The 72,089-nt window shown below is 35.1% G+C and overlaps 2 protein-coding genes and 2 long non-coding RNA genes across 4 annotated transcripts; 2 read left to right on the forward strand and 2 right to left on the reverse strand.

Annotated features, from left to right (window-relative positions):
* The first annotated feature begins 16,748 nt into the window (after nt 1-16,748).
* Nucleotides 16,749-17,363, forward strand: LOC145113629 (uncharacterized). The gene has a single exon (XM_079049702.1). The coding sequence runs from the start codon at nt 16,749-16,751 to the stop codon at nt 17,361-17,363; it is 615 nt and encodes a 204-aa protein (XP_078905828.1).
* Nucleotides 17,364-26,085: 8,722 nt separating this feature from the next.
* Nucleotides 26,086-26,738, reverse strand: LOC145114777 (uncharacterized). The gene is made up of 3 exons (XR_013711222.1): nt 26,681-26,738; nt 26,304-26,431; nt 26,086-26,236 (listed from the first exon to the last, which is right to left on the reverse strand). It is a non-coding gene; the product is annotated as an uncharacterized LOC145114777 (long non-coding RNA).
* A 2,867-nt stretch (nt 26,739-29,605) lies between these two features.
* On the reverse strand, nt 29,606-31,144 carry LOC145117222 (2-oxoglutarate (2OG) and Fe(II)-dependent oxygenase superfamily protein). The gene is made up of 4 exons (XM_079053532.1): nt 31,081-31,144; nt 30,466-30,976; nt 30,025-30,346; nt 29,606-29,950 (listed from the first exon to the last, which is right to left on the reverse strand). The coding sequence occupies exons 2-4, from the start codon at nt 30,951-30,953 to the stop codon at nt 29,717-29,719; spliced, it is 1,044 nt and encodes a 347-aa protein (XP_078909658.1). The 5' UTR covers nt 30,954-30,976; nt 31,081-31,144; the 3' UTR covers nt 29,606-29,716.
* Nucleotides 31,145-52,999: 21,855 nt separating this feature from the next.
* On the forward strand, nt 53,000-54,852 carry LOC145110971 (uncharacterized). The gene is made up of 5 exons (XR_013710133.1): nt 53,000-53,088; nt 53,343-53,617; nt 54,211-54,305; nt 54,381-54,486; nt 54,610-54,852. It is a non-coding gene; the product is annotated as an uncharacterized LOC145110971 (long non-coding RNA).
* The last annotated feature ends 17,237 nt before the right edge of the window (nt 54,853-72,089 follow it).

Consider the following 72,089-nt stretch of genomic DNA (forward strand, 5'->3'; position numbering starts at 1 on the left):
TCGAGTCACATGTGATTATATGTATCGAATCATATATGATTTATATGTTATTAAATACATATAATCACATGTGATTAAATACACGTGAAAAACTAGTGAATCGAGAATGCAAAAATGAATATTGTCCACGTAAATCATATGTGATTAGATACATATAACTACATGTGATTATATGTATTTAATAAAATATTATTTACGTGGGCCGTATTTATTTTCGTGTTTTTGATTTAATAATTGGCATCGTGTATTAAATCACATGTGATTATATGTACTTAATCACATATGATTTATATGGACAATATTTTTTTTCACGTCTTGATTTAATAGTTGTTCTTGTGTATTTAATCACATGTGATTATATATATCTAATCACATATGATTCGTATGGAAAATATTTATTCTTGCGTCGATTCAATAATTGTTCTAATAAATTTAATCGCATGTGATTATATGTATTTAATCACATATGATTTATGTGGACAATATTCATTATTTCTTTCTCAATTCAATAATTGTACTCATGTACTTAATCACATGTGATTATATGTATCAAATCGTATATGATTTATATTGATAATATTCATGAGTCAATATTTTTTCTTATGTATTTAATCATATGTGATTGTATGTATTAATCACATATGATTAATGTATAAAAAGAAAATTTATTTAATCAAAAACGTGAAAATGAATCTTGTGTACAGAAATCATATGTGACTAAATGTACAAGAACAACGATTGAACAAGAATGTGAAAATGAATATTGTCCATATAAATCATATCTAATTAGATACATATAATCTCATGTAATTAAGCACACAAGAACAACAAAGGAATCGAGAACGCGAAAATAAATATTTTCCACATAAATTCTATGTGATTAGATACATATAATCACAAGTGATTATATGCATTTAATCACATATGATATATGTGGACAATATTTATCTTTGTGTTCTCGATTCAATAATTGTTCTTGTGTATATAATCATATGTGCTTATATGTATCTAATCACATATGATTTATATAGACATCATTATTTTTTGTCCGTGTAAATCATATGTGATTAGATACGTATAATCACATATGATTATATGTATTTAATCACATATGATTACAATAGAAAAAGAACAATTATTGACTCGAGAATGTGACAATGAATCTCATCCACATAAATCATATATGATTGGATACATATAATCATAGTTTTCGACTGAATAATTGCTTTTCTGTGATTAATCACATGTGATTATATGTATATAATCATATATGATTTGAGGTGGACAAGATGCATTTTTTCATTCTCGATTCAATAGTTGTGCTCATGTACTTAATCACATATAATACCTATAATCACATTTGATAAAATACATGAGAACAACTATTGAATCGACAAAGCAAAAATGAATTATGTCCACATAAATCATATGTGATTAGATTCATATAATCACATGTGATTATATGTATTTATTCATATGTGATTAGATCCATATAATCACAAAGCAAAAATGAATTACCTCCACCACCCACACCCACCCACCACCCGTCACTATCACCTCCACTTGCAACCACCCACCCACCTACCACCACCCATCACCACACACCACCACCACTAATCACCACCACCCTGCCTCCACCACCCGCCGCCACCACCCCCACCCCCACCTACAAAGATTTGTTATTGTGTTTTTGATTCATTAGGTTTTCTCTTGTATATAATCACATGTGATTATATGTATCGAGTCACATGTGATTATATATATCAAATCATATATGATTTATATGTTATTAAATACATATAATCACATGTTATTAAATACACGTGAAAAACTAGTGAATCGAAAATGCAAAAATGATTATTGTCCACGTAAAACATATGTGATTAGATACATATAACTACATGTGCTTATATGTATTTAATAAAATATTATTTACGTGGGCCGTGTTTATTTTCGTGTTTTCGATTTAATAATTGGCATCGTGTATTAAATCACATGTGATTATATGTATTTAATCACATATGATTTACATGGACAATATTTGTTTTCACGTGTTGATTCAATAGTTGTTCTTGTGTATTTAATCACATGTGATTATATATATTTAATCACATATGATTCGTATGGAAAATATTTATTCTTCCGTCGATTCAATAATTATTCTAATAGATTTAATCACATGTGATTATATGTATTTAATCACATATGATTTATGTGGACAAGATTTATGTGATTATATGTACCCACCACCATTACCAACATACAACACTACCACCAACCACCACTCATCAATACCACCACCACTCATCACCATCACCTACCTCCACCACCCATTACCACTGATCGTCACCACAACCACCACCCATCACCCACCAAAACCACCACCACTACCACTCGCCACCACAACCCACCACCATCACCTATCACCACCACCCATTACCTATAGCCACTAACATTGTATGTGATTGAATACATATAATGGCATAAATCATGTGTGATTATATGAACTTTTTTATATGTGATTAAATACATATAATCACATGTGATTATATGTATGTAATCATATATGATTATTTGTATCTAATCACATATAATTTAATCACATGTGATTATATGTATTCAATCATATGTGATTTATTTGAAAAATATTTGTTTTTAACGAATCTTGTTTATATAAATCATATGTGATTAAATATATATAATCACATGTGATTATATGTATAATCACATGTGATTATATCTATATAATCGCATATGATTTATGTGGATAATATTTATTACTCATTTTCGATTCAATAGTTGGTCTCGTGTATCTAATCATATGTGATTATATGTATTTAATCTCATATCATTTTCTGTTTCCGTGTTCTTGATTCAATAATTGTTCCCGTATATATAATCATATGTGATTATATATGTATGTAATCACATATAATCTATAGACAAAAATTGTTTATGATTAAATACATTCACATATGAATAAATACAAGAGAAAAATTATTAAATCAAAAAAGAAAAAATGATTATTGTCCAAATAAATCATATGTGATTAGATACATATAATCACATGTGATTACATGTATTTAATCACATATGATTAAATTTGACAAAGAACAATTATTGAATCGAGAACGTGACAATGAATCTTCTCCACAAAAATCGTATGTGATTGGATACATATAATCACATGTGATTATATGTACAATCACATGTGATTATATGTATTTAATCACATATGATTATATGTGATTAAATACATATAATCTAATCACTTGTGATTAAATAATGAGAACAACTATTGAATCGAGAAAGCAAAAACGAACAATGTCCTCATAAATCATATGTGATTAGATACATATAATCACATGTGATTAAATGTATTTAATCACATATGATTTATATGTACAATATTCACATATGGTTAACGTTGTAAAAGAACAACTATTGAATCAAGAATACAAAAATAAATCATGTCTACATAAATCATACGTGATTAGATACATATAATCACATGTGTATTTAGTCACATGTGGTTATATGTATTTAATCACATGTGATTTATGTGGACAAGATTCGTTTTCGCGTTCTTGATTCAATAGTTGTTCTCGTGTATTTAATCATAAGTGATTAAATGTATTTAATCAAATACGAATAAAATGGACAAAAAATAATTATTGAATTGAGAACGTGAAAATGAATCTTTTCCACATAAATCATATGTGATTAGATACATATGATTAAATACACTAGAATAACAAAAAAATGTATATTATTCACATAAATAACATGTGATTAGACATATATAATCACATCTGATTATATGTTTAAATCACATATGATTTATGTGAACAACATGCATTTTCGCGTTGGTGATTCGTTAGTTGTTCTCTTATAATTAATCACATGTGATTATATGTATGATGTATCTAATCACATATGATTTATATTGACAAGATTCATTTTCACATTTTCTCTTCAATAAAGTTTTTTTATGTTTATAATCACATGTGATTTATGTGGGCAATATTTATTTTTGCGTCGATTCAATAATTTTCTCATGTATTTAATCATACATGATTAATGTGGACAAGATTCGTTTTTGTTCATATAAATCATATGTGATTAAATACATATAAGCACATGTGATTATACAAAAAAAAACTATTCAATCGAGAAAGCGAGAATGAATTTTGTCCACATAAACTTTTTGTGATTAGATACGTATAATTACATGTGATTATATGTATTTAATCACATATGATTTATGTGGACAATATTTATTACTCTTTTTCCATTCAATAGTTGGTCTCGTGTATTTAATCACATGTGATTATATGTATTTAATCACTAATGATTTATATGGACAATATTCATTTCCACGTTTTCGAATCAATATTTAGTCTCGTGTATTTAATCACATGTGATTATATGTATTTAGTCACATATGATTTATATAGAAAAAAATATATTTTCGCGTTCTTGATTCAATAATTGTTCTCATGTATATAATCACATATGATTAAATTTATCTAATCACATAGGATTTATATGGACAAAATTCACTTTCGAGTTTTAGATTTAATAATTTTTTCACGTATTTAATCACATGTGATTAGATGTATTTAATTGCATATGATTAGTTTGGATAATGATTTGTTTTTGTGTTCTTGGTTTAATATTTGTTATCATGTATATAATCACATGTGATTATATGTATCTAATCACATATGATTTATATAGACAATATTCATTTTTTCCAAATAAAATCATATGTGATTAGAATCATATAATCACATCTGATTAAATGTATTTAATCACGTATGATTAAAGTGGAAAAAAACAATTATTGAATCGAGAACGCGAAAATGAATCTTAGCCACATAAATCATATGTCATTAGATACACATAACCACATGTTATTTTATGTATCTAATCACATATGATTTATGTGGACAATAATCATTTTCATGATCTCTATTCAATAGTTGTTATCGTGTAATTAATCACATGTGATTACACATATTTAATGTAACTCACCTCCTTAATAGGAGAGTTAATGTAACTCACCTCCTTGAACTTGAAAATCAGCTAGCATGAACAATATGGATCATTTTCTTTCCTAGAACCTACACAACAATTATAACATTATTTATCTTGTGCTTTGGTTTACTACTTTTATCAAACTTATGTATATATTTTCTTATTTTCTTTTTGATTGTAGTACGCTTTTGGGGATCTGTTTTCTTACCTTTCAACGCATTCTTAAATTTCGATAAAATAATATTTGTAAATTTCACCCTTTTATCTTTTCAGAAATATAAAGATCTTATTCTAATGATCTTATATTAAATTTACAAGTTAGTAACTTTAGGTTGTCACTTTCTGGACCACTCAACACTCTTGGAATAAACTGTACCAATCTACTAAGATTTACATCAGTGCCTTTATATGTGGGAAACTATACATCCATATCTAATTATAGGATTTGGAATTTTAGCATTTGGAGTTCTAATGAATTTATTATGATTTTTTGAAGACAATGCATGAAATCTGAGACAGCATGGACCAGCCTGAGAAGATTGCCAATTTTACCCCTCAAGGAGTTGGAATTTCAAAATGTGATTCAAAGTTTGAAGAAACTAGACACACTAATATTTCCAGAAAACTAAGTCTCATGATTTTTAGATGTTCTTATTGACTTGCACGAATTTTAGAAGTTGGAGGACAGATTTGCGAAAATTGATCATAATAGCTTTTAAATCACTTTTCGTGTTCTATTAAGGACTTAATGGTTAAGCCTTAAGTTTATCACTTTTTATATGATTGTTGGTTACTTATTAGGCTATTAAGATATGAAATTCAATTTAACCTAAGGGCCTTAATGCTTGGCTTAATGAGGGTTCAAAGTTAAGGATTTTCACATAAAATGCTACTTTTTTCTTTGAGGCATTTCATCGAACACTTGGTGTTCATAAAAAATCTATACAAATATCAACTTTACTAGCTATTGTGATTGTGTGTGTGTAATTATTAAGATAAGAGTGACCACCTACAACATTGATAAACTCTACAAATATCAACTTTACTAGCCGAAAAGTTCACAAATCTATTCTGATGTATTATGTGTAGATAATATATTTTGTGGTATGACACTATCAATTACTGAAGCTGTGAAAGCGAACTTGTAATCAATCCAAATAGTTGATAATTACCCTCACATAGGCCTGTCTAATTATTAGAACTTAAATGAATTAAACCCTAGAATCCACTAGTTGACCATCATCATGTGGAGATGAAAACGACAAATCGATTTAGGGCATAGAGAGAAAGAAGAAGAAATAATGTTAATATGAAGCTTTTAAGTCTCCTACCTTAGCCCCCTGAGGTCAATGGTGACCACCACGGTATACGATTAAAACAGGACCTCAAGCGACTCTGCAACTTCGACCTCTTTCATGAACCACCCGACAATATTTTCCAATATGACTCCATCGTTGGCGGCGAAGAAGGTGAGGACGTGAGTGACAAACAGATCTACGCTTGTGTGGATTTCATCTCCGGCGTCAGTTATTTGTATTTGAATGACATAATATGGTGGGGGAAGTTAGGTGGGTAATTTGTATTTGAATAACAAACACGCTTGTTTTTTGAACTCATAGGCTAAAAAATGTTCTCAAATGTTCTCACGGGAAAAATGTTCTCATTGGAACATAACTATATATATATATATATATATATATATATATACATATATATATATATATATATATAGGTAAAGGTTCAAATGAGAACCACTAAAGGTTAAGAACCCTAAGAACCACTCATATTACATATGTTAGATCTGATACCATTTCTTCATTATTCTCCCGAAACAAAATAAATATCCTCTCACGTCCTTCAAGCATCTCTGATGAACACCACCACATCCACCATCGTCGACGGTCGCCTTACCACTGGTACCGCCGACGACGACACCTCCACGTCCCAGCCTCCGACCACCGACGATAACACTTAAATCCGTCATCAGAGTTTCTGATCTGGAACCACTGATGTCTCGTCTTTGTCGTTGTTGTGGTGAACCGCCACAGTCGTCGTCGTGTCCTCCTTCCACGACATATCTGTTCCGATGAGCCACCACTTTTTCTTCAGATCTGTTCTGGAGAGCCACCAAAACCACCAGATTTTCTCTAAGATACGGTAGATCTCGAATGCATCAGATCTGGACCACGTCCTCCTCTTCTCATCAACGAAATCAGATCTAAGATATCCGCCAGATCTCTTCCCCTTCTTCTCCTCTGACGACTTCTTTCCTCGTCGTCTCCTCTGTGAGGTATCAGAAACCGACATCCATGAGAGTTTTCCAATAATGTTGTTGTTTAAACTATCACCAATCACAATATAATGTAAATCATATCTGAGTATGCGATGTTTTTCCGTTGATGTTTTCCGACGAGGTTTTCCGACTACTGTTTAGGCGTCCCGGCGAGTTCAACACGAGTAGGTGTGCTTTTTGGTCACGAGTTTCGGCAGAGATATTTTCCGACAAGCATTTCATATGGTTTTCAAGCATTATCGTTAAAAACAAAAGGTTAGATTTACAAGAATTGAGAAATCAGAGTTATTTTTCTCCGGTAATGTTATGGAGAAGTCAAAAAGTTAAAGGTGTATGTATGTGCTATATGTGTGTGCAGGTGATTTGACCGAGAGTGGTAAAGGTTTTGCAGTTCTCCATATTTAATTGCTTCCATTTACTCTGAAGACACAAGCACAATAAAGAGGTATATTTTTTATTGTTTACATATACCTAGTCTGACATATCTAAGGAAATAGGAATAATTAATAAACAAACAAAATTTAATCTATATGACAAGTTGCGTAATTATATAAATATATGTAAATGAACTTTTAAAGTAAGACTAATTATGTAGAATTTAATAATTGAAATATTATCTAGTCTTAAATTCGCACAATATTCGATTAAATATCTTAATGATTTTTAAGTTGTTAAGTTGCATTAAATTGTGAATGATAGTCTTGAACTAGTATTGTGAAATATAAATGGGAGTTCTGAACTACTTTATTAAACTATGAATGAAAGTCTTAAAATATAAGTTTTAAGTTGAGAATAAGACTATGAAAACATACTTTTTGTATATTAAATTATGAATTTATTGTATTAAGCTGCGGATTTTGTATATTAAACTGTGAATTGACTGTATTAAACTCTGAAATTGATTGTATTAAACTGTGCAAGTTTTTATGAATTTTGTGTTTTTTTTTCTAAAATATGAGATGAAAGAAGCATTTATGCGTAGATATGATTTTCTATAATTTTGAATAAAGTATATAAAGTTTAAATTATGAATATTGTGTAAATTAAATTTTAAAAGAAGCACTAGCCTCTAGATACGAAGGTATATGTGAATATATATTTTTCGTGTATTAAACTGTGAATTTGTTATATTAAGCTGTGAATTTGGGATACTAAACAGTGAATTAACTGTATTATACTTGTAAATGAGCTATGAATATATTGTATTAAATTGCAAATTTTTATATATTAAGTTGTGAATTTTATTCACGACTTAATATATTAAATTCACAATTTAATACATAGACATGCTTCCATATATGAGCGTAAAAATGTAAGTTTTAATTTGAGAATATGGATGTGAATATATAGTTTTTGTGTATTAATCTGTGAATTTTATGTATTAAACTTAGGATTGATTGTATTAAGAGTTTTAAGTTGATAATATGACTGTGAATTTTATACTTTTTTGTTTATTAAGCTGTGAATTTATTGTAATAAGTTGTGAATTTTATGTATTAAGCTATGATTTTTGTGTTTTGAACTGTGAATTAACTACATTAAGTTGTGAATTTTTTGTTTAAACTGTGAATTGACTATATTAAGCTCTTAATTTTGTATATTAAACTATGATTTTTGTGTATAAGACTTTAAATTGACTGCGTTAAGCTATAAATTTTTTATTTAAATGTGAATTAATTGTATTAATTTTAATGAAATTTGTGTTAAAATATGAATGATTTATGTATGAATGTTTGTATTAATTTTCTTGTGAATATATTTATTTTTGTGTTGTTTAAACATGTAAGAGTATTAGTTTGTATAATTGTTTTGCATTAAACTCATAATAAGTGAATTAATTTGTTTATTAAATTGTGAATATAGTATTTAATTTGGCAGTTAATGATTTTTATATACTGATCTAATTTGGAACGAAAGATGATTGCAACGGTGACACATGTGGCTGGTGGTGGTATGTGGTAGTTGGTGGTGGTGGTAATAGAATTTGGATTTGACTTTTTTAAATATGTGAATTAGTTTATAACGTAATGTATTATGTTATGTTGTGAATTTTATGTATTAAACTAAAATCGGACTGTATTAAGTTGTATATTTTATATAAATCTTATGTTCAAATATGAATGAAGGTATACATACAAATATTAAATTGCGTATTAGTGAATTAGTATATTTATTAAACTGTGAATAATGAATTTTAAAGTGTGAATACCATTATACACAATATACATTTTATAAAGATATCTACAATTTAGAAAAAATAGTGAATTTATCAATGCATAATTCTATTTTTTTTACTTAAATTTTGTATATTTTAGCTAGAAAAATAAAAGTATTTCCAAAGAATTGGAAGCTTTAATGTTTGTTCTATTAAGCTGTGAATACGACCAAAAAAATGCCACTGAATTTAATGTTAGTCCAACGGCGGTCCGACGGTGATTCGACAATGGTCCGACGGTGGACCGACAACAAGTGGCAAGTAGTTTATAAATTAAGTAATGAAAAAGTTTTCTTAATACAATATAAATGTTGGATTAGTCCAAAATGCTCTTAATGAAAACATTTAAAAAATGGTTTTTATGGTTCTTAACCTTTTTGGGTTCTCATTTGAACCACTCCCTATATATATATATATATATATATATATATATATATATATATATATATATATATATATATATATATATATATATATATATATATATATATATATATGGTGAAGTTTAAAAGAAAACCATTATTAACAAAGAATCAAAGAACCAATCGTGAGCATCGAAAATCATAATGATCAACGGCCAAAGGAATGAATGTACACTTGTACATTGGACACACATACACTGCATTATACCAAAATCTCACCTCTTACCAAAAAAACTCATCTCTTTTTTTTTCATTTAAAATTTTTTAGGCCATGTTTTTTATCAAAAAAGAAACTGAATATACTGTTGTTCATGATTTTTCGTCATCTTTCCACAGAGATCCATTTGATATACATAAAAAAACCTTTTTTTTTTTTGAAAAAAAACTCACTTCCTTTTATTGTTTTTTATTTTTTTCAATATTTAAGTTTATTTTTATCCAAAAAAACTAACTATACCAAAAATCTCAAATTTTTTGTCCTATATTAATTAACATAATCGATTAAAAAAAACCTCAATCGATTCAAATTCACATTGTGAATTTGAACTTTATATTTCAATTTTAATATTCACAATGTGAATCTATAACACTTCGATCATTCACAAATTAATTTAATGATATTTACATATGAATCGAAATATATTTTCATGTAATTTTATAATATTTTAACGTTTTGATTACGAAGAAACTAGTTTTGTAAAATCAATAAATGAATTTATTAACATTGTGAATCTAAACTGTATATAATTTAGTTTTCAGAATTCAGAATCTGACTTACTATTCTTCACACTGTGAATATGAGCAGATTTATAATGTGAATCTGAGTAGATTCGCAATGTGGATCTGAACAAATTCACAATGCGAATTTGAACTGAAAATTTGTTTTTTTTACATCAATATGAATCTATGTTTAAAGAATATCTAAAAAATATGAATTTTGATATATTTATTAATTTTTTCGATAAAAATAAACCTTAACTTTTCAAAAAACAAGAAATGAAGTGAATTTTTTTGAAAAAAAAAATCATTTTTTGTATATCACTATCGATCTCTATGGAAAGAGGACGAAAAATCATGAACAATGGTATATTCGTTTTTTTTTGGATAAAAAACATGGCCTAAATAAAATCAAACGAAAAAAGGAAGTGAGTTTTTTATAATCTGGTGCATGTGTGTCCATTGTAAAAGTCTACGACCCTTCATTTTACCGTTGATCACTAAATTCCGACGCTTTAGATTGGTTCCTTGGTTCCTTGATTAATAATGGTTCTTTATTGAACTTTTCCATATATATATATATATATATATATATATATATATATATATATATATATATATACTAGTTTATAACCTGTGGGAACCACGGTTACAAAATTAATTAATCTTTTATAGTAAAAACTTAAAATTATTAATCAATTATTTTAAATAAATTATTAATTATGAGATTTTTTTTAGTTATATAAATATTAATCATTGATTTAAATAAATATGTGAAATTATATCACTTTATAATTTGTATTAATTTTATTTTAATTTTTATTCTAATGTTATTAATTTAATGTAATTAGAGTGGAGAATTTAAAATTTGAAATAGAGAATCAATAGGTTGACAAATGACATGCATTAATTAAGAGACATAATAGGGTGAGACATGACAAAATGAGAATAAAATATACATTAATTAGGAGGCCTAATAGGGTGACACATGTCAAAAGGAGAATAAAACTATTGTTTTATTAGAATATATATATATATATATATATATATATATATATATATATATATAGAGAGAGAGAGAGAGAGAGAGATAGTGGGCAAACATAGAGAGAAAAAGAATTGAGGTAAGAGAGTGTGTGATGCCATTTATTATTTATCTTGTGGCTGTCTTGTGATCATCCATGGATGAAAGGAGGAAGTATATTTGGGTGCACGATGAGTTTTCAGATCCAAATCTAGGATTGGTATCAATGAAGTTTGTGAATGATTAATGATGTTTTTCATGTGGCATTATGGGAAGGCATAAGTTAATACACCAACACTATTTAGACGATGACATATTATGTATGTGGTGTATCAGGATTTAACTATGTGTTCTAGTGTCCGACATTGGATTTTCTATGAATATTGATATTGCCATATATAGTCATATATTTCACACGATATCTTATTAATTTTAACTACATTTTGTATTTAATTGAAGATATTTGGTACTCACAATATTTAAATTTTGTTTTTTAGCAGCGAAGACATGATCGGGAGAAAAAGAGCTAAAGTTCTATGCTAGAACCTGGAAAATTGAAGACAAATCATCAAGGAGCAAAAAGTTGACATTTTCTAAAGACCACGCCGCGTAAAAATGCTTGCCAAGTCGCGATGAAGAATCCTTATCGATATACTTACCGTATAGACGACAAGCCAGATTACTTGGAGGCTACGCGAAGGAGTCGACACCACGCCACAATAATCACCTCATCACGACATTGTGGTGCATATATTGGAAACAATATAAATATGAACCTTATTCATTATCTAGAGGGGTTGCGATTTTTATTCAACTATTGACAACCAGAGAGCCCTCAGAACCCCTTTGAAGGCCAGAGATCGATTGCGGAGCGAGATTTGAAGAGATCAAGAGTCAAAAACACGTTTAACCATTCATATTGCTTGGTTTAATCATGTTTAACAGTGTTGCTTCGTTTTTACTTGTGTTTCTACTTTAATTATGGGCTAAAAACCCTTTACTTTCGTTTAGATTAGATGAACCTCAATACTCTATGTTGATTTCAATAATTCAAATTTATTATTTGGTTATTATTAAGTGTTTGATTGATCACATTACCTATCATGTTAAAGTTATGATTTTTATTGCCTATTGTCGAGTTATGTGTAGTTAGGAAGACTAATATAATTACAATAACTTGAATCTTAACTATTTTATGACCATAAACTATTAGGACTAGAGATCGATCCAATCCTATGGTTAGTTAATAATAATTGTTAACTTTGACTGTGCTAGAGAGTATTAGACATCCAAGCTATACTTTGATTGATTGTCATAACCATTGATAAGAAATCACTAGATCATATCATTCATAATCCGAATATATTAAATTATTTAGGTGTTCACTAATTATGTGATCATTGTGTTAGTTGTTCATTAATTATTAGTACTAGAAAATCTGACCAAGATAACTAGTCATATTAAAACTCAGTAACCAATTTATAAAACCATTGCTCTATTAACGAAATCAACCATAGGGGAGAGGTGAATCGAATCTAAATGGAAGTACTCTTTAAATCTTGTTTGAAATCGTTTTATGATCTGTTTGCTTAGTTTAAAGTAATCGTTTGCTAGTTTAGCTGCTATTAAAGTTAACGTTAGAAGTTTCTGAACTTTAAAATCACCCCCCCCCCCACATACAAAATTCAATATTATTGTTTAGTTTAAATAGTGATAGATATTTTAATCTAGAATAATACTCGTTCCCCTAGTGTTTGACAACCAGTTCTTACCATCTCTATACTGCCAAATGAATATGTACACTTGTCTAGTTGTATAGTAATCTCTAGTGGTGATTAAGTGCATTTTATAAATTTAAAACTAGTAGTAATAAAATAAACATCAAATATCCAAATACTTTTTCAATAAGATACTCCGACATGATTATATTAAGAGTAAAACGAATGTGGACAAATGAGTTAATATTTCATTAGTAGCCCTTTATAAGAATTTAGTATGTCTATGTAATTTGAATTTATGCATAAAAAGGATAGATATGTGACTTATTTCTTATACATGTATGTGTGTGTGTTTATATGAAGCAATGTTGTAGCAATTTCTGCTCCAACATGATACAGAAAACCTTCGCTGATGGAGATCGGTGGAGTAAGGAAAGCTTTGGCTATATTTTAACATTTCCAGTGAGAATCTAGTAATTTTAGTTAATGTTTCGTTCTGTCATTTGTCACATGGTTGGTAGTATTATAACCATTATTTGTCATGTGGTTGGTAGTATTATAACTAATAGCTTACTTGTGAATAACATTGGGAAGTATGATGGTGCATATATAGAGAACCCCATATATTAATGATCTTTAATGGAAGTAAGAAAGATTAAAAATCGATTAAGGCAAGAACTTCCATTGCCTTATTATCCGTGACTATAAAATAGTACTCAAGATAGTTATCGGTTAAACAAAAATGATAACAAATCAACTCGTTGAAATGTTTGGTAACCCTAGATAACCGACTAGTGTTATTGAAATGAATGATTGAAACACTTTTAAAGTTTTTCCTTAATGAAAACCTACTTATTTTGAAGAAATATAGGACCTGAATCCACAATTTGATTGATCAAAGTCTATGGAAAATAAAATTTAAGAGAGAAGATCTACCTTACTTGTTTTGGATCATTGATTCCGAGGACAAAATAATCCTAAAGGAGAGGTGATTGTAACACAAACAAATTGGCACTAGTATTTTGACCTTTAGATGTAAGGTGACACCCATGATTTGGGTCTAATCAGTTATACACTATCTAGTTTTATGTAATTACAACCATTTAAGTATGGCGAGTTTATTTAATTCTTAGGTTTAAGTAATCAAAAGAATCTAAAATATTAATATTGTAAAAGCATTAGCATTGACGAGCATTTGAGTTCAGTCAAGCTAAAGAATATTATCAAACTAAAGAAAAATTGTCAATGTAAACTAAAATACTAAGAGGGGGTTTGGCTAAGCTTAGTTAAGCTCATTTTTAACTTATTACCAGTTCCACACAGATATAAGTTAAAAGGAGTGTTTGAATAGAAATAACTTATCAAGGTACCATACCGGAAATAAGTCAAAATCTATAAGTAACTCCCCCTAGCTTATTATCTTATAAGTATTAGTGTATATTATCTATTTATTTTGTATGTTGTATAGGTAGTCCGCTTAACCTAGCCCATTTATATTTTAGCAGCCCATTTGTATCTTGTATGTATATATTGTGTAGAATGAAGGGAACAAGTTTATGGGAAAAACATTCTAACCCTAATATGGTATCAGAGCTGTAAAGGGCTCCTACCAAAGCCTTCCCAATACCATCGACACCCACTGTGTCGATTCTGAAAATTTTGTCTTCTTCCCTTCATTCCTCTGTTGCATCTTCTCTTCTACTTATTCTCTTATTCTCAGTGGCGGAGATAACGGAGGGGCTGTCGGATGCCTAGCCCCCTCCAATGCAAATATTATTATGATAGGATAGATACACTAAGCCCATCATGTATTTAAAAGTCCATATAATAATATAAAATATAATGTCCGTTATCCCCCTTTAATGTTTATGACATGAGTTTTTTCTGGATACGAGCATTTTGGTCGCAGTTAATTAGAAACACATTAGCCCCCTTTAATGTTTATGACATGGGTTTTTTCTAGATACGAGCATTTTGGTCGCAGTTAATTAGAAACACATTAGCCCCCTTTAATGTTTATGACATGGGTTTTTTCTAGATACGAGCATTTTGGTCGCAGTTAATTAGAAACACATCGAGTAAAAGCCCAACTAATACCCTACTTTTAATTTAATTGGCATAATAAGAATTCAATATTAACCTAGCCAGTAGCCACAAAGACATTAATTACATATCCTTTTTTTTCTTTAAAATAAATGATGGCTTTGAAGATCAGTTTCTTATTTTTGCTTTTGCCTCCTTCTACACCAATTAATCAGCTAATTTTTCTTTTTTATTACATTTAGTTTTAATAGTAATTTGTAATTGATAATATTATCAATTTGTTAATCGTAAGTAGTTACTGTGATATGGTTTGATAATTTGGTTTATTATAGTTATAAATTTATACGAAAATTATGAGCAAGAAAAGAACCATTGATTCTTTTTTCAGACGAATAAATTTATAGGAGAAATTATGAGTAAGAAAAGAACCATGGATTCTTTTTGCAAACGAATAGCAGATGCGCGTGATCAAAAATTGCATTCGGTTAGTGATAATACTAAAGAATATTTTGAAAATACACACCCACAACCTAATAGGAATAGTAACATTAAAGACCTCAATAATATTGAACCTGAAAAAAATTTATATGTCAGATTTAGGAGAGATATAATTAGATTCATTGATTCGTCATCCAGAGAACGACCTTTACTGTTAAGCTATCCAAGTAACCAATGTGATGATATTAGACAATTATATATTAAATTTGGATCATACCAACTTCAAAACTCAAAGTATCAATTCAGTCCTAGTGGTCGTAGTGGATCTATGCGTAGTTTTCAACAACTTTGGTTCTAGAATTTTCGGTGGTTGGAATATTTTGAGAAAAAAGATGTTGCATTTTGTTTTCCTTGTTTTCTATTCTTTGTGATTTTTTCTTTTAAAAATTTAGACATATTACTTTAGTCGGGTATAACATTATATTTCACTATATTATTATGATGTGAGATTGTCAACCCCCCTTATTTTCAAATCCTAGCTCCGCCCCTGCTTATTCTTCTTCTTCTCATTACGTGTGCCCCTGTTCTCTCGTCGTTCTTCACCATGATGGGAGAGTCCTCAAACCCTACTGGCGGCAACTCAAAACCATATGCCATTACCAATATCAAATCCTTCGTTCCTCTTATTCTTGACTTGAATCAACTCAATTATGATTCATGGCGAGGGTTGTTTCAGACTCACTGTACCAGCTTTGGAGTTCTCGGGCATCTTAAAGGCACATAAAAACCACAGAATGACAAAGACACGGAATGGTTTAATATCGATTCTCTTCTAACGATGTGGATATACGGAACCTTGACACAATCTCTCCTCAACATGGTTACAAAACCCGGATCCACTACCAACTCTTTATGGTTAGATATTGAAGCACTGTTTCGCGACAACAAGGAAGCACGCATCATGGAACTAGAGAACGAACTCAGGAAAATGACCATGGGAGATCGATCAGTCAATGAGTTCTACGAAAAGATGAAAGTCACAGCCGACTTGCTTGGTAACATTGGGAATTCTGTTCCTGAACGCACTCTTCTTATGTATTTTCTTAATGAGTTAAACCCAAAATACGACCACCTTGCTGCTGTCATACGCCACAAAGATCCTCTCCCGACTTTAGTTCAGGCTCGATCTATCCTCACTCTTGAGGAAAGCCACCTTTCTCGACCCCGTCAAGCCACAACTCATCATTTAGATCATGCCTCAGCTCCTACTGTTCTCTATTCAGGTCATCCCCCTTCACCTCAGAATCGTAGCAACAACAACAGAAACAACACTCGTAATGGCAACCACAACCGCAATGGCAACCACCGTAGCGACTCCTCTACTCGCCAACCCTATGAGAATCGCCAAAAGTCGAATTCTTCTTGGTCTCAACATCGCCTCATTTTCCAATGAATTGGCCTTATTTTCCTCCACCTTGGGCACTCTATGGCTGGCCTTCAGCCCCTGGTTTGTTCCTCGCCCCTACGCCAGATAGCAGCAGCGTCACCGGTCTTCTCCATCTGCCGGACAACAAGGACTCCTTGGCAGCAGTCCCGCCAATGCCGACCGCCCAGTTCAGCCTCCTGCTGTGTTTCACGCTACTGACCAGACAACTGAACTCACCCCCCCCCCCTCGTGGCAGTGGTTTCCTCTGACGCATTCTGATCAACCCACGGATATAGCGGCTGCAATGCACACCATGTCGATCAATGACACTCACGACCCATCTTGGTATATGGACACCGAGGCTACTTCTCATTTGGCCTCGGACTCAGGTAAACTCCATTCGTTACATAATAATATCAAAATAAACTATGTTCTTGTTGGCAATGGCTCTTCTATTCCCGTCACTCAATCTGGACAGTCTCATATACACACATCTCACCGCCCACTTCACCTTCATAATGTTTTGGTTACACCCAACATAATCAAAAACCTTATTTTTGTTCGAAAATTCACAACAGATAATAATGTCACTATTGAATTTGATAAATTCGGTTTTTCTGTGAAGGATTTTCAAACCCGTCAGGTACTTCTTAGATGTGACAGCTCGGGCGATCTCTATCCTGCTTTCGAGAAGCCTAAATCTCCTACCGCTCTCCTTGCTTGCAGTCCAACCCTATGGCATCAGCGCCTTGGTCACCCCGGCCCTCGTGTTCTTCAGTTTTTACTTTAAATAAATTTATAGCATGTAATAAAGACTCTATTTCTATTACATGTAATTCGTGTCGTCTTGGCAAACATGTTAGGTTGCCCTTTACTTCATATGTTTCCACTGTTTCTCATGCATTTGACATTATCCACTATGATATATGGACTTCTCCTATATCGAGTGTTTCTGGAATAAATTATTATGTGTTGTTTTTAGATCACTATTCTCATTTTTTATGGGTTTATCCTTTACGAAACAAATCTGAGGTCATTACTAAATTCTTACACTTTCGTGCATATGTCAAAACCCAATTTAATACTGAAATCAAATCTTTTCAATGTGATCACGGGGCGAATTTGACAATCGTGAGTTCCACTCCTTATTCGACCAACATGGTCTTACCTTCCGCTTCTCTTGTCCAAAAACATCTCAACTAAATGGAATGTCAGAACGTATGATTCGCACAATAAATAACATCATTCGTACCCTGTTGTTTCAAGCCCACATTCCATCTGAATATTGGGTTGAGGCCTTACACATGGCCTCACATCTTCTTAACATCACTCCAACCTCATCCATCAATAATGACACTCCTTTTTCAAAACTCTTTCACAAACAACCATCATACTCTCATCTTCGTGTTTTCGGATGTCTCTATTATCCGTACATTACTCCTCCTCACAAACTTGCTCCTCGCTCTACTCCGTGTGTGTTTCTCGGTTATCCCACATAACACCGTGGTTATAGATGTCTCGATCTTGCTACACGTAAGATCATTATCTCCCGACATGTCACATTTGATGAGACATCCTTCCCTTATAAGCTATAAGTTGAAAAGTGCTTATGCAAAGTCATAAGCTTAGCCAAACACCCCCTAAAGAGACATATATATATATATATATATATATATATATAATAAAAATGGTATATATTGTACATTTTAGATGATCATTTTCAATTTAGAAATTTATTTAACTTGGATTAATTTATACAAAACAGATGACATGACAATTATAGTCTTTGCATAAGGAAAAGTTACTATAACACATTCGTCTTACTTATAATTTAGGGTCAATTTGCATTATAAATATTTTCAAAAGCGATTACATGGCAACCTTAAGTTGTTAAGGGGCTAACCATTAAGGTAATAATAAAAAAGAGAAAATGACATAAATTGACAACAAACTATCTAAAACATTTTAAAAATACCACTGATTTAAATAAATATTATCAGAATATAACAAACTTGTATTTTTATTTTTTAAAAGAACATTGTAATCATGAAAAGAGTTTATTCTTGGCTCAAGTGGTAATTTAAAAACAACTTTATTACATTCTCATCATATTTATTTAGTTTAATGATATTTTCAAAACGTTTTAAATACTTTGTTACCTCTCTCTCTCTCTCTCTCTCTCTCTATATATATATATATATATATATATATATATATATATATATATATACTACTTTATAATCCGTGAGAACCATGGTTATAAAATTAATTTAATATTCATAGTAAAAGCTTAAAACTATTAATCAATTATTTTAATTAAATTATTAACTAATTAAATTATTAATCAATTAAATTATTAATTAAGTGATATTTTTTTAGTTATATAAAATTATAATAGTTGATTTAAATAAATACATGAAATTATAACACCTTGTAATATATATTAATTTTATTTTATTTTTTATTCTAATGTTATTAATTTAATGTAATTAGAATGTGAAATTTACAATTTGAAATTTGAAATGAAGAATCAATTATTAATTTAATGTAATTAGAGTGGGAAATTTAAAATGGATTATTAATAAGTTGACATGTGGCACGACAAGTGACATATAGTATTAATTATGATTTCAAATATTGTGACACTTGTCAATAGAATAATAAACTTATTTATTTATTATAATATATATATATATATATATATATATATATATATATATATACACAGACACACACACTAGGTGTGAGACCCATGTATTACATGGTTTATTTAAAAGAAAACTAAATACAAAATTCTAAACATTTGAGAAGTTTGAATTTTTAAGAAAAGTGAGAAAATATTGAATTATAAAAATTAAAGTGTTTTTTTTTCTCATTTAAATGTAAACAAATAATTTACATAAATAAAAAAAATAAAATTAATGAATCTTTAATTTAGTAATTTTGAAGTTAGAAGGAACGTTCATTAATGAAATTTATATGCATTTATTATTGCATTTAAATACTATTTTGAATTTAATAAAATGAAAAAAACCATAAAATGACATTTGGAATAAAAATTAATTTAAAAAAACCTCAAAATTACATGTGGCAAAATAAATGAGAATATGACATGTGACAAAAAGATCTTTATTTATTAGGGAGAGAGTTCATTTAAAATAATGGGTATGTACTCTTGGGAATTTTTTTCCCATGTGTTTTTCAAGGTTATCGACATGACATTTCTTTCGATTAGGAAAAACATACAGTTTGTATAAAGAGTTATTTTCGGTAGAAAAAATACCATAGAAGTTTTGGTGTGTAAGTATATTGAAGATATTTATATATTTTTAAATGAGTAATATCATAAAAGACCCTGTATATTGGGGTTTTCCCGAATCAATCCTCTTTTTGTCCCTAAAAAATACCTTGCATTTTCATTTTTTTTATTTGGCTCTTTTAGAAGATTTACTAATAATCTTCGGAAAACCCTCAACTTATTTTTCCGAAATAATCTTTACATTTGACAATTTTTTTGGAATATAGTTTCAATTTTTATGTTCTCATTCGGTCTTAAAAATGTAACAATAATAATGTCATTATATTCATCTGAGACTCAATTTTTGTTTCCATTTGAACAAACTTTTTTGTTTCGACTAATAATTCTCATGTTTTACTTGTTATTTGTAGTGTTATTTAATGGTATGTATTTGTCAACAAAAATTAGACACCACATATTCTCTTTGTTTTGAAAAACTCAAATGTTTTGTTCATATTTTTATTTTAATTAAACACCACAAATAGCAACAATATAAAATATAAGAATTATTACCAGAAAACTTCCTCAATATAGCCAAATCAATAAAAATGAAAAAAAAAAAAAACACAAAGATTTTTTTTATGGAAAAGGAGAGTCAAAGTTTAATTTGGAAACAATCAAATATATAAATTCTTTAATGATATTAACCATTTCATAAACAAGAAAACATTTATATATTTGGTGGTCCATAGACTATCTCTATTATACAACTATATGGTATGTGACAACAATATGTTAGGACCTACTCAAAATACCTTATAAATATTAGAAACAAAAAACATTTCAATCGTTGAAACTCGAAAGGGTGCGTAATGGCGAGGTCCACCATTAGCATGGCGACGGAGAATTTGAACATCTGAGACGGGCTCACGTCCTAGTCAACCTCAATAATGTATCGAGTGTAAACACTCGGGAAGTATACACTCAAACCCGTAAATTTTGGATTTTAAATTAACTCCCCAATCATTCTATGCAGATGAGAAATATTGGTATGGATTGATACTTGCACAAACAAGTTTTAAATCAATAATTTGAATACATAAATGTTATAATAAATTTCAATAAATTCACAAATATACTGATCCGGTTTAGCTTTACACCTGATTATGAATTAACAATAGTTCATCACATAAAACGTTTTCTTTTTGGCCGTTCTAAAAAAGAAAATAAAACGTTTTTTAAATTAAAATGCTGAACAATTTCTGGTGTCTACATGTCCCATGGTCTACCATGACTGTTGACCACAGTGCACTTGGTATATGGGGACATATTAGACCCATCTGGACCTTGCAACTCCAAAAACATCACGATACCACCTACTATTCATCCTCATGGACCACAAAAATACTTCACTTTCTTCCTTTACTAACCTAACATTCTCTTTTATTATATATATATATATATATATATATATATATATATATATATATATATATATATATATACTAATTGTGAAACCCGTATATTATACAGGTTTATTAAAAAATGTTAAATATAAAAGTCTACAAATTTAGGAGTTTGAATTTATAAAGAAAACAAAAAAATTATTGAAATATTGAAATTAAAGTGTCCATTTCAGTTTTAAAGTTAAACAAATAAACTAAAGAAATAATTGGATTTTTTTTATTTTTTTATTTTTATTTTTTTTAAACGGCAAACTATCCTACTCCTAATCTAATCCTAAACACCACCTATGTCTCCTAGTGAGACTTGAACCTATGACCTCTCATTTGAGAGAGTCACTCATTACCGCTAGGCCAAAGACCCTTTGGTAAATAATTGGATTTTAATTTAAAATTTTGAAATTAGAAAGAAAGTTGCATTAATGAAATTGATATCCATTTATTGTTACATTTATTACTATAAAATTTAATAAAATGGAAAAAACCATAAAATGACATGTGGAAAAATAAATAAATTTAAATAACCACAAAATGACATGTGACAAAATAAATGAGAGTGTGACATGTGACAAATTATTTATTTATTTATTAGAGTATATATATATATATATATATATATATATATATATATATATATATATATATATATATAGGTTAATTCTACAAAAGTCCTTAAGTTTTTTAACTTAACCTATTAATTTTCATAAAAAGAAATCATTACTTATGTTTTAGTAGGAGACCAGGTTACCGCTGACATGGCGAGCATAGGTGGGACTCAACCGCTTACGTGGTATGCTGGCTGTTGAGTACATCGTCACGCTAGCCTCAATTAAAAAAATTAGAAGGTAAAAGAAAAGACACAAGAATGTTGCGGCAGGATTCAAAGTGTGAAACTCACACTTGTTAGGCTGGAGGGAGTGGTGTCACACTCTCTCATTTTGCCAAATTCCCTTACCACACAAGGAATGATATACCATGAAAAGAGGAAAGAGAAAGAAAAGAGAGATAGAGGGAGGGAGGAAGAGTGAGATAGAGAGATGAGCGTTCCCATTTTTGGCCGCACATCTCAAACCGCACTTCCCAAACTGCATAGGGGGACGGTGTTCACTATGACACATAAGCATCACCTCATTCTTACCACACTCCACTCCCCATAGCGTTAGGAATGTGTCTTTAGCCACTGAGCCTGAACATTGATTTTGAATATTTTCCCTTAAGATATTTAAAACATATATACACATAACAAAATTACAAAATACCTATTTTTACACAAAATGTTATTTTTATTAAAAAACAAAATTTAATGTACTTATAAAAGAATAAGTTTTTAAACACATTTTGTATCTTCTTTTTATGTATTTATGCCTTCATATAATATGCTATTATGTATTATAAATACATAAAACATATGTATGCAAATATACATCAAATATATTTATAAAACACGTTTTCATATAATATGTTATATTATATTAAGTTTGATTTTTTTTTTATTTTACATAAAAATATGTTTTTTTTGTTTTACATAAAATGCATTTTTGTATGTATTTAAAAAGTTATCTTTTTGTAAAATACAATTTATAAATTAATTAAAATAAATTCTATAAAACTCATTTGATGTAAAAATACATATTTTGTATATGTTCTTTATACATCTATAATATGTATTTATACATAAGATAACTAGTCGTGTACCCGCGCAAAGGTGCGGCGACGAATAGTTTTTTGGCGGTCATTTTGGTGAATAGTTTTCTTGCGGCTATAGAGGGGCGGTTAATAGTTTTGTTTCAGCGAATAGTTTCTTTTTTACAACTAATTTCCATTTCGGAAACATGACATATTAAAGGAACATACATTGTATGATATTTTGGAAAATAGTTTCCTTAAGGGTTGTGTTATGAATTTTTAGTTTTTGGTTTAGGGTGTGACTAACATTAGTATTATAGTTGTTAGTGGTGTGATCCTATGTTAGGAGTTTAATATGGAGATGTTATGGTCTACATTAAGTGATAAAAGTTTTTAGAAAGTGATAGTTATGACTTTTTATACATATATTCTCATGACTATTTTTTATCGGTTAGTTTGTAAACATCATATTTCAGTTATCCACATGAAATGGCTAAAACTAATTGATTTGATCAAATCGAACCACATTCTTAGAAACCGATCCAACTTTCATCCAAACCGGACTTTCAGATATAACATGTATACAAATTAGACAATTGTGCACCTTTAGGTAAATACTTATTTTTATATATTTTAAAAGTTGGCTAAATGCAGAAAAAATTACTTAGTTTCACTTGTATGTAACAACATTTTTTTTCATATAACGTAATATGAACTTGGAAATGGTATGTTGTTAATGAGGTTGTTTATTGATTTTCTTTGTGGATGACCGATCATGATTGATGTATAAACCTTGTCACGGAGAGTCGACAATTTCGAAGCAATTTTTTAAAAAAAATATATAAGATTTTGAAGAAAAAATATTCATGTAAAAGATTAGATGAAACAATACCTAAAATTTTTTGGAATTAAAAACTTTACAAAAAGGACATCATAAATCTTTTTTGGAAAGCAAAAAACAATTTTGTTTATGAATTTAAACCAATGTTCTAAATAACGCAAGGCGTGATTTGGCGGCAATGTCAAGCCTCAAGCTTTTCCGAGCCTTGGCGAGCCACGTTGTTTGTAAGGCGTGACTTAAGGCGGCAATTTTGTATATAATTAATATTTTTGTATGTATTTTCAAATATTATTCTATTTTATATACATATATGAGTTAAGGCGGCGTTTTGGTAAAGCTTTACGGCAGACACAAGTCTTGGAGCCATGGTGCGCCATGGCGAGCTTTTTAGAACCTTGATTTAAACTCACGATTTTAAATTTTTCAATAAATCACACTTGTTAATGTCACACTTAAATCATATTCTATCAACAATTAATTTTACCGTGTTTTAAAATTGGCCAATTTGAATAAAAAAAACAAAAACAAAAGCGTGTATCTAACTTTAATCAATACGATCTAAATTTGCAACAACAAGGATACACATGCGGCGTGCAACACGCTAATTTCCTTTCGGCGAATAGTTTTTAGAGATTATGTGGCATATATGGTGGTTGTAGGTAGTGTGTTCAACACAAAAAAAAAAAAAAAAAAAAAAAAAAAAAAAAAAAAAACCGCACACAAAGGATCATACATACATCACGTTTAAGGAAACCGCCAACCCAAACATCCTAGTTCTGGGAAACCGCCAACCCAAAAACCAAACCGTACCTGAATAACCAAAACCTGAAAATCTGATTGACGTTTTGTTCAAACGATTTTGCGGTTTAAACCGAAAAATGCTCACCCACAAGTAACTTTTACAAAACATGAAGCGTTTTTTGGCGAGACTTAAAAGGACATTGGTAATTCTCGAAAAAAGCTACCAATTTTGTACTATTTTTCTTTCAAAAGCTTGAGTCTTCAAAATGATAATAACATTCGAGTTTCACTATGAATGATAATAACAGTTAGGATTTTTATCTTTAACTATGAATAAGGTTCATCAAAATCTTTTAAGGTTTAAGTCTCGAAATTGATTTTAGTTGAATTTTTTTATTAGTTTGTAGGAAGTTAAGTAATATATACATTGTATCCCACATGAAACTTTAAGACTTGGAAGTTTTCAAATTGGATGCTTTTAAAAAGTTTCTAAACTGATTATCGACTTGTTAAAATGATTAAAAACGCAAAAAGAATCAAGTGTTAGGGTCAACAAAATAGGATTTTAATGCGGGTTTGAACAACAAATAATTGTTTCGTCTAATTAAAATTTGAAGTGAATGGATTCAAAACATCTTTTAGATTTCACCACTCAATTATCCACATCACAATGTCCCAAGACTAATCCAAAGTAAAATTTTATAATTTGGTGGATTTTTAAAGTAGAATGCCTTAATAAAAAAATAAAAAAAGTAGAATGTCGTAATAGAAGAAAAATGAAAGAAATATGTTAGAATAAACAAACGATGGTACTTTCCATAGCTTAAAATTGTCCTGCCCTTGACATCTCCATCCATAAATAAATTAAATTTGAAACTTGCTGCCATGATTTTATTTTTCATGGCCATAAAAATCCCAACTCCCAAGCTCTTTTTAATTCTCATTTTGGACAATTCTACCCTTGACATCTAAGAGTTTCCAAATCTCACTCCTGTGCAATCAGAAAACACATTAGTCAGTTATCACCAAGATAAATCTAAAAACTAAATTTGTATTACCCATGAAGATAACATAAATCAATTTTTTCGTTTCATAATAACCATTTCTACTTAATTTTCGAATTTAAGCCCTTGTGACCAGATTTTATACAAAACTTCTTCCCACTCTGGGTGTAGATTATATGAACCTACAAAATGACATAAAAACAATAAATGACATAAGACCATCTTTAATATTCTTCATAGTAAACATGTGTGTATGAGAGAAAGTGAGATATGTCCATGTCAGGCTGATAAAATATATGCAATGCCTATTTCCAGGGGCTTGTTATAATAGTTTCTATTAGAGAACCTGATGAAAAGTCATTTTAGGGACAAAAAGGAGAAACAATCTTAAAATCATCATGGAATGTGGAATAAAAGAACATTTGATATACCTTTTGTCAAGGTTGCCCCCAAGTGGTACTTCTGTCCTGCTAACTATTATATGAGCACTCCTATCCTTGAAGTTAACCTTGTAAATGAAGCAACGATTCCTTTAAACAAAATAAATTTCCCGTAGGATGCTATAAGATAAAATCTGTGAAAGATTATAGAATATTATAACTAATACAACCAAAATCCAAGCTCTCTACGGTGGAGCCGTCTTTCAACTCACTTTCTTTATTGGACCTAAAATCATGAAAGACAAATGTTATAATCAATGAAGAAATAAATTAATAAGGAATATCAATATGTATTACATAAATAACCGAAAAGCAATATACTGAGTGATTGGTTCATCTATAAAATAAAAAGATGGTCTAAAAGGCATACATATTTAAAACTTTATATCATGAATTAAGCTTAAAAGTATCATTATGTCCAACCCAATTTGATTTTTTTTTTGGAAATTTTAGGAATAAATAATTCATATGAAAGCTTGACTTGTATCTTGGCAAAACAATTCATATCTAATCTCACTATCAGTCAAAGATTAGACAACAATCATACTAAAGGTGTGTTTTAACGTGGTAAACTTACCTCAATTGGTTCCTTCCTTTGAATAATAAGAAGTAAAATATACAAGTTTAATCATAAAAGTCACCTCATATGTATTTCCATCATCCAACCCCAATTTTCCTATCTCCAGCCATCTTCACCATAAATCAACCATCAAACAAAAACAAAAACTTAGGATTTTTCTTATTGAGACAGAGATCTGAGAGAACGACAAAATCAGAGAAATAAAACTTCATAAACATTAACCGATCAAAGAAGTTACAAATAAACCTTTGATGATATATTCTCTATAGACAACACACAATAAATGAACTGCAAATCTACGTATTTAACCAAAAAAAAACACAAAAAGATCGAGAGAAAGGTGGTGTACAAGAAAATGGTTTTGGGAGGGAGAGCAGATGATACCTTATTTTAAAACATAATCAACTTACATTCTGAGATTTTGAGTAAAAAACACAATATTTGAATTGGGGGAAAGTAGTAGAAGATAGGAGAGATATTTGAGGTTGTTGCCTAGAAAATTATAGAATAGATGCAAGATTGGAGATTTATGTGTGAAAGAGGTTAACAGTGTGGTTGAGGACTTTTGATTCTAGCCATCCCTATGTTTTACGACTATTATTCCTCTGGTATGGGGAGTAGGGTTTTCAACAAGATATATGAAGTTGTGTGTTCGACGGTTGTCAACCAAAACATTAAAGTTCGTGGTTGCCGGAAACAATGGAGGCAAACAAAGTATTTACCTTTTTTCTAAATCGATGGCAGTGGCTAGCACCAAAGAAAGCTTAACAGTTACAACGATTTAGCTTGAAGGAGGTTGTAGAGAAGAGGAGGGGAGATATACGGGAAGGGAACCGATACAGGGGCATGAAAGTTGGGGATTACAAATTTGAATCTCACAGTTATCTTATAAATCAGATATATAAAGGAGCTGAGATTGACTTAATCAAAGTAAAAAGATCGGGTAAAGAGGTATATGCATAGAATAATTGTAACTTTAGTTTAAAGAGTAGATTTATAAGAATATATTATTATTTTATTGATGGTTAGTTGTACTTTAAGCTTAAAAACTTGAACGTCTTAAAAAAATAATATTATTATATTAAATCTATTTTTAGAAATAGTAGGATTTCTTTTATAAGATAGTAAAGATAAGATATGTTTTTAAGTTTTGTTTATATAAAAAATGAAAGGGGTTTAATAGCAACCAAGACTTTTGGCTCAGTGGAAAAGTGCGTGTATAACAGAACTTCAAACCTTAGCTCCCACATTTTTGTTTTTAATCTTGCAAAGACGTGATACTATATAATTTAAAACGGCTAGACAAAGCTAGCAAAAACCAAATACAAAAATCACCACATAATTGGGGTTTTTAACCAATAAATCCAGCTATGTTTAGCCTTACTATTCCAATACACGATCCATTGAAACGATCAACTTTAAATCAAACCAAACAACACATTCTTGATAATTCTTTTATCACCAAAAAATATATTATTGCGATACCTCCAAATCACCAATAATAACACCATGATAATAGCATCTAAAACGAGCTTTTTGGAAGCCGGAATAGTGCATGAATCCACCTAGACAAATATGTCTTCTAACATGCGAATACAAAGGAATTGTCAAATCCCCCCAAACACCAACCTTTGACCACAAAGTAATCGCAACCTCACACCCAACGAAAGTAAGAAAATTTACTTTCGGAGCTTGCATACAAATTGGACATAAAACCGAGTTTGATCTCTAACTATCATGACTATTGGATGATTTTTTTATTTTTTTATTTTTTTTAAGGACCATGATTACTTGGTACAATTTTTGTTATTTTTGTACTTCTCACCAAATCTATATACATACATCTTGTAGAAAAGAAGAAATGTTGGGTACAAAAGAAGAAAATGAAGTATTCAAAGGTTTATGACTAGTAAAAAAAATGTGAACTAAAGTAGGAACGATAATTTTAGTGAAACATGTCAACAGTTTATGTCAAAATGTATGTTTATTGTTAAAACATATAAAATCATAAATTTCAGTATATTTGTCATTTGTTTGATTAAAAAACTAAACTCTAAAAGTAAAAAAAATATTTGCCACACTGTTACTCGATTGACACATCATTGGTTTGTCACACAATAGCACATAGTTGTTCCTTCTCTGTTGTTTGTTCATAGACATCCGTCTTTATATGTATAAATATGTATTTATTTTGCAATTTATTAAATGATTTTAATTTATTTTTTAACAAAATTGAGAGAGTTTAGAAAGATGGGTACCATGTAAGTAAGTTGGGAGGGTTCTTCTTTGGGATCAATGTTGCCTTGCATCATTTTTTTTTTTTTTTTTTTGCATCATTGAAAGATAAATTTTGAATCAGATTATGAAAGACTTGCATCATCCAAGAACATTCAACCAGATATTGCCAAACATAGCAACAATTACCATCAAGATTAACAGATGTTATGTCAAATGAGGAGAGCATCAATGTTCCTTTTACCATTTGGACCTTTTGTATACCATGATTGAACATAATCACCATATACAACTTCATGATACTTGGGAGGTGGCTGCAATCCTGGTGCTGGTGACACTGACACTGTTTTTGCAGGATCATGGAATGTAGCAACTGAAAGCCTTGCTTTTTCACCATTTGTTATGGCCCTATGCACAGCGCTCTTATAAACTCCATTTGTTATGATCTGCAAATAACAACCATGATCAAACACTCAAAACTTATGATAAACAAAGATGAGAATATTATAGTTCCTAATACCTCTGTTTGATCACCTAAGATCACAAAGATGGCATGAGATACAGGATCTACAGTGACCCAATCATCATTCTTGGATACTTGAAGACCTGCAACGTTTTCTTGAATGAGAAGGGTGATGAATCCCATGTCGGAGTGAGATTGCAAGCCAAGTGTAAGCTCAGGCTGTGGGCATGATGGGTAGTAACTCACGGTGATGTTTTGGTATACTTCTCCCATGGATTCTTCAATGAAGGAAGATGATAAGCCTAAGCTTGTGGAGATTAAGCCCAAAAGTTTCAGAGCAAGGACTTTCATATTATCACTGTATTCCCCAATAACTTCCCTATAGCAAGTATATTTTGACATTCGTGTTAAACACATATGCAATTGAACCCAATTCAAGCCCTAATTCCCAAGGGGGAGGAAAATACTCAAATAGAGATTAGATAATAGATGATTAACCTGTAATTTGGAGGGAAATGCGGCCACCGAGAAGGATGACGACGAGAAAGAGGGAAAGTGTGATGATCAAAGTAATCTCTCCAGTCAAGGACTGCATCATCGGAGGCAACTAGCATGCGGCTTCCGTAGCCTTCAGAAGCAGGAGAAGTGGAATCACAGGCGTACCGGAGCTTTTCCGTCATCGGAAAGTCTTCAAAGAAGGAGGATCCGACCTTCCTTATTTGATCCAGCAGCGTAGTAGAAACACCGTGGTTAATTACATGGAAGGCGCCCCACTCTGTGCATGCGCTCCCGATCTCTTTACATAGGAGGTTCACATCCCTATCGCCGCCGAGGTTGATCATAGGGATTTTATGATCAGTGGCGTTTCCGTTACTCGGCTTGCTAGGTCGGTTCTCCAGCGGTTGTATATACTGCGGCGGCACCTCCACTTTTAGATCCTTCTCTGCAATAGATTGAACTCGGATCGGTGCACCGACAACTTCCATTTCAAACCAACAAACTAAAACGTCTGTACACACAAAATAACCGATTACAAGGAATTCGTTAGTCTTTCGCGTAACAAGAACTTCCTCCAGGGAAGGAGTCGTCGGCGTTCCGGACACTTCACTTTACCTTATGGAATGATTGGAATCCTTCGCTGTGTTATAGGCTTCCCAACTAGAAATGGCCCTAGGGCTGCAAAAGGGATGATCCTGATTTTGATTTTTAACTTTTTACCACGGTTGTCAAGATCGGGATACTACCTAGGATCGTTTTTGGGTTTACAAGATCGGGATCATAAGATCGGGATCGAGATCCTAAGATCCCCGAAAATATAATATAATTTTAATTTATAATATTTAATCATAAAAAATATTTCAAACATTTAATTTTCCATTCAAAAGTTATAAAAATTTCAAAATATTAGTCATAAGTCACAATAAAAAATGATAAATGGTAGATTAGTAAAAGATAAAAGACATAAAGTGGTAAAAAAAATTATTTGAAAAAAAAAAAATCAAGGGAAGGTAGGATCGGATCGGATCTCGATCCTACGATCATACCTACGATCTTACGATCCTACCTGCGATCCTACCCCAAATACGATCATTTTACGATCCGGATCGTTTTTCATACCTAGGATCGTAGGATCGTACGATCCTAGATCAGGATCGCGATTTTCACAACCATGCTTTTTTACTTTAGTTTGTTTAAGGAAGTTAATAAAGTTTTAATTTTCTTTAAAAAGTATTATTAAGTTCTTTTACCTCAACATCATTAAAGTTTTTAAATAATTCAAAAAATATCAATGTAATTTGAAATAAAATGTTTGATACTAATTTGAATTTTTTTTTTCTTAATTGGACATTCATTCATCACTCATCTACTTCTCATCGTTGTTATACACAGTTTAGATCACTTTCGACAAAAGTAATTCAATGAATTATTCGTTATCATGATGTTCTCTTTCAAATTCGCATATCTCTAACCTAAACTTGCCCCTCTCCAATGTAGGGATGAGCATTTTGTCCCAAATCCCGATCCCGTACCGGTATTGTACCGGAACCGGTACCGAACCGTACCGAATTTGAAAATATGGGACGGTACTTGGTACTCCAAATACATGAAATTCGGGATTCGGTACCACCGGTATCGGTACTAGTACCAAAAACCGGTGTCATTCCCGGTACCGGTACCGGTGATGTTAATTCGGTTCGGTACTCGGGATTGACTTTCAATAAAATTCGGTTTTCGGGAAATCGGGAACGGTACGGGTCGGTACCGGTTCCGTCCCACGATCATCCCTACTCCAATACAAATACAATAGTTGATGATACAAACTTTGTCACTGAGGCTAATTGTCTTAAATTTGGATAACACCAACCAAGGATAATCATGACATAAGGTTTAAGGTTTGTCCTAACTATGTGACAAGTGACTTTTAATGTTTAAAGTTATATACAGTGGCAAATCCAAGATTCAAATTTATAGGTGTCCAATTTTAATGATATGCCGAGATAAACATGTCAAAGTTTTTTGGTTGGGAGTAATTAAATATCCTCTTACATTTCTTATTATATATCCTCCTACCCATCTTAGATGGTGACCTGTGTCACACAAATTTATTAAAATAACTTTATTTTCATTAAAAATGACATATGTCATCATTTAATATGTATAGGAAGATATATAAGAGAAAATGTAGGAGGATATTTAATTTCTATTTGGTTAATTATCAGTTCGAATTGTCAATAGTATTATCCAAGATAAATGTACTAATAACTTTAATACCTTAGATCAAACTAAACTAAACACAACTACTGAATGTCCTTCAATTGTTAATGTTAAATGTGACTCGAGCATTTTGAGCATTTAGAGCACTTGGAACTTAATGGAACACTTGGGGTTCATGGAGCATGTGACAAAGGAACGGATCATTTGAGAAATGAATGGATCTCCTGAAAAAGGAACGGATAAAGTAACAAATGAACGAATCTTCTAAAAGGGGGTATGAAGCACCTGGAAGTGGAATGGAGCATCCTGGTGCATGGATGCCCTACTTATGCTTGAAGCGTCATTATGGATGTAGAAGCGCCATCCATAATGTGGAAGCGCAACTCATTGTATAGATATGCCATTCTCGAGGAATAAGCGCCACTTTGAAGGTAGAAGCGCCACTATGGTTCTAGAAGTGCCATTCTGGAGGTAGAAGTTCCATTCTGGAGGAAGAAGCACCACTTTAAAGGAAGAAGCGCCACTATGGTTCTAGAAGCGTCATTCATAAAGAGGAAGTGTCATCCCTTGAGAAGAAGCGTAATTCCTTGCACAAGAAGCGACATTCTCATGTTGATGTGCCATCTTATTGCAAGGATACGCCACTTATGTTCCTTGATGAGTCGTTGCTATGAAGTGCCCTATGATGCTCAATATTGTTCAAGGAGACTCAAAAGTTGAAGATGCTTAAGGATTATTGCTTGATGCACCACTATGATGGTTGATATGCCATGGTGATCTTGATGTGTCACTCTTGCATCATGATATGCCACTATGGATCATTATGCTCCATCATGTGTGTTGTTAATGCTCATGCATGAATGAATGTTCCAGAAGATGTTGCATGGCAGATTGTGATTGGTTGATGGCCCTATGGGCCAATAGGTTTACCCCATTAGGGTTTTAGGTTTGATCCATCAAGTATAAATAAGGATGCATGTTAAGTCATTTTTATCTTAAATTCTAGACTGTTTGGTGCATCTCTGTGAAAATTGTACTTGTAACCTCTATTTGAGAACTCATAACTAAAGAATACTCTCCTCCTGGCCGTGGACGTAGGTCACCTTGACCGAACCACATAAATTTTATGTCTTGTTTTCTTTTAGTTTTGCAAGTTATCTGCTTTACTTCCTAACAGTTAACAAGATAAATAGCTTGTTTCACTATTGTTTTTTTTTTAAATCTTAACAGTATATCTTGAAACATAATTATCACAAAGTCATAACCAGATTAATACACATATTCAAAAGTAATTAAATAAAAAAATCACATAGAATAATAAATAAATAAAGATATATTAAATTAATAAACAAAGTCATAACCTGTTATAGTACCTCTACTTTGTAATAAATAGACTTTGACTCATAGGTAATAGTTGCTTTACATTCAACTTATTTTATCTCTATACATCAAATAATAACACCAGAAAACAAAAGCATATGCTAATACTTCAAAGATTAACTCACCGGAGAAAGTAGAGAATAAGGCGGTAGGCTGATCTCCGGTTGTCGGAATTGACAAGGTTTTGGCGGAGATGGGCAGAACTGGTAAAACAACCATCGACAACAACAAAAAATCTTCAGAGATGTGAGCATCAAGCTAAGTCAGATTTTGGTTACAATAAAGAATCATTGAAGACGACAAAGGTTGAGGACGACGACGACTTTTGGTGACCCAAAATTTTCTGTACATATTGTTTTTTAGGGTTTTTTCTCTATTATTATTACTCTTCTTTTATATTATTCTCTTCACATTTGAGATGATATTTGTCTTATATTTAAGAAGCTTGAAACATAAAAGTATAGATTATGATTTTTATTGAAAAGATTTATTTTTGCTAATAACCTTAACGTCCTAAAACATCGGTAATTATATAAGACCGCTCGGAGTGGGCAACGCCCTTTGGCGTTAAGCTGACATGGCCATCAAAAAACGCCGGTATAACGGCTGGCACACCGCCCCCCTAAGCCGTTATACCACGTTACGTTACTAGGCGTTGCGATGATAACGGATGCAAACGGGCATTTTTCGATCGAAATTTATTTTGCAATGGCCACATTTTTTGATTGTCAACCGTTGTAAAACGGTCAAAAACTTAAAAAAAAAATTAGTTTTTTCAATCTTTTTACCTCTTTTACACCTATATATATACATATACATCAACCTTTATTTTTTATCTACAGTCCTACATCAAACCCTTTTAATTTCAAATCTTCAAAAAAATTCTCTTTTCCTTACTATGGATCAAAACCCCAACACTCATCCTCCAAACAAAAATACACCTCCGCCTCTTGGTTTTGCACAATACGAAATGTACGCGAACATCATCAACACTCAAGACAACTTTTTCAATCATGCCTCACCCCCACCACAATTCACTACAACCCTTCCACAAAACCTTTTAAACCCATTTGCTACAACGCAACAAAATATCACACAACCACAACCCACCCAACAAACTGTACCCGAGACGCAAGCCGGGGGGAGCGGAAAAAAACGGCCCACAAAGGGAGAGTACGCAGGAAAGGGAAAGCGGTTGCGGTGGAGCAATCGGAAGACGAACCTCCAACATGGTGGACCGCGGAGGAGGAATACGCGTTGGAGGTGGCTTGGTGCGGGACATCAAAAAATCCAACGCAAGGAAACGATATGTGAATAGTTGCTTTTTGGGAAGCCGTGATCGGGAAATTCCGTACCATTTTGAATAAAGATGAAAAGTACCGCAATCACGACATGTTGCGTAGCAAATGAACTCAAATAAGCAAGAAGTGCACCAAGTTCAATTCCGTCTACAACAAACTTTCCTCGCACAAGTAAAGTGGTGCGACCGATTTTGACATTTATAGAGTGGCGAGGGAGCAATATCATGTCGAGATTGGTCATGTTTTTTAGCACGAAAAAAATTGGGAGATTGTCAAGGATGACCCAAAGTGGAATAAAACGAACACATTTACAGAACAACAATCGAAGAGGTCGTGCGGATCGGGTTCAGTCGATGTTTCGGACGCACGTACGAACATCGACCTCAATGCGGACACAGATGAGATATCGGACGACTTGAATGAACTTGAAGAGATCTCCCCGCCTTGACGACCGATAGGCCGCGACAAAGCGAGGCGTGCTCAACGACACGCAGATGAAGCCGAAAGTAGACGTCGAGAGCAAGCTGAAATGAAACAAAAATTTGACGAGCACAACGAAATCGCGCGTAAAAGATATGAGTTGCAACAGGATCATTTTGAGTTCCTGCGTCGTGAAGCCGAGGAAGATCGCATTGCGAAAGATTTGACAATTCTTCAAACTAGCGAGGAGAATTTGCCACCGAGACGGTTGGAGACACTCCGAAAAATGAAGGCGAAGATTGAGCAGAAATATTTAAACGAATATTAGTGTTTTTTTTCGTTGTAATGTTTTTTTTTTCGGTCTATGTTTTTTTTTCGTTGTGATGTCGTTTTATGTTTTTTTTCGTTGTAATGCACTTTTTAATTAGTATTTATTTTAATTATGAGTTATTTAATTTATAAGTTTTTTAAAAATTATTATGACATAAATTAAAAAATGGAAAAATGGAAATTACAAACATCAAAAAAAAAAAAAAAAATAGAAAATGATAGGTGTTATTACATGTTATTTGGTGTTGCCCATTTCCACATTGGGTGTTATAACACCAAAAGTGTGAGTAGGATGATGAGGTGGACACTTTGGGTGTGATAACATTTAATAACATGTTGCCCACACCCAGTAGCCTAAAACTTCGAAGATTTGCTAAAAATTTTATATTTTCATTTTGGTTGGCCATGTCCACCAGTGTCCATATTGTGCAACCCACGGGTATCCATATGAAATTATCTATATAATCTATATAAAATATTCTAAAATCTAGGATGTCCATGAACACCCTTGAGGCCTTGACAACAACGTAGGTTTGCCTATGTTTATATCTTTTCCTAACCTTAAAATTAACCCTGTCGAAAATATCTGATATCCGAATTATCCGTCCGAGTTTTTCGAGTATCGGGTAAATCGGGTATCGGGTTAATTTTTTCGGGTATTCGGGTAACCTATTTTTTTTCAGGTCGGGTATATGGTATGTTTGTTGGGTTTCGGGTATACCCGAATCACCCAGATTATTTTAAAAATTCATTTTTTTTTCGTAGAGCTTGTACTCTATAGCAGGTATTTGATCACGGTTAAATAACTATCATTATTGTAAAACATGAATCTCTTTTATTATAACAGTATGACACCAACAATATTAGAAACAATTGTTTATATGTCACCATGTTCTTTAAAACTTAACTATTTTTTAGATTATAGTTTTTATTGCAACTAATAAACTCATTATCTTGATAAAACTTCAGAACATGGGAAAACTTATTGCTAGAATTATTTTAAACATTTTAAACTTTTAAACTAAGATCTTTAAGTATTTGTTTTTTTAACATCTTATTAGATTAGATTAAGCTGTTAAAAGATTACTTGATATCTTAAGTATTATTGACTAAAAAATCTCAATGTTCAAAGTTTGAGTAACTTTGTTTATGTCTCGTTTGTTTATATAAACAAGACTAATAGAGCACGACATATTTATTTCATTAAATTTATTTTCAGATGCAATTCAAATAAAAAATTATATATTTCGAGTAATACCCGAATTACCCAAACCCGACCCACTACCCGAATTACCCAAACCCAAATTTAATTTGGGTCGGGTAACGGGTATTTTTTTTAACATGAAAAACCCGAATTACCCGAAACCCGAAAAAATTACCCGATCAACACCCCTACCTAAAATAAAATTGCACATCTAATATTAATTTCTAATTCAAAAATCCGAAAAAGAAATGCAATTTCTAGGAATATGTGGATGAAGAATCAAGCAGGGAGAAGCAAAATATAGACGATGTTGAAGCATACTAATTTGAATTGAAGATTATAATTTTAGAAAATCAGTTGAAAATGTACAAAGATGAGGACTAGTCATAAGTCCATGAGCTTTAGAAAAGAATTTGATCAAATTAATATGAAGTTTTTTATTGATGAATATTGTGTGTTTTGTGTAGTTAAAGTCCTTTATTAAACCATGATATTAGTTCATTGAATAATGCCGTTCATTGTTTTAGGAAAAGATCCCCTTCAAAAACAATAAAATGTAGTTCATTATTAATATACTTCCTTATTTTGAGAATTATAAACCATGTGATAATATTGGGAATTACAAGCCCTATAAATGCCACTTCGACTAGTTTTCCCACTCGAATTCCACTTCGATCTTTTGTCATGTGTATTTATATAGGCTGTATTTTGAGTTAAACCCCTTTTAGTAAGGACATGTTTCATTCTCTTTCTGTACGATGTCTCTTTATGTTAATGGTTGATATCCCTGGTAATCTTCTACGTTTTAGGGGTAATATAGTATTACATTCAATTGGTGGACACATCTCACTTTCATTAATGGGCTTGATGTCTACTTACATTCAATTGGTGGCCACATAATTCTTAAAAATAACTTAAGGTCTTTTGCGTCAAGTCAAATATTCGGCAGTACATCACTGTTAAAGTTGTTGTACCCTGGGAAGCGAATCTATTTAAGGGAATCGAGTCCAACTCGAGTCTCAGCCATCACGTTTGCTACTAATTTTTCTTTACAGGAAACTTTCAAGAGGAAAAACGAAGTCCTACACTAACACTAATATCCATGACTTTTTGTAATACTGCCTATTAAACTCTTATTCACGGTTACAATGATGTTTTTTTGAATAATTTAGAAATTGTAATCGCACAATGTATAAAGAAAAAAAATTAATGGTGGTTTTTTAGCAAAATTAAAACTTCGATACCTCCTAAATCATTTTCTCTTTGTTCACAAACATGTTCTCAAAAATGAATAACGTAGTTATAAAGAACTAGATTATATTTATAATATTGAACTTTGGACTATTTATTTGTTTCGTATTAGTTTTAAACAATGTTGTAATAGTCAGTTTCGGTGGCCGATTCATCGGCTTCTAGACGTTAGGTGGTCTTCAACCACTTACGATTAATGCTAGTATAAGTCATATTATTCAACCTTGATCATACTTGTTCAAAATTTTTCAACAAAACTAAAATGTCAAAATGAATAAAGTAGTCAACAAAAATCAAATAATCAATAAATATTGAAAAAAATAAAAATTTAAAGACAAAAAAGGAAAAAAAATCCATCAACACTTCTCATGAGGGCTCTTCGTCTCTATTATCTTTCACGGAATCAACAACTTCTTGATTCTCTACATGTCGGCATCGTCGCCGATTATTGACTTATTGTTTGATGATTCTTGAATTAAATGCTTAAAAACTAGATTATAACTGGTTTTGGTTATATACTTATTTTGTTAGGATATTGGTAATATTTATTTATTTATTTAATAAATCCTTTTTGAATTTAGGGTCTCAGATTAACCCATTGACCCATGTCGATCGACTAACGTTTTTTTACGACATTGGTTTTATGTTATATTAAAAGTTCATTTCGAATTCATAAGGTACAAAGACAACAAATCCGAAATCCAACATTTCAAAAACATATATGAAAATCAAAGAACAAAAATGTGTTATTTATTAGAAACTTCTAATAATAAACACTTTAAATTTAATGGAGATAAATTGACTTATCAAAGTAATTGCATTTTCGTTTTGTTCACATTTGGGTAACTTTTTTTTTTTCTGTACACATGTAGGCAAAAAACTTGTTGGAAGTGTTCACATATGACAATTATTACCGGCTATAGTAAGTGACAGCTTACATGGCGTATACGTTGCATATATGTGGCAAATATAATTATCCAGGAGGATAATGAACTATTGGGTTTTTTTACGTCTAGGCACTTAGTTCGATCTGACACAAGAACAGTGTTTGTTTCTTATGGTGGGGTTCGAACAAAACGGTTAAACTTCTGTTTTACGATTATTATCCTAATGGAAGCTTGAGCTTGCTCCTCCATGGTGCAGGGGTTGGGAAACGAGGAGCAAAGTGGGAGACTATGTACGAGGTTATACTAGGCATGACTCATGCTATTGTTTGGTTTTTATTCAAAAACTAGTTTAAAAGCATGATATTTGGCAACGGAAGACTTGATCATTTTTTAATAGCATAACAAGTTAAACCCACCAAGGATCATCTTGCAAGTTGTAGAAAGATTAATTCACCAACCAAAGAAGAAGATGAAGAAATAACAACCTTTGTAGTTCTTTGGGTCCTATTGGGAGGCTTGGAAGTTGATGAATAATGATGAACTTAAGAGATACCAACAAGAAGCCAACTTGATGTAGATGCTAGTCTTATACTCTTAACTCTTAAGCTTAAAGTTCATACCCAAATATGTTAATTAGCATTATCTCTTTAATATGATTCTTGAGCATACAAGATCATTCAATCTCTCACTTGCTCAAGATTCATATTAGACTGGTATATAGATAGTGGTGACTATCTAGCAACATTTCACTGCCCCCATCAACATACGAGTTTGTGTCATTCTATCACCTCCCAATTCGAAAAAAGCTCAAAGCTACAATTGGTGTATAAGGTAAGTTTATCAGTTATCCCTTTGTCACAGACATCATGTTAAACATGAGATACGAATCACAATCAATCTCATATGGTGTTCAAATTTTGGTAAGGCGCCTTAGATGTCTAACTCTCAACACATAAGAGGAACAAATCCCATATTGACTACATAAGCCTCTTGCATAGTTAATTCCATACCTGAAAATGGCTTTTATAACTACCCTGATAAGGACCAACGTTTGACCATATCTAAGCATAGTACTCCCTACACTTAAGTACTACTATGTATCCCAGGTGTTAAGGATACAAAGATAGTACCTTTTAATCAAGTATCATTCATGATAGCGATCCATGAAATGATCTTGATGCAGTTCAATACTAGTTCTATGACAAGTACCTATGAAACTTGGTTACAACCCATTTGTAGCACCCGATTCCTGGTACGTATTTAAATTCAATAAAATGTTGCAATTTACTCTGGGACTTGGCGAGTTGGAGGCCCAACTCGTCGAGTAGACTCGACTTTTGATCGGGGTTTAAGTGACCTACTCGACGAGTCGGAAGACCGACTCGACGAGTAGGAGCTGTTTGGACAAAACCCTAATATTTAGGGTTTCCACCCTATTTAAACAACTTAACTCGTCCTAAACCAGCCTCCATCGCCCCTCCCACTTCCAGAAAACCCTAACTCGAAACCCTAGCCCTTATTGTGTGTTCTTGAGCCTTTTGGTGCCTTTTGTGTGTGTGTTTGAAGTTGAAGGAAGAAGTGGAAGCTTGGGAGTTCTTGAAGAAGCAAGTGGATCTAGAGATTTTGCTCCATTTCTAGTTCATTCAAGGTAAAAAGCTTGAACCTTGACTTATCATTTGATAGATCCCCTTTAAGACTTGGATCTTGCCATTTTTGGGACATTTCTAAGCCACCTTTGGGTTTGGCTCATATTGTGTAGTGTTAGCTTCGGATCTGGAACCATTGAGGGTTCCCATGGCATAAAGGTGCCAACTTTATGGCCATGGGAAGCCCATGCATCTTATAAACCCCATTTTATAGCCTTTTGAGCCAAAAAAACCCATGCATGGACATCAAGTTCGTAGCTTTACGTATAAAAGGGACCCTAGGAGGTCAGATATATGATTTGGATGCATTAAGACCCAGTATAATCGACTGTATAGTCTTGGACAAAGAGGGACTCGGCAGGTCACTTGGGTGACTCGGCGAGTCGGGACGTTTTTCCCCAAAACGTCTTCTGGGAATGGTTTTGGTTGAATAGAAGGAACACTCAGCCTGCTAGGGGTTTGTCTTGGACTTGGAAATCATAGGACTCGGCGAGTGTATGAACAGATTCGGCGAGTCCAAGGCAATCTCCCAACTTATGAAGACAGACTCGACGAGTCATAGACTGAACATCTTCTTATAGATGAAGATGAACTCGACGAGTTCAAGAATGAACTCGACGAGTCAGTTGAAGATTTCCCGATGTGTTGTTGAAGGCGAACTCGTCAAGCTTTTGCTAGACTCGACGAGTAGGAACGAGGTTATGGCATTTTGTGGATATAGGGACTCGACGAGTTGGCGGGCCTACTCGGCGAGTCGAGTCAACCAGATGTTGACTTTGACCAAAAGATGACTTTGGCCATGGATTTGACTTTGACATTGACTGGGATTGAGTGACCCTTGTAAGGGTTACGAGTATGAGTTGATAACTTAGAAGAGTTGTCGTGTAGGGATTGAGGAGTCGGGGAGATTCGATTTCCATACCAAGATCAGTGCAGACACTACGCGACAGCGAGGTAAGTTACCTTCCAGTAGTGGTGGGTCTACAGCCACAATGCCGTCCACAAGTAGGAGTTGTATGTTAGATGATTGTCTTTGTGATATTCATCTAGGTTTGCTACTACCTGATATGTTTATGTGCTAGCATGATATGTTATATGTGATAGTGGTAGTAGGAGGGGAATAGTCCCCAAGTTAGGTTGTTAGGACCGAAGGGTAGGTCGGGCACCCTAGATATGCCTGACAATATGATTATGTTATGATATTATGTGGTAGTAGTAGGAGGTGAAATAGTCCTCGTGTCTCGGTTGTTAGGACCGAAGGGTAGGTTTGTACCCCAGAATGGCTTGACATGGGTAGGTTAGCACCCCAGAACGGATACACTCTCGGGTTTGTCTGAACTCAAACTGAGGACTTGGTATGAAAACTTTTCAAAAGGAAAATCTTTTTTTTATGAAAAGAAGTTTGAAAAGAGAGAAGAACTTTGAAAAGAACAAGATGTGTGATGTGCACGACCGGCCGAGCTCAAGTAAGTTTTCCTCAAGATACCCATACATGTTATAATATGATTATGAGAACTGCATGCTAGAATAGGGCTAAGGATCTTGGAAGGATGCCTGATATGCCTATTGTATATGTATGAGAACTGCATGTTAGATTAGGGCTAAGGATCTAGGAAGATGCCTGATATGCCTGCTATATTTGTTTATTGAGCTAATACTAATTAGTCAGTTATATGATAGCTTGGATAGAGTATAATTGGATTGGGTTACGCAATGCCTGAATGTTGTTGCTTTGTGCTTCGGGAGTCCTAGTTATCTTTAGCTAACTAGTAAACGAATGCGTTAAGTTACATATTGCGAGGACGAAATAATTTCAGAAGGTTAGGTCTAGCCCTACTGCACAGCTCTTGTTTGAGTCCAACCGTTGTGGGGTAGGACCTTTCATTCAAAGAATTATCTGGTCTTAGTAATATGTAATGGTATTCGCAAGCTAGTTAGGTAAAGGTAGCAGGGGTTCCTTATGCAGCTGATGGCGGAGAGTAGATCGGAGAGTTAACCTAGGGTAAGCCTAGGATGAGATTAGCAAAGAGTGCAACAGTAGTAGAAGGGACTTGGTGAAGTCGAAGCAATCCTTGAGGAAAGTACGGATAGATGTGGAAGGTAGTATGGGCCCGTACTACTGAAAGCAGAGGATCAGTACTCGAGTCAAGGAGGGCCGAGATAGAACTAGTAAACTTGTAGAGTGTATGAGACCTCCCAAGATTTATGTATGATTCTGACGATTATGTGTTATGTTTCAGAATGGTGATGATCACACGTCATGGAGGAGGAGGTTCAGGATCAGGATCCGGTTCAGGATCGGGCTCGGGGGCAGGTTCCGAGCCAGTGGATGAGGGACTACGTGAGTTCATCGCGTCTGAGATCACGAGAGGTATCCTTGAGTCGACCCCGGTGATTTTCGGGTCGATCAAGGAAGGGATTATTGAGCTGATGGAGGATCGCCTCAGGGCATTCAGGAGCGATATGGCCTTCAGTCAGTCAGGATCACGCACACTGTCCTTCAAGGACTTCAGGAGCAGTGGTGCGCCGGATTTCCATGGGGCTAAGGACCCCATCGCAGCCAGGAGATGGATTGCAGACATTGAGTCTGTACAGTTGACGAGCTTCTGCCCTGAGGGGTCGAAGGTGCGATATGTCGCAGTTTGTTTGAGAGACCAGGCCAGGGATTGGTGGGAGTCGATTGGTGACTCGTTGGGAGCCTCGGCGATTGAGGCTATGACTTGGTCGGACTTTGTGACCAAGTTCAGGTCTGAGTTTGCGCCAACCGTAGAGCTTCAGCAGCTGGCCAGGGAGTTTCTTGATATGAGGCAGACGACGGAGTCAGTGGCGGAGATTACCGCCAAGTTCCGGGAGAGGGCATTGTTGGTGCCCCAGTATGCGGGAGACGAGGAGATGCGGAAAACCCGCTATCATGATATGCTGAGGGAAGATATCCGGGAGCATGTCAGCTTCTCTGCATGTCCGACCCTGGATTCTATGATTGCCAGGGCGAGGGAGAGGGAGATAAACTTGGAGCACCTCAGGAAGAGGAAGGCGGAGGAGGGACATGTTACTGGGGCTTCGGGGAAGAAGCCCAAGGGATCAGACACTAGGCCGAAGGTCCAGTCGGGCCAGGGCCGCTGCAGGAAATGCGGTAGGCCGCAAGAGGGGGCTTGTAGGTTGGGATCATCGGGCTGCTACAAGTGCGGCAAGTCGGGGCACTTCAGTAGGGATTATACCACCCCTGCGCCCACTTTCCAGACATCAGAGTTGTTGTGTTTTCACTGCAACCAGCGAGGCCATAAAAAAGCGAATTGCCCTCAGTTGACAGCAGCAACGCCAGTGAAGGCGCCAGCTCCAGCGACCCTGCGGATCACAGATGGTCGGCAGGGCAAGACAGAGGCTCCAGTGGTGAGGAGCCGAGCCTTCCAGTTGACTACCGAGGAGGCACGCGCCGCACCCAATGTGGTGACGGGATTGTTCCATGTGAACGGTATTCCAGTTCAGGTGTTGTTTGATTCGGGTGCTACCCGATCATTTGTCTCTCTTGAACTTAGCAAGATATTCCCTGAGTCTTCGGGCATGTTGGATTGCCCTCTAGAGGTCGAGATTGCTGATGACCGATCAGTACGAGCGTCAGTGGTTTTCAGAGATTGTGTTTTGAGGCTATTCGAGGAGCGCTACCTGGTAGACTTGGTTCCTATTCCTTTGCATGGGAACAAGGTGATTATAGGCATGGATTGGTTGAGCCCCAACGGGGCAGTGATTGACTGCGCGCAACAGTTGGTTCAGATCAGGACCCCGAGTGGGGGAGAGCTGGTGATTCAGGGCGAGAGACTACAGCGTGGACCAGCGCTATGTTCAGCAGCAAGGGCTAGGCACTATCTTCAGCAGGGATGCACTGGGTACGTCGCCTATGTTATGGATACCCGAGAGAAGGGTAATACGACGGTGACAAATGTTCCGGTGGTGCAAGATTACGCGGATGTATTCCCAGAGGAGCTGCCTGGGATACCTCCGGAGCTACAGGGGGAGTTCAGGATCGACCTAGTCCCTGGTGCGGCTCTGATAGCCAAGGCACCATATCGGTTGGTTCCTCCCGAGATGCAGGAGTTGTCTACGCAGCTGCAGGAGCTGTTAGACTAGGGATTTATCAGGCCGAGTAGTTCTCCTTGGGGAGCCCCGATCCTGTTTGTCAAGAAGAAGGACGGGTCGCATCGTATGTGCATAGATTACCGGGAGCTGAACAAGGTAATGGTGAAGAACCGTTACCCACTCCCGAGGATAGATGACTTGTTCGACCAGCTTCAGGGAGCATCTTGGTTTTCCAAGATAGACTTGCAGTCAGGCTACCATCAGATGAGGGTCAGGGATGAGGATATACAGAAGAAGACTACTTCCGGACTCGCTATGGCCACTACGAGTTCGTGGTGATGCCCTTCGGGCTCACCAATGCTCCTGCCGCGTTCATGGACCTCATGAACCGCGTGTGCAGACCGATGCTGGATCGGTCTGTGATAGTTTTCATTGATGACATCTTGGTTTACTCCAAGATGTGGGAGCAGCACGAGGAGCACCTACGAGAGGTTTTAGATACCCTGAGGAGGGAGAGCTTGTATGCCAAGTTCTCCAAGTGCGAGTTCTGGTTGCGCGAGGTGCAGTTTCTTGGGCACCTTGTCAGCCAGAACGGGATATTGGTTGACCCGACCAAAGTTGAGGTCGTAATGAGATGGGAAGTTCTGAAGTCTCCATCTGAGATTCGGAGTTTCCTCGGATTGGCGGGCTATTACCGGAGATTCATTCAGGACTTCTCCAAGATAGCCGTACCCCTGACCCGGCTGACGAAGAAAGCCGTTGTTTTTCGCTGGGGGCCTGAGCAGCATGCAATGTTTGAGACTTTGAGACAGAGACTGTGCGAGGCGCCGATCCTCGCCCTACCCGATGGCGTGAAGGATTTCGTGGTGTATTGTGAAGCGTCCATTTCGGGTTTGGGCGCAGTTTTGATGCAGAGAGGGCATGTCATCGCCTACGCCTCGAGGTAGCTGAAGCCTCACGAGGCGAACTACCCGACGCATGATTTGGAGTTGGGGGCGGTCGTCTTCGCCCTCAAGATTTGGCGACACTACCTCTATGGGGTCCATTGTACTATCTACATGGACCACAAGAGTTTGAGGTACCCCATGGATCAGCCGAATCTGAACATGAGGCAGCATCGGTGGTTAGATGTGATGAAGGATTATGATTGTGAGATCCTTTACCACCCAGGGAAAGCCAATGTCGTGGCTGATGCACTTAGCCGCAAGGCAGCGCCGATTAGAGATATCTGCTTGCGGATGAATGTACTGACTCCACTGTTGGAGCAGATCCGAGAACCCCAACAGGAGGCTATGAAGGAGGAACATCGGAAGAGCGAGCGCATTGTGGGTCAGGTTTCCTCCTTCGACTACGACAGCCGAGGGTTATTGACTCTACATCATAGGGTATGGGTTCCCTATCATGGGGGTGTGCGCCAGGTTCTGATGGAGGAGGCGCACAAATCCCGATTCTCGATTCATCCCGGGGCGACGAAGATGTACAGAGATCTTCGACCCGATTACTGGTGGCCCTGCATGAAGCGGGATGTCGCCTGGTACGTGGAGCGATGCTTGACCTGCAGGAAGGTCAAGGCCGAGCACCAGAGGCCACACGGCAAGATGCAACCGCTAGACATTCCCATGTGGAAATGGGAAGATATTACTATGGATTTCATCACCAAGCTTCCCAGGACTGCACGATTAGTGGATTCGATTTGGGTCATCGTGGATCGGTTGACCAAGAGTGCCCACTTCATACCGATCCAGGAGAGCATCTCGGCCGAAAAGTTGGCCAATATCTACATCCGAGAGGTAGTAACACGGCACGGAGTGCCGGTTTCGGTGATTTCGGACCGAGACGTGTGGTTTACTTCCAGGTTCTGGAAGAAGTTTCACGACGAGTTGGGCACTCGTCTGCACTTCAGCACCGCGTTCCACCCGCAGACGGACCGTCAGAGCAAGCGGACCATCCAGAATTTGGAGGATATGTTGCGGGCATGCGTTCTAGACTTCGGTGGTAGCTGGGATACGTACCTTCCATTAGTTGAGTTCTCCTACAACAACAGCTATCACGCGAGTATCGATCGTCCTCCCTTTGAGATGTTGTACGGGAGGAAGTGCAGGACCCCGATATGTTGGGGTGAAGTCGGACAGAGGGTCATGGGGAGCACCGAAGTGGTGCTCAAGACGACAGGAAGGATTCAGCAGATTAGGAGTAGGCTTCAGACCGCTCAGAGTTGGCAGAAAAATTATGCCGACAAGCGCCGTACGGACCTGGAGTTCCAGGTCGGGGATATGGTCCTCCTCAAGGTGTCGCCTTGGAAAGGCGTCATTCGATTCAAGAAGCGGGGCAAGCTGGGCCCCAGGTATATTGGACCTTTCAGGGTTGTAGCCCGGGTGGGCAAGGTGGCGTATAGGCTGGACCTGCCAGCCGAACTCAGTCAGATTCATAGTAAGTTTCACGTTTCCCAGTTACGGAAGTGCCGGATGGACGACTCGACAGTGGTGCCCTTGGAGGATATTCAGGTGGATGACAGCCTGAATTACATCGAGCGGCCAGTGGCGATCCTCGACAGAAAGTCGAAGGATCTGAGGAACAAGAGGGTGGAGCTGGTGAAGGTGCAATGGCAGCACCGCAAGGGGACGGAATGGACTTGGGAGCCAGAGGAAGAGATGAGGGAGCACTACCCTGAGTTTTTTCCAGATTCAGCAGCAGACTTCGAGGACGAAGTCTAAAATAAGTGGGGGAGATTTGTAGCACCCTATTCCTGGTACGTATTTAAATTCAAGAAAATGTTGCAATTTACTCTGGGACTCGGCGAGTTGGAGGCCCAACTCGTCGAGTAAACTCGACTTTTGATCGGGGTTTAAGTGACCTACTCGACGAGTCGGAAGACCGACTCGACGAGTAGGAGCTGTTTGGACAAAACCCTAATATTTAGGGTTTTCACCCTATTTAAACAACTTAACTCGTCCCAAACCAGCCTCCATCGCCCCTCTCAATTCCAGAAAACCCTAACTCGAAACCCTAACCCTTATTGTGTGTTCTTGAGCCTTTTGGTGCCTTTTGTGTGTGTGTTTGAAGTTGAAGGAAGAAGTGGAAGCTTGGGAGTTCTTGAAGAAGCAAGTGGATCCATAGATTTTGCTCCATTTCTAGTTCATTCAAGGTAAAAAGCTTGAACCTTGACTTATCATTTGATAGATCCCCTTTAAGACTTGGATCTTGCCATTTTTGGGACATTTCTAAGCCACCTTTGGGTTTGGCTCATATTGTGTAGTGTTAGCTTCGGATCTGGAACCATTGAGGGTTCCCATGGCATAAAGGTGCCAACTTTATGGCCATGGGAAGCCCATGCATCTTATAAACCCCATTTTATAGCCTTTTGAGCCAAAAAACCCATGCATGGACATCAAGTTCGTAGCTTTACGTATAAAAGGGACCCTAGGAGGTCAGATATATGATTTGGATGCATTAAGACCCAGTATAATCGACTGTATAGTCTTGGACAAAGAGGGACTCGACAGGTCACTTGGGTGACTCGGCGAGTCGGGACGTTTTTCCCCAAAACGTCTTCTGGGAATGGTTTTGGTTGAATAGAAGGAACACTCAGCCTGCTAGGGGTTTGTCTTGGACTTGGAAATCATAGGACTCGGCGAGTGTATGAACAGACTCGGCAAGTCCAAGGCAATCTCCCAACTTATGAAGACAGACTCGACGAGTTCAATGGGAACTCGACGAGTCATAGACTGAACATCTTCTTATGGATGAAGATGAACTCGGCGAGTTCAAGAACAAACTCGGCGAGTCAGTTGAAGATTACCCGATGTGTTGTTAAAGGCGAACTCGTCGAGCTCTTGCTAGACTCGACGAGTAGGAACGGGGTTATGGCATTTTGTGGATACGGGGACTCGACGAGTTGGCGGGCCAACTTGGCGAGTCGAGTCAACCAGATGTTGACTTTGACCAAAAGATGACTTTGGCCATGGATTTGACTTTGACATTGATTGGGATTGAGTGACCCTTGTAAGGGTTACGAGTATGAGTTGATAGCTTAGAAGAGTTGTCGTGTAGGGATTGAGGATTCGGGGAGAGTCGATTTCCATACCGAGATCAGTGCAGACACTACACGACAACGAGGTGAGTTACCTTCCAGTAGTGGTGGGTCTACGGCCACAATGCCGGCCCACAAGTAGGAGTTGTATGTTAGATGACTGTCTTTGTGATATTCATCTAGGTTTGCTACTACCTGATATGTTTATGTGCTAGCATGATATGTTATATGTGATAGTGGTAGTAGGAGGGGAATAGTCCACAAGTTCGGTTGTTAGGACCGAAGGGTAGGTCGGGCACCCCAGATATGCCTGACAATATGATTATGTTATGATATTATGTGGTAGTAGTAGGAGGTGAAATAGTCCTCGTGTCTCGGTTGTTAGGACCGAAGGGTAGGTTAGCACCCCAAAAGGGCCTGACATGGGTAGGTCAGCACCCCAAAACGGCTTGACATGGGTAGGTCGGCACCCTAGAATGGCCGGACCGGGTAAGTCGGGCACCCCAGAATTGCCCGACAGCATGTATGCTATGTGACTGTATGGTATGTGGTATGATGGGGGAACTCACTAAGCTTTGTGCTTACAGTTTCAGTTTTGGTTTCAGGTACCTCTTCATCCAATGGGAAGGAGCCGGCGGTGTAGCAACGCATCACACACACATGAGTTCCGCATTGAGTTTTCTGGGATTGTACTCTGATATTTATTACTATTGATGATATGGTTTGAGGCACGTTGTTACGGTGTTTATAAATTGATATGATATTGGCAATGTTGTTGGTAAACTATTATTTAGTTACTTAATTAAAAATAAAATTTTTGGCCTTGAAATTTGGGATGTTACACCATTGACTGTCTTCATCCTGCAGTGAAAGTCAACCAATCTAGAGACACAGAGGTAATAATCTACTACTGTAGCTAGTGTATGTGTATGTATGATGTTTGTAGGGCTAACCTGATGTAATTTTGTTTGTATGTTTGTGGAGAGCAGGCAAAATTGGTTCATTCCGATTTTTAAATTAGGTTACTATTTGAAACCCTAACCTTATGCCTTAAAACAGGACATATCCAACCGTGAAGGTCTAGCATCAGATGACGACTGGTTCAATAGATGCTTTAGTGTAAGGTATACTGATTTATCCTGTTTCCTTTTCTTTATATGAATTTTATAAATATCTAATACATTAAATACGTGATTACAAAGGCTATAGTTTCAATATAGTATATAAAGATGAAAGAACCCCTTTCTCTAATACCTTGACAATATTATTACTCCAAACATGCTACATGCATATTCATAAACATATTTTACATATATGGTCTTATTACAAAAGATTGGATACAAACCGACTAACGAGGTTTTTACAAAGTTTTATATATTACATAACTTCTCAGGAATTTATACACTAAATACAAAAGCTATAATATTATCTATTCTACATCTTCTTATCGTATATTACTATTCTGGATGCTTATCACCTGCAATAATTAAACACTGAGAGGGATAAGCGGGTGGCGCTTAGTGAGTTCAATAACAGTTACAATATAACGTTATGCCATATATATATATATATATATATATATATATATATATATATATATATATATATATATATATATAATATAAATATCAATATGACAGAAGCAAAGAGGGACAAAGAATAACAAAGGCAGATGAGTATCATATGACAGACTTTCCATATCAACGAATAATCTGATTCAACGATTTACAATCAATGAAGTACAACAATTTCAACATGATATACATAAATAAGACTTTAGCCCAAGTGACACAGAAAATAAACGATTTCTGAATTAACATTTTGCTAGAATATACATGCTTTCAGCCCTACCTAGCATTCTACCAATGCCAAAGTGATGCTTAATCATTCACTTCATGGTCAAAGGCTACATACCAATACCCAAGTGATGCTTAGTCATTCACTTCATGGTCAAAGGTATAGCTTATTATCATAATAACACGGGAAAGCACATTGCACATATAACATATAACATACAATTGTCCTTATATTGAACTCACCGTGAAATAACCGAATGATAAAATGATAATTTGGGCAACACTTCATCTCTAAAAATGACTTTATTTGACGAAACCGGAGATTTTTGTTGAAAATCGGGCCTTGCGTGGGCAGAGTTTCAACTTGAAAATATTATTTTCTCAGGATCTTCGGGGCTTTGGGACTTGCTTCGGGTGTTAGGGAGGTTCCCTAGGCTTCGAGGTGGTTTAGAGTGGGTAGAGAATAAGTAGAAAGTGAAAGAGAGGGGAAATTGTAACAAAAAACCGGAGAGTCTCACATGCTATTTATAGGAGGCTGTGGCCTCGGATTACGTTGGGCGTAATGCTTGGTACGCTGGGCATACTTCGTATGTTGCGCGTAGAGTACGTGGCTTCTGCTCGGTTCTCGGGCCTCGGACGTGACAAACTTATGCGATAGGTGTCCTCCGTCCGAAGAAAGAGGCGACGTGGCCAACTTCTGACCTAGTTCGAGTACGCTGGGCGTACGACTTCGGATAAGTCTCGAATTTTTTATTTAAAACTTCAAAAATTCATATCTTTTGCATACAGGCTCCGTTTTTTACGTTCTTTATATCCACGCGTAGGTGAGATTATACTCTACAACTTTCGTTTAGACTCAATCGGCTAATTTTGATTTTATTTTTAATGTTAAATTTTTAACAGGCCGGGACATGATACGTTTGTTAAAAATTCATAACTTCTTCATCCGACGTCCGTTTTCATCTGTCTTTTTACCGTTGTACAACTATTGACGAGACCTTCGATTCTCGTTTAGGTCGTGTCGGTTAAAAATCACTCGATCTTTATTTCGAGTTTCGGGCTGTGTACTGCTATGCCGATTCTTAGAAAAATCATAACTTCATCATACGAAGTCAGATTTGAACGTTCTTTTTATGAAAACTCTCGGTTTAATGAATACTACGACTTTCATTTAGATCACTAAAGCTAAAAAGTAGTTTATCGTAAACTCACTTTTTACGTCATATGACGTCGTGCCGGTTCTGTCGCGAAATTTCAATAAGTCATAACTTCTTCGTTATAACTCGGATTTCGATGAGGTTTTCGCCTAAACGTTTCTAACGAGATAATTTACAAATTTCAATAACATTATTTTTACTTATTTACAACTTAAATTTTACATTTTCGTTAATTTCAATATTTGACTTTTGATTGGAATCTCATAAGACTTTCAATATTTCCCGAATGATTCTAAACATAGTTTTACTTCAATTCTCATAAAACTATCTTGTTAGAACTCAATGCTCAAAACCATATAATCTTTAATAATATTTATTAACAAAACACGATAATTGAACGTGTATGTTACAAAAGCAATTCGAGATATTGTTAACATCTAAATACAATTCGAGATATTGTTAACTTCTTGTTAAAAGTAAATTGCAAAAATGGTCATTACGCTTTTTGATTTTACCATGTCTGGTTTACATTTGAATATTTTTTCATTAATGCTATTGATTTTGGTCCCTGTAACCTGAAATAAGTAAGTCCTAGGGACCAACATTGAAAATAGAAAGCAGAGGGTTCATTTTTATAATTTACCCATTTTAGATCAACTGCAACCTATTTATTTTATAAGTAAACGCAGTGGAATGGAAAGTTATAATAAATTGTTTGTGTATTTGCAGTTTCATTCCTATAAAACAACTATTGGAAGAAAGGCCTAATTTCTGCCTAATTTTAGTAGTGGACAGTTACAAATATATCTTGATGAGAAACAAAACTTTCACATCTTTTTATCATTCAAACACTTCATTATGAATTACAAAGGGCTCAACTGGCATTTGTGTAGCCGAGGGAGATGGTCGGATCAATAAAATTTTTAAAAGGTTTATTTTTATTTTCTTATTTTCTATTGTTTTTTTAATTTATAGTTTTTTTGGAGAAAACAAATCATGTGAAAGAAACATATGTGAAAGTTATATTAGGAGAAAACATATATCTAACTTTAATTTTCTATACTTGTTGTCCCTACAGGTTTGGTCATTGTATAGTTTTTGTCCCTCTAATAGTTTTGGTTCATGTTGCAATAGTTTTGGTCCCTATGGTTTAGTTTCATTTACAATTTTTATCCCTGTAACAGTTTTGGTCCAGTATGTATATTTGGAAGTTCAACAACCACTGCCTCAACTACAAAGGAACGATGAGCAAATATTTTTGGAAGTCTTTATTTTGATTTTTATCTTATAAATGACAGATATTTTTATTTTCTTTTTGGAGCAGGTGATTTTGATATAAAGTGTGTAAAAATTATTTTCCAGGTGAAACTGTTATTTGAGCATAAAGGTGTTCTTCCAAACATTTTACTGTTATGTGAGCATAAAGGTGTTCTTCCAAAAATTTTGCTTTAAGTCGGAGGTTTGTATTTTTTTTATAAACTCTCTTTAAATCTTTATCTTATTTACTTCATTTACCAAGTGTAATTTTTTTTACTAAAAATATTTATATTTGTTTGTTTTGAACATTTTAATATTCAAATTACAAGCATATTGAAACTGAATCAATAATGGATGCTGAAGACTCCCGCCTTGAATACTTCAAAAAAAAGTTTATTCTTTTATTTTATTTTCCCCTAGAATAATGTGTGCAAAAGACTTAAATGCCCTCCTCATTATCATAACAAAATAACCCTAGAAAGCATGTCCCATGTAATAGAACAACCTTCATGTGGCATTGACTAGTTTGACCAAAGGTGTGAATGACATAAGTAATATAGTATATTTGACAATTTTCATGTTTCTTGTTTTGTAGGTCTTCAAAAAGATTAAAGATTTTGTCCAGATATATTATAATTATGGGCTAAATGCTTATTACACAATTACATTTCACCCGGTTAAAAAGTTAGAAGCAGAATGTTATAATAAAAACAAATAAACATAAGTACATTGATATTTCTTGCATTTAGTGCTTACTTTAAGGAACAATCAAGAGAAGTATATATTTTTTTGCAGGGTGGAGTTATGATCTATATTAGCTATTACTTTGAGTTTGTTCGGGTTCGAAACTTTTTGAAGTCTCAAGATGCATCCATGTGTCTACTTGGAGAGTGAGAATTTGTTTCCCTTTTTTTAGTCATAAAATTTTATATATTATTTCTAAAGATCATTTTATGACATTTTAGATACACAGAACAAAGTTATATATCACGTGCATGAATTTGGTTCTTTGAAGGAAAATGGAAGATTATGTTGTACACTGAAAGAGTCCACTTTTACCATAGATATAAGGTAAATTAAATTAAGCTCCTTTTTTTATAAAGACAATTTCAATAAAAACCACTATAATTTGTTTTTTTTTGTTTAACCAATAACCATTGAATTAATTTCTAACTTATGTTGTATTAAAAATAGATTCATGGAATACAAAATTAAATAATTTATTCACTTCCCGAGAGGAAAAAGATCTACCCTGAGGTATGTGAAGCAAAGTAGCTCGGATGTTGTGAAGGTGGTCAACAAGTTCTTGTGGTTTTAATACTATTTGTTGATGACTTTCATCTCATTCACATTTGATGTATTACATATATCTACTATTGGAATGATTGTTTGTATGCCATTAAATTTTGTTCAATGGATTATATTTTTTTGTTATAATATTTTATTTTGTATTATGAGACATTAAATGCTAATTTAATATGAAAATTAGTATATATATATATATATATATATATATATATATATATATATATATATATATATAATGATTTTTTAAACATTTAAAATTATGATACACAAAAATGTGTGTCATTTTCATTTATGACAGAGGCTTTAATGATACGCATTTGCATACAGTAAATGTGTTTCGTAAGGTTACGACACACAAATACGTGTCGTCTTCCTTTATGACATGACCTTCCTTGACACGCAATGCGTGTCGTAAACTTGCGTCGTAAATGCGTGTCGTAAGTTTACGACACGCAAAAGCGTATCATCTTTCTTTATGATAGGACCTTCCTTGAGACACATTTGCGTGTCATCTATGGCTTTTACAACATGCAATGCGTGTCATTAAAGGGTATTTTTGTAGTAGTGAAACAAATGGTTTTCTTGTGTTATATCGAACCAAGTGTCTCGATTTTAGAAATAATGGAGTTATGTGAACAAATTCAATACGTTGGGCGAACGAATTCAATTACCGATTTAAATTTCTAAAACAATGGTATTATGTGAACAACTTCAACAAATTGGATGCTCGAATGTGAATAAAAAATGAAATTGACTAGATGTGAACAATATAAATAGTTCATTACCCTCCTGGGTATTTATCGTTTCCACATATATGCCACGTAAGCTGTAAGTTGCTACAGTCGGTCATATTGGTCATATGTGAACACTTCCAACAAGTTCGTTACCTCGATGTGCAAAAACAGAAGTTACCCAAATCTGAACAAAACAAAAAGATAATTACCCTAATAACTGATACAGATCCAGACCATGTAGCAGACATTACGGGTTTGCCTCACATCGATCCACTAGACGACCTAGATGTGTAGCCTTAAACTAACGTCACATGCATGGGTTTTTTTTGTTGGTGGAGATTATCTTTTATTTATAATTTAGCACCTAAATAATACCCAATAAGTGTTTAATTTGGACCATGATTTCTTTCCTTAGTTTGTGGGTAAAACCTTTTTATTGCTTGTTTTTTTTTGCTGGAAACGAGATTGAATTTTGATTGATACTTTAGAAAATTATGTGTTTTTTTTCCAATTGTCTATATTTGTTGTTCTCCCCTTTCATCAGGATCCCCATCAAGTGGTATCAGATTCAAGGTTGACGGTCATGGCAGGTAGTGGAAGGCCCCCATGTAATGTCCAATGTCGAGGATGTGTGATGGGTGCCGGTGGTCCGCAACGAGATCCACGCGATGTTGAAGAAATAGAACGCCTACAACAACTGATTCGAGACTTAGAACTATAAAATGAATACCGACAAGAGGAAACTGAGTCAGATACCCTCTTCTGGGACGAGGTTGAAGACGAAGATGAGAATCCTTTTGGCCGTCGTGTGCATCCTCAATTCCGACCACAAAATCATAGTGACGTCCTACGTACTTTAGGTGTGAGCGTTGAAATTCCGGAATTTGAAGGGAAAGTGCAACCATACAAGTTCATTGATTGGTTGAGCACTGTCGAACGTGTATTTGAACTCCGTGATATTGCATATAATCTTAAAGTTAAAGTCGTAGTCATTAAGTTGCTCAAGTATGCTTCTTTATGGTGGGATAACGTAAAAAACCAAAGAGTTCAACATGGAAAAACTCGGTTTGAAACATGGGAAAAGATGCAAAAAAACTTATCCGTTCAAAATTCCTACCCCTCAATTATAGGAAGATGCTTTTGTTGAATATCATAGTTTAACTCAACAAAACTCTTTTGTCAAACAGTTCATTGCAGATTTTGTTCGCTTACGAATGCGTTGCGGGGCGGATGGAGATGAAGAATAGGTCAGATACCCTCTTCTGGGGTAGGTTGAAGACGAAGATGAGAATCCTTTTGGCCATCGTGTGCATCCTCAATTCCGACCACAAAATCATAGTGACGTCCTACGTACTTTAGGTGTGAGCGTTGAAATTCCGAAATTTGAAGGGAAAGTGCAACCATACAAGTTCATCGATTGGTTGAGCACTGTCAAACGTGTATTTGAACTCCGTGATATTCCATATAATATTAAAGTTAAAGTAGTAGTCATTAAGTTGCTCAAGTATGCTTCTTTATGGTGGGATAACGTAAAAAACCAAAGAATTCAACATGGCAAAACTCGGTTTGAAACATGGGAAAAGATGCAAAAAAAACTTCTCCGTTCAAAATTCCTACCCCTCAATTATAGGAAGATGCTTTTGTTGAATATCGTAGTTTAACTCAACAAAACTCTTTTGTCAAACAGTTCATTGCAGATTTTGTTCGCTTACGAATGCGTTGCGGGGCGGATGAAGATGAAGAATAGGTTATTGCCCGGTTTTTGGGAGCTTTGCATCCCGAAGTAGTAAATATCTTGGTTACAACAGTTTTGGATCCATGAGTATGTTTTTCGTCTTGCTCATAAGATGGAGAAACAACTCAAGGGTAAAACCCGTAGCATACCTACTCATGCACAACCCCCGTTGCGACCTTCTGTCGCATCGGGTACACGATCATGAGGTACACCTATACATCGATCTAAGGGTACTTCTATAGGGGAGATGAATCAAATTGGATCACGAGCTTCTCGCTGTTATAAATGTCAAGGCCTAGGCCATTATGTACGCGAGTGTCCAAACAAGCTACTTGTTACTTTTGTAGACGATTCTACATGTGAATATGATACCGACGGGGATGACACAAACCATGACAACCAGGAAGTTATTTTCCCAGATCGAGGGAAAGCGTTAGTGGTACAACGAGTTCTCTTTGCCCCCATCGACAAAATAATTGACGATACCCTTTGGTTAAGAGATAACATATTTCACACAAATTGTAAATCAAAAGGGAAAGTATGCACTGTTATTATTGACGGCGATAGTTATGAAAATATGGTGGCAACAACAATGGTGGAAAAACTGGGGTTACCGGTTGAAAACCATCCCGAACCTTATATGTTAACCTTGTTAAAGAAGGGAAACATTGTCCATGTGACCCATCGGTGTTTAGTACATTTTTCTATTGGGAATAAATATAATGACGAGGTATGGTGTGAGGCCATTTCTATGGTCGCATCTCACCTATTATTGGGGTCCCTGTGGCAATACAACCATCGAACAAAACATGACGGTTATTGCAACACCTACAGATTCAAAAAATATGGCCTCACTATTGTACTAGCTCCACTTAACATTAGAGATTCTACAATAAAAGCTTTGATTCTTACCAAATCATAAATTTTAGATTATAAATGAAGCTATGCAACACCTTTCTTGTTTACTCTTGTGGTGACGGAACCGAACAGCAACAACCTCGATACACCACTACATGTTCAACCTTTGATTTACGAATTCATTGATATTTTTTCTGATGAAATTCCTTCAGGCCATCCTCTTATGTGATAAATTCAACATTGTATTGATTTTTTACCTGGTACGAATATTCCAAACAAACCTGCTTACAGAATGAATCCCAAAGAATATTCAGAGTTCCACCGACAAGTGACTGAACTCCTTGAAAAGAGCCTTATTCGTGAAAGCGTGAGTCCTTACCCCGTGCTCGCATTACTTGTTGCAAAACATGGGGGTGCCTATCATATGTGTATCGATTGTCAAGCGGTTAATAAAATAACTGTTAAGTATCAATTCCCTATTCCATGATCTGAGGACAAACTTGATCAGTTACACGATGCTAATTTTTTTTCAAAAGTCGATCTTCGAAGTGGGTACCATCAGATTCGTCTATGACCCGGTGACGAGTGGAACACCTCGTTTAAAACATGTGATGGCCTATATGAATGGATGGACATGCCGTTTTTGAATGTTCCAAGAACTTTCATGAGACTTATGAACCATATTTTTGAAGAATTTATTGGTCGGTTCGTGTTCGTGTATTTTCATGACATTTTGATATTTAGTCAAAACATCCAACAACATTTAGACCACCTTCATGATGTTTTCACTGTTCTTTGATATCAACAATTATTTGCCAACCATCCGAAGTGCCATTTTATCACCACTGAAGTTGCGTTCCTTGGGTATTCAATTTCAGGTGATGGTATTCAGATGGACGAGACTAAAGTTGAAGCTATTATTTCGTGGCCTACTCCAAAGTCCTTACATGATGCCCATAGTTTTCATGGCTTAGCATCCTTTTACCGATAGTTTATTCGCAAATTTAGTACTCGTGTGGCACCTATAACAAAATGTTATAAAGGTGCAAAATTTGTGTGGACTGAGATTGCTAATAAGGCTTTTGAAAAACTCAAAAGCCATGTTACTAGTACTCCTGAGTTGGCTCTTCCCAATTTTAATGAGGTATTTCAAGTTGAGTGTGATGCATTAGGTTTAGGCATCGGTGGAGTTCTTAGTCAAGGGAATCACCCTATTGCTTTCTTTAGCAAGAAACTCAAAGATACACGACGGAAATATATAACTTATAATAAGGAGTTCTATGCCATTATTAGAGGTCTCGAATATTGGCGTCACTACTTGTTACCCGAAGAGTTTATTATTTTTTCCGATCACCAGGCATTGCGGTATATTCAAGGCCAAGCAAAACTCAACCCACGCCATGCTAAATGGGTCGAGTTGCTCTAAGGTTTTTCTTTTCTTATTCGACATAAAGCGGGTTCGTTCAACACTGTCACGGATGCTTTAAGACGTCGCCATTCTCTATTGACACCCATTCATTTTGGGGTACATGGTTTTGACTTATTTTGAAATTTATACCATGATGCCCCGGACATTATGCGACATCCCCATTTTCACGACCAGTTTAACACTTTTTATTTATTCTTTTTTATTTCAAAGTATAAAACTTAATGAGGAATTTGTTCCCAAAACATAATATATTTATGAAGAAACATTTTTCATTGATATATAAAACCTTAGGATGTCATCGTCAATACAGATAATAAGCATAAACATTGTCTTATAGGCCTTATAACATTTATTTATACTAATGGCCTACAACACTCCTCAAATCACTCATCATCCTTGTGCCTTCGTACCGCTTCCTGTGATACAAAGAAACTGAGTGTGTCGAGCTTGGGGGCCTGGTGAGCACATAGGGTTTTCAACCCATAATAATTAAGTTCTTTAGTTATATAATTCACATCAAATAATTCACCCGATTACATATTCCCGTTATTCTCACATACTGATCCTAAAATATTAATATCAAGTGACCTACCCTAAGGATCATCATTAGCAACGAGTAGACAATACTGTTTGGGGGATTCCTTTTGCAGTATGTGCTAATAAGGCAACCATGGGGGGAATAGACTACATCAAATGAACAGATAGTTTATTAACACCTACAGGTTGTGAGTCTGCCAGTGTTTCCACTAGACTGTATAGAATAGTCTGTGGTCACCATCTATGCTCTGCTAGATGACTAGTTCATCAAAAGTCATGGCCTCTCATCATCATCTCATCATTTTCATCACCCATCACTACCCAATATATTTTATATGAATATATAAAAATACATATATGATTAATTCGAGTAAAAAAAGCATATATTACATTTAACACATGTATAAAGTAAATAAAGATAATAGGCACACAAAGCATTTAATCATCTATATACTTTATATCTATGTGTAAGCTGAAAGTAACTATGCACTCACTTGATAAAGTGGATGACTGGAAGGTTGGGCAGCGCTTCGCTTCAGCACTTAGCTTTTCCTTTGATATGGCCTAAGTTCATATTACTAAGTCTTAGTTTATTATTTCTTATTCTTCAACAATCCCAATGTCTACATCAAGATCTATAAAGTAAGGAGCAACCATGTAAGATCATATCGGGTGTAGGGTCTGTTTGGTATATATAGTATACTGATTGGAAATCCCACTTTAAACACCTTACTAAATTTAGACTAGACATCACCCATGTAAGTACATCAATCAATATAATGACTTCAAATCACCAATCAATCTTATTTATAAATTCATAACAATGACTATGAATATAAGTTACACTGAAAACAATATAATTGTAGCTTAACTTACAAAGATTTTCCTGACAAAAGTACGAAAATTTCACTGACAGAACTCTGACCTGATAGATACTAATGCCAGGCACTCAGGGACCTCAGTGCTTCGCCAAAATATCCTAAACACTAAGATTTCTTGGGTCAGTTGTAGAGAATTGAGAGAGAGAGAGAGAGATAGAGAGAGATATTGGAGTGTGTCGGAAATCAAACGAGCTGAAAGATGTATTTAAAGGGTGAAAATAGGGGAGGCACACCGTGCCCCGACTAGGTACACTCCGCGCCCTGGTCTGGTCGGTCCTCCCTAATGCTGAAACATGTTCTGCATTTTGTGGTGATGCGTGGCAGCTTCTAGAAGGTGCGCGCCACACCTTTTTGCGTGCGGTGCACTCGGGAAAATTTCAGAAATTTGTAACTTCTTCATACGAGCTCCGTTTTCGACGTTCTTTACATCCACGTGTAGTTATCGGCGAGATCTACAACTTTTATTTAGACTTCGTTGGCTAATTTTCGCTTTATTTTTTATTTATTATTTTAGAAAGCTTAGACCGCTAAACTCCGTTTATATTTCATATCTTTTTCATACGACATTCGTTCTCGACTGTCTTTATATCGACAAATTCCTATTAGCGTGATCTTTGACTCTTGTTTAGATGGTTTTGGCTAAAAATCAATCGATCTAAAATTCGATTTCTGTGCTAACACAACTGCGTTGAAACTTCGAAAAATCATAACTTCTCATATGAATTCAGGTTGAGACGTTCTCTATATGCACGCTCTCGGTTTTATGATTACTACGACTTTCGTTTAGTTTACCTAGGCTAATAAGCAACCTATCTCCGATTCACTATTTGCGACACACTTTTCCGTATTGGGTTGAATGCGGAACTTTGAACGATCATAACTTCTTCATACGAAGTCAGCTTTTATCGTTTCTTATACCCCACAATCCTCATTACGACTACTTCGAATTTCGTCAAGGCTATTTATCCTATTTAATATTTTATTTTAATATTTGTTTAAATCCTATCTATTAAGATTTCGCCTAATATTATATACACATAATATAAGCACATAAATCACATAGATTCAAACAATTTCATTTTATTTATTCATCAAATGATTAAAATTGTTGACCAATGTCAATACATAGCTTATTAATTCCTAACGGGAAATGCGGACATTACACTTTACAGCCGCTTGGAAGGGTTGCCCAAATCGTCCCTACCATGAATTTTTGAAACATGAAGGTTTTTTGTTATAAAAAATCGTTTATGTGTACCTCGTTGCTCACTCCGAGAAGCTATCATCGTAGAATACCATAAAGGGTGATTAGGGGGCCATTTTGGTAGGGATAAAACAATGGGACTTATACAAGATCGGTCCTATTGGCCTAAATTGGTGAAAGATGTTTCCAGGTTGTTGAAATGTTGTCAAGTATGTCATATTGGCAAGACACATCATACTAATGCGGGTCTATACGCTCCACTTCCGGTTCTGAATGGACCTTAGGAAGATGTCAGTCTCGATTTTGTCTTGGGCATCCCACGTACACAACGTCAGAAAGACTCGATTATGGTTGTCGTTGACCGGTTCTCCAAAATGGATCATTTTGTGCCATGTGAAAAAACTTAAGATTTGATCCAGGTCACACGTCCTTATTTTTGCGAGATTGTTCGTTTACATGGTATTCCCAAAAGCATTACGTCTGACAGAAACGTTAATTTTGTTAGCCATTTTTGGCGAACGTTATGGAAGCGTTTGGGTTCACGGTTATAATTTAGTAGTTCACATCACCCTTAGACAGACGGTCAAATCAAAGTTACAAATCGTAGTTTGGGCAATCTCCTTCACAGCCTTATTGGTGATAATCCTAAACAGTGGGTTCTTATGCTGCCTCAAGCCGAATTTTCTTACAATAGGTCGAATCATGAGTCAATGGGTAAGAGCCATTTCTTTGTTGTTTATGGGTGGAATCCTTTTACACCTCTTGACCTCACTCCATGCCCATGAGCTGATCATTATAATGTCGAGGGCAAAAAGCAAGTAAAACAAATCCAGGAACTCCACATGCACGTGCATGAGCAAATTATTAAACATAATACGCAGTATCAACAAAGGGAAAATCAACATCGTAAATGTGTCATATTTAATAAGGGTAATTGTAGATACATTTACGCAAATAACATTTTCCAAGAAGAGGGTTTGGGAAACTTCAACCGTGCACGTATAGGTCATTTATAGTGCTAAAACGTATCAACGATAATGCTTATAAAATTGATCTACCTGGACACTATAATGTGTCGTCTACTTTTAATGTTGGTAACTTAATTCCTTATGTTCCTGCGAATGGTGATGCTACGATGGACTCAAGGTCGAGTCTTTTTCAAGCCGGGGAGGATGATACCGATCTAGACCATGTAGCCGACATCACGAGTTTGCTTCACATCGATCCACTAGACGAACCAGATGTCTGATGTGTGATTTTTGTATATATATTTTAATTGCTCAAGTTTTAAATTTATAAAACAGAATTTATCGCAACCGGACTAACACACACACTAGGCAGTGAACGTAATCGTGTAATATTATAGATGTGGTAAGAACAAGTGTCGAACACAAGGGGAACGGTGGTGAATTAATTTGAAGTGTTTGATTATAGGTTACATAAAACACATTGAAGCAATAAAGAAATGTTTTATTATTTACTCAAATACCACTTAACATCAACTATCAATAAACTGACTGGAAGACGAATCTCTTTAGGTACTTCGGTTTAGATAAATTTCATCTCAAACTAATGCTTAACTACTAATACTATGGATATCTATTCATTATTCACCAATTCCTAATATGACTAGTGTCATGGTCACAACAACTAATGTTTTGATTTCAACACAACTATTAATTCATTCATCAGGTGAACAAACAATCATGCAAATCAGTATTCAATTCGTATTAAGCAAGATTTGATCTTATTAAACCCTAATGATAATAAGAGTTACATCATGCATAGAATGGTCATCTACTCATGCACACACATTAAAGTTCATTACTTTATTTCCTAACCCTAGGTTTTAGTCAAAACTCTAGTCATAATCACCAATGGTCGTTGGACAACTATGATTCAAATTAACGTAGCTAGATGGCCATCTAAACTCTATTAATTCAGCAATATGAAACAAAACAACAACCTTTAACATATATGGATCTTCAATCAAACTTGAAAAAATAAATTAAATAAGACTAAATAATCCAAATAGCAATTAAACCATAAATTCAAAGGTTCATTCAATCATAAACACAAAGTAAAAGGTTTTTACACATAAATCAGAAAGTAAACACATAGTGACATCACAATGGAATGATAAACATGGTCACGATAACAAACCACATGATTACCGACATGAATCCGCTCTCCAATCACTTAGATCTTCGCTCCTGTCAGCTTAACGACCTTCTGGCCGCCTTCTAGACCCTCAAAACGGCCAAATATAAGTTACTTGTCGACTAAGGATCGATGGTTTTCCATTTCTTCCTTCTGGTTGGCCGAAAATCCCTTTTTATAAGAGTTGGTTTCGACTCACGTACGCTGGGCGTAAGTCAGTGTACGCGGGGCGTACTAAGAAACGCATCGCGATCAGGACTCCGGACACCAAGCCCAGTACGTTGGGCGTACGGGTATCTACACTAGGTGTAGTCTGCATCTCGTCATTACGCGGGGCGTAAGTCCCACTATGTTGGGCGTAGTGGGCTGCCTTCAGCCATCTTCATCCTTTTTGCCTTTTAAGCCCAACTTCCGTCTTCTATTACTTCTTTTCCGCTCTAGCAACATTATTCCTATAAAATATAAATTTAAACGTTAATAGTACCTTTTACTTCTAAATAATAATAATAAAAGATAAAATATTAAGATATGATATATATATATATATATATATATATATATATATATATATATATATATATATATATATATATATATATATACACTCATATCAATGTCCAACCTTAAACTAACGTCACATGCATGGGTTCTTTTTCGTTGGTGGAGATTTTCTTTTATTTATAATTTAGCAAATGAATAGTACCCAATTAGTGTTTGATTTGGATCATGATTTCTTTCCTTAGTTTGTGGGTAAAACTTTTTTATTGTTTGGTTTGTTTGCTGGAAACGACATTGAATTTTTATTGATACTTTAAAAACTTTTGTGTTATGTGTTTCCAATTCTCTCTATTTGTTGTGCTCCCCTTTCTTCAAGATCCCCATCAATAACTCAATTTCTCTTTTGGAGGGCTCCCTTTCAAAAATTCCCACACGTACAACTTTAGACAAAAGAGATGTAGCAATGTCATCTACCTTCTATCTATCATCTTGTTATGTCCCTAAAGAAACATATCACATTCTTGCTTCCTACATGATTTATGCCACCTTTTTGTCCCAAGTTTGTAACTTGTGTGGGTTCAATCCACTAACATTCACCATGTTAAAGTCTATTATTGATGTCTTAATGTTAGGTTTAAACTCTATTATTAGTCGCAAACTTGTGGACAAAGCCTATTTGTCATGATATAGTGCATATGGGAAGGTAGAATTTAGAAACAACTTCGTGTTTAATTATCATCCTAGAACAATTCTCGACAACATCAAAGCGTATAGTCTCATTTGTATTAAACACAAGGCAAAGCAATACAACATTGTCAAAGAGATCGTACATTAATGGTACACGTAACCAGATTTTTTTTCAGGACCGATGCATCGATATTTTCAAGGAGATTGATGCTTGTTTTGATGCAAGTGTAATAGTTGGTGATCATAGAATCTACAATGACAATGTTTTGAAGCTTGTTGTCTATTTCTATTGTTGTGGCGTCTTTATCGTCACGAAAGAGGGTCTCGAGGCTCTTTCATATTTCTCTTGGACTTTGTTTTTTTTTTTCAAAATCATCTTGAGGAGAGGTTGTGATATCATACCATAGATCCACATCTTTAAGATTAATCTATAAAGTTCCACTCGACTTTGTAAGACATTGAAAAGGCTTTGTTGGGATCTTCGAGGTGATCACAAACACCAAAACCATTGTACTATGTTTCGAATAACTGTAACACCCGTTTCCCGAAGAAGGTTGACCAAGATTAAAGGAATCAAAATAATTTTTTTTGGGAGAAAATCCTCAACCACGACGTGGGGAATGGATGCCCACGATATGGTGTGAAATTTTATGGAACATGTGTTTTAGAGGGCCGCCACGGCGTGGCAATGGATGCCCACAATGTGGAACCGGTAGCAGGCCAAGCCCATATATTTTTAGGATTTCTCCCATATTTAAGCCCCTTAACTCCCATTCTAGGTCATTTCCTCCAGCTTCCATCTCCCCATTCTGAAACCCTAGCCTCATTTCCTTAATTTTGAGCTTGGTGACTCTATCTTGAGGTTGTTTGTGTAACAACCCAAAAACCAGATAAAAATTTTCATTTTTAAATTAGGAATTACAATCATAATTTTTTTCCAAAACCCATTACATCATATCATGTCAAAATATCAGAGTATCAATAATAAATACGGAAAATACTGGAGACTGAATGTTGCGTCATCAAGCCGGGCCCTTTCCTTTAGTACCGGAAGTACCTGAAATCACCCAAATAAACTGTAAGCAAAAGCTTAGCGAGTTCCCAAAATCTCACATAACATACAACCACAGAATACCATGCGACATACATATAGTTTACATGGGCTACCCCCATGGTCTTTACCTGGAATGCCATGGGATACCCCCATGGTCTGATATCCAAGTGTCATGGGCTACCCCCATGGTCTTTACCTGGAATGCCATGGGCTACCCCTATGGTCTAATATCCAAGTGCTATGGGCTACCCCTATGGCCTTTATACATGTGCCACAGGCTACCCTCGGGGTCTTCAGACAATTAAATACATAAACAACTGTCAATCCATATGTCAGATAATGGGCCGACATTGGTGCCTTCGACCCATTGATATAGTGAGAAGACTCACCTCAGACTGCTAAAAAAATAATAACTACACGACTACTGGGCCGGAAATCTCACACTGTAAATATACAATTTACCATAATTAGAATTATGATACAAACCCACTCATGGGCCCAAAATACCTAAGTCTAAGCTCTTCAAATAAGGCCCAAAGGCCTTTCTCCTTTAATGGGCCCAACTACCCATGGTACAAAATTAACAACGAGCCATAAGGCCCAAGCTTGCCACCTAAGGCCCATTCTAAGACACACAAGGCCCACAAAGGAAATTAAGCCCACCTATCCTAAATGGGCCATCACCCAACACTAGTTAAGGCCCAAGAGTCCCAAAAGCCCAAATCTTGCCCCGTCTGACCAGAGGACGTACGCGCAACGTACACCATCAGTACGCTTAGCGTACTCGGTCTTAAGGCAATACGCGCATTGTATATCCCAGTACGCCCATCGTACAAGGTTGCTAAGCATAACCAACCATTAAGAGATTAATCCATGCAGCCACTACATCAAATAACAGATCTTGGTCATTTTAAAGGTCCTAGGGCATAAAGTTGGCAACTTTATGCCTTTGCATGCTTCATGGGTGCCCAACATCCCATTTTGTCCATTAAGACTCACTTTAAGAACTCAAACCCATACATGGTGCAATTACTGTTGGATATAGTGTCTAAGTCCATAACTATATTTGGTATGTACTTGACCCGACCCGGCATGGTCCATTTGGGTTGCACTTCACCCGAACAGTTTGTGGATAATCGTTTGAGAATAGTATAAGTAATGATTTATTAATATATTATAAGTCCTAATATATTAATATAAAATCATATTATTTAATTAGTATTGATCTATAATTAATCTAGAATTAATTTAGAGATCAAAAGTATGACTAATTAAATATGGGCTCTTGTATTTATATAGTGTGGGCTAATGCTTATTTGGAATGGGCTAGGCTTGCATGGAAAGTCCATGGATACTCCATGGAGCTTTAACCCATGGATCTCATGGAAATGAAAAGACATGGGTATTAGGGTTTACATGAATGTAACCCTAATCCACCACACTATATAAAGGAGGCTTTGGTTCTTGAAATCACACGAGTTGTGGTGAGTAAAGTAAGAGGGCCGATTTCAAGAAGGTGATTACTATTCTCTCAAAGTTCCAAGTTTGTGGTGATTTGTGATTTCCATTTGAGGCATCCACACTATTGGTGCTAGGCTCTAAAACTCCAAGCAATCAACTACAACTACAAGGTAAGTAATTCTACTAGCTTTATTTGATTCAAGTTCCCCATGTCATGCTAGATAGGATAAGAACCTTGGAAAAATAATTATTTGCATGTATCATTGTCAAACATAGATCCAAGGTTTCTAGGGTTGCATGTACACCATAGGAGTGTTAGAATGCTCAAAACCCATCAGTGGTATCAGAGCCTGGTTTGTTTATTTGATACTTGATGCAAAAAAAAAAAAAAAAAAAAACTTGAAAATCGAAGTTTTGTTCAAAAGCTCGTATCAAAATTTCAAGTTTTGTATATGTACTTACGATTCTTGAAATTTTTTGATATGAACATTCATAAACATATGAGTTTAGAAGATCATAGAAATTATGTGCTAATAATTGATTAGATTAATTCTTGATCTTTATGTGTTTTAATGGAGTCCATAACTAGTTTTTAAGTTATGGATAACCAAAAGTCACATTTATAGATAACCATTAAAAGAACACATAGGTTACAAAAAAAATGAAGAGTCTTCATTTTTAATAATCATTAACTCATAAGTTATGAGAAATGAAAAGTTTTGAAAGTTTACAAAACTTGCCCTCAAGTTTTGGAACATCTAAAGTCATATTAAAAACTTTAGTTCCAACCCCTAGAATTTTAAAAGTTAAAATTCAACCCTTATACTTTATAATATTATAAGTTTAATAATATTTATATATGTATAAGATCAAGTCGTCTTACCGCTAGTACGCCTCATTCACGAAGCCGGTCTATAAGGGGGTATAAGGTTGTTGCCTATAAAATGGCAACTTAATGGGTGTCCACTCTCACCCACCGCTTCCTTGATCGGTGGAGGGTCGTTAGCCGAACGGGTAGGACAAGGACTTATAAATTCTCATTAAAAGTATAATGATAATACTAAAGTAACTAAACTTTATTGAATTCCCAATCTTAGTTATTTTAGGAAAATGTGAATAAGGTGCTAATCCATGAAATTACACTTTACACTTTGTTTAAGTCGTTAGTGGAGCGTGTGTGGTTAACCGGCACACTAACTTGAACTTAACAAGGTAGGTAAAGGGTGACTTAATGTTTATCATAGTATCGATGGAGCGTGTGTGGTTAACCGGCACATCGATTGGGGGGTAATACATTAAGGGTACCAAGTAATTTGCATGGTTACTTCACACCTTGTTTTGTGATCCTCGGCATCCCAGTCACAAAACTTGAAGGGCACACTCGAGATTGAAACATGCCATTGAAGAAAGTTCAATGAATCTCAAAGAATCTAGGAGTTTCTAAACCAATTAAAACCTAATTAAATATTTCGTTTTTCATGGTGGAAATTGGTGAATCGTCATTCACCTACCTTCAAATATCTTATAGCTTAGATTACGACATCCCTCTTCTAAGTTATAAAATATTGTGTTGGGTCCTAGCCTTAATATTACATTTGGGTGTTTTGTTAAGGACTATCTCTATATCTAATCTAATCTATTCCCTTTTCTTTTCAGATGTCTTCCAATAACAATGCTTCTGGCTCAAACCCTAATAGCTCCTTCTCTCTCATGAATCTTTGTGGGAGAGTCATCTTTGATGGGTCTAACTTTACAGATTGGATCAGAAACATCAGGATGGTCACTCGGTATGAGAACAAAGAATATGTTCTCGACAAGGAGCTGAAGGTACCCGAGCCAACTGCTACTCCTGAAGAGCTTGCTGAATATGAGGTATATGAAAGAGATGCTACAAAAGTGTCATGCATCATGATGGCCACCATGACAGCCGAGCTCCAAAAGTCCTATGAGGACTATTATCCTTTTGAGATGCACCAGGACTTGATGGACCGCTACCATCAAAGTGCTCGTCAAGAGCGATATGAAATAATCTCCTCCATGATAACAACCCGAATGAAGGATGGTGAACCCATCACGGGCCACATGCAGAAAATGCAAAGGTATGTGGACCGTTTACTAAAGCTGAATGTGAACTTCCCTGAGGAGTTAGCAATAGACATCATTTTGCACTCCTTGCCATCGTGTTATGATCAATTCCGCATGACATATCACATGAACAAGGAAGAAGTCACCCTCAGCAAACTTCAAGGACTCTTGAAGACCGCCGAAAGTGGTTTAAAGGGTAAGTCGGTTGTTACTACTCCTACTCCTACTCCAACTGCGGCCAATGTCTTGGCAATCGGTCATGGCAAAGGGAAGAAGAGAAAGAACCCTTCTAAGGGTACCAAGGGTAAGACCCTTGAAGGCTCCTCTTCAAGCAAAACCAAGAAGGGTTTTGTCACTCCTTCAGCTAACCCTAATGAGGCTGAATGCTTCTATTGCCATGAAAAGTCGCACTGGAAGCGAAACTGCCCAAAGTGTTGGGTTATGAGCATTCTAACACTCCTAAGTATACATGCAACCCTAAATACCTTGGATCTATGTTCTCTCTATTATACATACAATTATGAACATCCAAGGTATTATCCTAATCTAGCATACCAAATAATAAATATAACAAGATAGAATACATACCTCTTTGATGTAGAATGTCTTCATGATGCTTGAGTGCCTAGTGCCCCAAGTGTGACACCTCAAATGGTTCACACAACACCAAATACACTTGGAATAACTTGAGAGAAACTTGAACACTCCTTGAAATCGTCTAGCCCTCACACTCACACATTAGTGCACGATTTCTTGAGCCATGGGATTCTTTTATATGGTAGCTATTAGGGTTACACCATGTAACTCATAACTTTACCCATTCCTTATGCTCCATGGATTTTAACCTCCATGGAGTATCCATGGGTCACCCCATGGACTTAGTCCAACATAAGGAATCTTGGATCACAAGCCCACATATATAAGAATGAATGATTTACACAATCAACCCATATATTTAATTAGTCTCCTTTTGATCACTTAATTAATTCCAAATTAATTCTTGATCAATACTAATTAAATAACCTTATTAATATATTAGAACTTATAATATATTAACCAACCTTAAGTGTTATTTCTCTCATTATAGTCTATCCAAATGCATGATGCCATGCAACCCAAATGGACCATGCCGGGTCGGGTCAAGTCTTACCAATAATAGTTATGGACTTAGACATTAATCCAACAGTCTCCCACTTGGATAAGTCTAAAACTATTATTGCGTATGACTTCAGGAACCGATCAGCAATCGTAGCTCTCAAAAGCTTCTGTCGAACTCTGACCTTGTCGATGAACTCTGACCTTTGTCAATGACTTGTCCATTAGATAAGGGATCATATATTCCTCCATTCTAGATATCATATGGACTGAGACATGGATTATCAATCATTCTCTCTGTCCATTTGTTGTTTCCCGATTTCCAATTCATGATGACTGACTGATTGAACAAATCAAATCAGTCCTGGCTTGGCCAAGCACTCACATGTATCATCTTTAAATCATCGAGGGGCCCTCAGATATCGCTTTTATCCCGAAGGTAAAAGGAATGGATAAACTTCGACTCATATGGCTTGTTCTACTACTTGTTGAATCATACACAAAGGCACGTTTTATAACATCGAGTTACCAATGCGTTTTCGTGCAATCAATGTATAACCAGCTCATAGTAACAACTCATATCTCTAGGTTTGAAGAATATAAGATATTATCGTCTCATGATCACTCGTGATAAAATCCATGAAGTGATTCAAATGAGCGCGGGTTGAATCCAATACTCAGAACTTATGAGCACTCATGAGTGTTGTAGCACCACTTTGTCCACCAACTTGGACCTCTACAAACCAACCCATGACAGTCTTGATTCATATCTACTTCCAACATATGACCGACTGTGGATGGTTTGAATAACTTAATCATTCAGGAAGAGCGACTTAGTTATTCTGGAAGTCAAAACATGCAAAGTGAAACACAAGAATAAATGAATCAAATATGGTATCAAACCCTATGAATATAAATAAACACTTTTATTTATCACCATACTGATTA

This window comes from Lactuca virosa, chromosome 5 (genome assembly GCF_052849685.1).
Source record: "Lactuca virosa cultivar CGN04683 chromosome 5, Lactuca_virosa_CGN04683_v6, whole genome shotgun sequence".
Classification (NCBI taxonomy): domain Eukaryota; kingdom Viridiplantae; phylum Streptophyta; class Magnoliopsida; order Asterales; family Asteraceae; genus Lactuca; species Lactuca virosa.

Excerpts from the sequence above, each read along its gene's own strand:
- LOC145113629 (XM_079049702.1), top strand. The coding sequence starts at position 16,749 with ATGTGGATATACGGAACCTTGACACAATCTCTCCTCAACATGGTTACA.
- LOC145117222 (XM_079053532.1), bottom strand. The coding sequence starts at position 30,953 with ATGGAAGTTGTCGGTGCACCGATCCGAGTTCAATCTATTGCAGAGAAG. Across the intron at positions 30,347-30,465 it reads CATTTCCCTCCAAATTACAG|GGAAGTTATTGGGGAATACA; the intron begins GTTAATCATCTA and ends TACTTGCTATAG. Across the intron at positions 29,951-30,024 it reads TCTTAGGTGATCAAACAGAG|ATCATAACAAATGGAGTTTA; the intron begins GTATTAGGAACT and ends TGTTATTTGCAG.